The sequence below is a fragment of the Nelumbo lutea genome, chromosome 1, assembly GCF_056320005.1.
Source record: "Nelumbo lutea isolate HS-2025 chromosome 1, American lotus-T2T, whole genome shotgun sequence".
NCBI classification, from domain to species: domain Eukaryota; kingdom Viridiplantae; phylum Streptophyta; class Magnoliopsida; order Proteales; family Nelumbonaceae; genus Nelumbo; species Nelumbo lutea.
In genome coordinates this window covers 33,881,334-33,953,422 of record NC_142684.1, presented here as the reverse complement: position 1 = coordinate 33,953,422, position 72,089 = coordinate 33,881,334, and the positions used below count along the sequence as shown (strand labels likewise).

At 40.1% G+C, this 72,089-nt stretch overlaps 1 protein-coding gene across 1 annotated transcript; it reads left to right on the top strand.

The window, feature by feature from the left end:
• Positions 1–33,064: 33,064 nt before the first annotated feature.
• Positions 33,065–51,862, top strand: LOC148874225 (putative magnesium transporter NIPA6). Its single transcript, XM_088966987.1, has 9 exons — positions 33,065–33,476; positions 33,579–33,635; positions 33,721–33,811; positions 33,908–34,068; positions 34,176–34,303; positions 34,778–34,915; positions 49,083–49,175; positions 49,263–49,380; positions 51,222–51,862. Exons 1-9 carry the CDS (start codon positions 33,311–33,313, stop codon positions 51,350–51,352), a joined length of 1,083 nt encoding a protein of 360 aa, XP_088823113.1. The 5' UTR covers positions 33,065–33,310; the 3' UTR covers positions 51,353–51,862.
• Positions 51,863–72,089: the final 20,227 nt, after the last annotated feature.

Sequence of the window (72,089 nt, the reverse complement as noted above, 5' to 3'; positions counted from 1 at the left end):
TCTTGGGAGACATCTTCTTGGAGAGAGTGACTCCGTGCCTGAAAGGAACATTTCCTTTCTTGGAGTTTTCTCTGCTGTATCTTTTGACTATTTTGTCAATGTAGGTAGATTGGGATAATCCTATTATCTGCTTCGATCTATCTCTATAGATTCGAAGACCTAGTATATAGGAAGCTTCTCCAAGATCTTTCATGGAGAATTGCTGTGAAAGTCATACTTTCACCGTAGTTAACATTCCTACATCATTCCCAATGAGTAGAATGAAATTTACATATAAAACCAAGAAGGTAACCTTATCTCCATTGTACTTCCTGTAAACACAGGATTCATCCGGATTCTGCTCAAAGTCAAACGATTTGACAGTAGAGTCAAAACGGATGTTCCAACTTCTAGAAGCTTGCTTAAGTCCATTAATGGATCTATTGAGTTTATATACCATGTTTTCCTGACCCGCAGCTATGAAGCCTTGCGGCTGCTACATATAGATATCTTCAGTAAGATCTCCATTCAGGAATGCAGTTTTGACATCCATCTGCCAAATCTCATAATCATGGTATGCTGCTACAACGAGCTGGATCTTAATGGATTTAAGCATGGCCACAGGCGAAAAGGTTTCGTCATAATCGATGCCCTCTTTCTGAGTATACCCTTTCGCCACCAAACGAGCTTTGAAGGTCTCAACCCTACCATCGGGGCCCTTCTTCCTCTTGTAAATCCATTTGCAATCGATTGCTTTTACCCCGGAGGGTGGATCTACTAGAGTCCAGACTCCATTGGTCTCCATTGAGTCCATCTCTGCTCTGATGGCCTCCACCCACTTCTGGGAATCTATGTCCAACATAGCTTTCGCGTAAGTCACGGGATCCTCCTCACTAGTCAAGGTTTCCACTAGGTAACTATCCTAGTCATAACCATAACGAATTGGTGGCATGAATACCCGAGTAGATCTTCTAGGTTTGTCACTACCTGAAACTTGCGGGACGTCTCCCACTGCTCCTGAGCTCTCCTCATCAAGAACAATTTCTTGACAATGGGTGTCCAAGATGTAATCGGTCTCCAAGAATTGGGCATTTCGATTGTAGAACACTTTCTGCTCACTTGGGTCATAGAATAGGTAACCTACAGAGCCTTTTGGGTAGCCTACAAATAGGCAATGGCTGGTCTTTGATTCCAACTTGTCTGTACTCATTCTCTTAATGTGTGTTGGACAACCCCAAATCTTCAAGTGTCTGACACTTGGTTTCTTTCCATTCCAAAGTTCATATGGAGTATTCGGAACCGATTTAGTTGGAACCCGATTCAACACGTAAATCGTTGTCTATAATGTGTAACTCCAAAAGGATGTGGGTAACTCTGAGTGTATGAGAAGCGACCGGACCATATCCAATAAGGTCCTATTCCTCCTCTCTGAAACACCGTTAAGTTGTGGTGTAGTAGGAGGAGCTAATTGTGACACAATCTCATTGTCCTTTAAGTAGTCCCTGAATTCATCAGAGAGATACTCGCCACCTTGATCAGATCGAAGGGCTTTAATTTCTCTCCCTAACTGTTTCTCGACCTCTTGTCTAAACTCTTTGAACTTTTCAAAGGATTCAGACTTGTGTCTCATTAGGTACACGTAACCATATCGTGAGAAATCATCTGTGAATGTGATGAAATACATGTGTTGATTCCGCGTCCTAACACTCAGGGGACCACATACATTAGTATGTATTAGGTCAAGTGTGCCTGTACATCTTTTAGGCTTACTGTTAAATGGCCGTTTTGTCATCTTGCCTTGTAGGCAAAACTCACAGGTGGGAAGATCTTCTACAGTTAGAAAATCCAAAGGACCATCCTTTACCAACCTTGTGATTCGGTCAACACCGATGTGACCAAGTCGGTAATGCCACAGACATGTGGGATTAACTGTATCACGGGCTCTCTTCTTGGGGATTTCAACTGATGTAGTTTCGATTATGTTAGTTTCTAAAGAAGGATGTAGAGCATAGAGACCGCTCTCTAGTTCCCCGTATGCAATGAATCTATTATTTCTTTTAATAATAATCGTATTATTAAAGAAGACAGAATAACCGTTTGCACATAGTTTTGAAACAAAAATCAAATTTCTCCTTAAATTTTGTACATAAAGACAATCTTTCTGTACAATTATTCCTTCTGTTAAAATTAACTCCAGAGTTCCTATGGCCGTGACTGCAACAGTTGTAGTAGTCCCCAAGTAGAGAGTGACTTCTCCTTCACTAAGCCTTCTGCTTACCTTGAACCCCTGTAGTGAGTTACACGCATGAGTTGAAGCCCCAGAGTCAATACACCAGGACGCAGAAGCTACCAAAAAATTGGTTTCTATAACACAAGTTTCGAAATTACCTTTCTTGGATTCCAGGTAGGCAGGACAATTCCTTTTCCAATGGTCGGTCTTCTTGCAGAAGTGACAGGCATCCGATGCTGTCTTTCTTCTGCTTCTTACCCTTAGTGGCTTTCTTTTGAGGCTTCTTTGCCTTCCTCTTTCTCTTGCCCGTCTTGCTAGCTTCAACAAGCATAGCTACAGGCTCAACCTTTCTAATCAGTTCTTCGGCTCTTTGCAACATAATGCTGAGCTCTTGCAAGTTGACATTCAGCTTGTTCATGTTATAGTTCATGATGAATGGATTAAAGGAAGGAGGCAAAGAATTAAGGATAGCATCTATCTGGGTCACAAGGTCCATCCCGGATCCAAGATCCTCTAGTTCGTTTATGTACCCCATCATCCGAAGACAATGGTTGTGAACTTGTTGGCCCTTGGACATTTGTGCGGTCATGAACTGTTTCAAGACCTTTTGTCGAGTAGAACAATTCTGCTCTTCATACATCATCCTGAGACTGTCCAATATGTCATTGGCAAGTTCGATCTGATCGAACTGCCTCTGTATTGGATTATCCAAGGAGGCAATGATGTAACACCGGGCAAGGGAGTTTTTCTCCTCCCATTCCTGATAGTCTCTCCTTCGGGCCTCAGAAGCCCTGTCACCCGGACGCTCCGGGGTAGGATTCTTTGCCACTTTGTCCAACTTTTCAGAAATTAGGACCAGCATAAGGTTCCTGTACCAGTCGGCATAGTTTGGGCTCTCAAGCTTGTTGTCGTCAAGAAGCTTTGCAAATGATCCGTTTGCCATTTTCTGATAAAAGAGCAAACATCAGTCCACAACCTAATTTGATTCATGTTCATTTCATAGATATGGATTTTAATCTACGATTCATTTCCATTTATGCATCTCTGAGATTTCCCTCCTTTATCAGTGACAGAGACTATAGATTGTCTCTGGAAATGTGGGAAATCACATAGGGTGCATGGAGCCAACTGTTTCAGCTACATAACCCCACCACCTTTCTGTGAAGGATCATATCCACTCATCATACGAGTTTTCCCTTTGGCCTCTATCAGATAAGTTTCAGAGCCATTTTCAGGTAAACCTTTCTATCCTGTGAGTGTTTACCCATCATATTCGTGAACGCCAAGGTACCGTGAGAGAGTTCCCATTTTCTAGTGAAGCCCATCCCACATAGGTCTATGACGCCCCTATCATCTTATGAAACACTTAGACAAGCCCAACAACAAATGGATAGCCCATTTTCTTGTGCGTTTCCTCATTACTGATGGACTCATCCTGATGCTAATGATGGAAGGCCTTTAGAGAGTTCATCATATGAATATCCCTATCACTTGCACTCATATTAGCTGGAGGGAACAATTAATTACGTCCTAGTTTGATTCAGGTCAAACCAAAGTGGCTCCCATTGACTTTCATAAAGTCAGATTTCGGTGGGCCTTTAATCGGCTAGGCTTCCACATGTAACCTCTTGATGAGGTGTGGGGCCCACCACTAGAGGAGGTCATCCAATGACCAAAAGGGACAGCATGGCAATGATGTGCATTCAGCCATGGTATACGTAAGAGCCACTATGGAATGGGCATGGGCCAAGTACTTATGGCCCATGTACGTAGCATATCACACATCCAAACATCTCATGCAGGGATAAATTGATCCAATCAATTAATTATCCGTGAGGCCCATTGGAAGCCCATTTTAAATCTATAATATTAACCATTAATATTATCTAGGTATATGGGCTGAATTAGGGTTACCTAGTTCGGTCAATATAGCTTTATCCTTTGAAGTGGGCTTTTAGCAGTTTTAACTATTTAAAACTGGGCCTTTACAAATTGGGCCGAATTGACCATTTAAATAAATATCAATCCTCAGGCCCCTAGTGGAAAAATTAGGGCTGACTTTCAGCATTGATTAAACCCTAGATTTGGTCCAAATAGTTTGAACCAATCTTGGTTCGAATGGGTCTAGGGTTTGATCTTTAATTAAATCTTTAATTCAAGAAAATAATATGAAATTAAATAATTGATAAAAGAAAATCAAGAATCAGTTAATCAGGGCTGTTCGCACAATCCATCATGCAAAACAGAGGTTAGATCATAAACTACAAATCGCATATAGCGAATGTCCCATCTGCAAAATCTCCTTCTCTATGAAATTTCCCTTACTACACCGCCATCTTCAATCCAAAAATAAAATAAATAGAAATCCTGTTTCTATTAATAATTACATCAGATCGAATGCCTATACATTGAGCCTAGAAAATAAAAATATATATATATTTATAGACCAAATGCAATAAATAAATTAAGAAACTGCAAATCTTGCAATTCTCCCTACGCAAACCAAGAATTCGATCTCCTCTCGTACGAACAGCCCATAAATCAAGAAAATCATAAAGAACTATTCTAAACAATAATTAGATTTATATAAAATTAATTTCAGATTATTTGCCCATCAATTTTGGGAACAAATTTCCCAAAACTCATATCTACACAAATTAGGTAGAATGCCTTCTCTCTATTTGCGCAGGTTCAGATCTGAAATACAATGGTTCAAGATTTGAACCTGGCTCTGATACCACTGAAGGGATAGGATATCCATCATATGGACGCCCAAAGATTGTGGAATAAGGGAGCGAATTTCAAAAATTTTTCTCTCCCTTCAACTAGGAATCGAATTCCATATTTAGAAAATCATATTTTCAATGATCATTCTTGAACCATAAACTGAACCAGATCTGAACCAAAAGGAGTAGGGAGGGATTATACCTAATACAGAGAAACAGTATCTCCCAATGGAGGTGTTCACACCCAAGAAAGGATCCAAAATCTGCTCCCACTGAATATGGCGTAGTGTAGGGTGGAGCAAAATCAGTAGTGTTCTTCCAAAAAAACTTGTCCCTTCGCAACAATCAACTGTATGGTTTGTGAATACAACTCCCACCAATCTTTTCTCCAAATGATTGGTATCAAGATCAAATCTTGATTTCTCCCAAGAACTGGAGATCGAATTATTGTAGGCGGCGGTTGCAAGAAGGAGGTGGCAAGAGAGTATTTACAGGGTGCAGAATTCTCTCTTCTAGTAATCTCAGCTCTGAAGACAAGGATCTCTAGATTGCATGTCTAAAGGCTGCCGCCCCCTTCTCCTTTTATAATCTCAAAGGAATCAGCTCCTAATCCAATTAGGAGTTGCTAACCCAAATCATATTTGGATTAGAAGTCCCTTTAAGTGATAAGGGATAACACTTATCTTATCTGCAGATTAGATCATCCATCTCCTAATCTAATTAGGAGGCTTCCAGATCTAAATCTTATTTAGATCTTGGACTCTCTAAGTGGATAGGGTCTAGGCCCAATCCTATCAGCTGATCCATCTCAGAATTCACCCCTTTAAGTGACTAATCAAACTAGCCCAGTTCGAAATGGGCATAAGGCACATTTAATGTTACGTATTCACTTAGCCTTCCAAACTACTACCCAGTTAGGCTTCCTTGTAAGGTGTGGGACCCAAACATTGATCTACACATCAGCCACATGGGTTCGGCCTATCCTTTGTTACATGGCCTGGCCGAATACACTGTCATGGACAGTGCACCCCCTAAAAACCATCTCATGATCTCTATGGGCCCAACACTTACCCTAAGTGGTCCCTGGGCCAAGCCACCTTGTAACACCGAGGGACTGTGGGCAGATGCAAGATTAGCCCATCAGGTATTATCCTCAATGGTATTACATTTAACCTCTCAGCCCATAATGATCATACACTGCCCGACAAGAGAGGACCTCTTCCTCGACTGCAAGGAACAGTGTTGCACTCTCTCTTGTATGGATCCTGGGAATTAAAACCATTTGCAAACCATTTAGAAGCCATAATATATATACTTTTATATCTCATATAAAATATATTTTGCAAAACAAATCTCAATGATTGATATCGACTACCGGCAGTCTTGGTTTCCATCAATGAGAGTGCATCCCCGATCATTACCTTTGTCCAACAAAGGGGTTGATCTTGTCACTATGATCACCCACTGAGATGAATTCTCGGACTGTCCCAACATACCCAGGTGTTGACCCCCGCTAAGGATCTCACTGATTGGTACATCAAAGACAACCCAATCCAACACCTAGTGCAGTATCATAATCGGTTCTAGGGGTCGGGTGTAACTTTCCAGTTTTGCCCATCAATCTCCAAGGTCCAGGGCAATAGTGGAAATCTGGTCCAGTTCAAAGATTCAATTAATCCTACACCGTATGTGCCTAGGGTCTCACCGTGACAGCTGAGACAAGCCACTCCAACCGACTTGGTGGCACTACAGTGTCAGTCTTGTCAGGATAGGTCTCCCCAGACTGATCCACTGGCTGTGAACATTCTAAACTAACACGAGTCTCATTAAGTGTCCAGTTTAAGGGTATTACACAGAAATACCAAGGGAACATGAATCAAATATGCACTTTTATTCATTTACAATAAACTCATAAAGTACATCATTTTGATTGAAGTTAAGGGCATACAAAACTGTCTAACAGATTAGATATCAAATTCGTACTTGTTTGATCTCTATAATCTGCGAAGCAACTATTGTTTAATGATTTTCTGTGTCAGAAATTGTTAGATCTTAGGAAGAACACTTGACTGAATTAAATGCAACCGCTTGTGCCTGTGTTGTTTAGCTTCATCGATCTCTAGTACTTAATGCTATTGCTGGATTAAATCTTTAACGCTTGTTTAGGGGTTGTTCAGTAGTAAGGGTTAAGAGGATCACTTGTTTTCCGATTAACTAATATTAGGAAGATGCAGGAAAAGAATTCCTATGATGAATATTCAAAATCTGAATTGATTTATCTTTGCATCGACGAGCAATAGTGAAATTCTGATGGTGGATGTTACCCTAAACCAAGATTCATTCTTTTGGTTAATTTCAGCATTTTAAATTGCCTTGCTTCCCATTTAAATTTTGTTCTCTTTAATTTTGATTTTCTTTCTTTTAAATCTGGTTTCCGTTACATACCCCCCCTCCATCTTTGATTCACGTAGCACATAATTCAGGTTAAATACTCTCTATGGGAATGACCCTTACTCGCACTACTGCATATAACTTTTACAAGTATAGGTTTTATTTTTGGGTGCCTACGACAGCACGCCAAATAGCCTAAAGAGAAATGTGAGAAGTGCACCACTCTAAACACTTTCCAAAGTCACATTCTTATGCAGATCGGAAAGCAAGACTAGGTTTGATGGCCTCCCAAGTTGAAAAATAAACTTAATAAGAGGAACCAATATAAGTATTGCAAATACCATTGTGGCATCAACGACGACATAGATGAATGTGGCAAATTGAGAAATGAGATCAAGACCCTTATCAAGAAAGGGTACTTGAAGAACTTTGTCTGCGACACCAAGAAGTTAGGTCGGCCTTAGAATAGGCTAACCCCTTATCCAACCAACCCACTTCAAGGGTCATCATAGTTATCTCTGGTAGATCGTCTTCTAAATAAGAGAGCTCCTTTGCCAAAAAGGTTTATGCCCAACAATTGTAGATCGAGCAAAGGCCTAAGAAAAAAACCTAGGTTTGAAGAGGTTATCACCTTCTCTAGTGAAGACCTACATGGGGTTCTTACACTCCATGATGATGCCTTGGTAGTCTCACTCACAATCACCAATTATGACATAAAGAGGATTCTAATTAACAATGGCTCTCTAGTAGACATCCTTTTCTAGATTGATTGATTTGTTTATGCCACCTCAGGGTACAAGCTATTGAGTTTCATGGACACTTTCTCTAGCTACAACTAGCTCTGAATGCACCAAAATAATGAGGAGAAGATCACTTTCATTATCGAGACTGGACTCTATTATTACAAGGTTATGCTATTTGAATTTGATAATGATAGGGCCATGTATTAGAGGTTAGTTAACAAGGTTTTCAAAGAACAAAATTGTCAAAACATCAAGGCGTATGTGGCAGAATGGTTTCCGAAACATCAAAAAGGTTAGTTGACAAGGTTTTCGAAAGCCAACTGGCATGTAGTCGGTCTTGATAATGTCTTTGGCATCTTATAGAGATGCCAAATCAAGTTGAACCACAACTAGTTGACCTTTAGGGTGGCCTCAAGAAAATTCATCGGCTTCATGGTGACACAACAAGGTATAGAGGCTAACTCCAATTAGATCCAAGCTATCCTAGACATGCAACCTCCATTGTTAATCAATGAGGTATAGAGACACACAAGCTGAATCACAGCTTTAAACAGGCTCATGTCTCGATTAGTGGCTCAGTGCTTTCCCTTCTTCTATGCCATAAAGAAGTTAAAGGACTTTTAATGGACAAAGGATTATTAGAGGGCCTTTGATGAGCTAAAGATATATTTTAACTCCTTTTCATTAATGACTATGTCTTGGGAAATAGCTATATCTTTACCTATTAGCAAGAGAAAAGGTTGTTAGTTTGATACTAATGCAAGAACTAAAGCTAATGTACTATGCCAACAAGGTCATCCCTAACCTCAACTAGGCAGCTAAGGCCTCTCACTTTCAAGCACATAAATAATCATCCTCACTAACCAACCTTTGAGGCAGATTTGATAAAGGCATGAGACCCCAAGAAGGTTGATGAAGTGGACAATTGAGCTCAAAGAGTTCAACATCAAGTATCAACTGAGACCATCAACCAAGAATCAAGCCCTAGAAGAAATCATAGTTGAGTGTACCTTTGATAATAGTACCATGCAACCAGAAGAACTTTGACACACTTAGACCTTGCATGTAAACGAGTCTTCTAATTTGAAGGAAAGTGAAGCATGCCTCATCCTCATAAGCTCGGATGACACTACACTAGAGTATGCACTTCAATTTGGTTGTCTAGCCTCAAAACAATGAAATCAAGTATAAGTACTTATAACTAAACTGTCTTTGGATAAGGGGTTGGGAATGGATTAGATAAACACCTTTAGCAATTCATAGTTGATTATCAACCAAGTGAATGGGGAAAATGAAGTCAGGAAACCAACCATATCCAAGTACCTTGGCAAGGTTTGTAAGCTGACCTCCTTCCAACACTTCACTTTATAGTAGATCCTGCGATCGAAGAATGCCCAAGCCGACACTCTCTCGAAGTTGGTTGGCTAGGTGAAACTTTACCCCAATACGCTAGTGTACATGGAAGAGCTTACCCATCCCAACATAGAGGCATTAAATTGCACCATGTACCTAGTATGAGTCAATCCGATTTGGATGGGTCCTATATTGAAGTACCTGTACCATGATTGCTTGCCTACGAACATGGAAAAAGGCTAGAAGGTTGTGTGTATCCTAGTACGTATGATAGATGTTAAGTTGTATAAAAGATCTTTCACATTGCCCTATTTGAGGTGTTTGAGGCTTAAAGAGTAAAACTATGCCTTTAGGGAGATACATGAAGGCATTTGTGGCAATCACAAAGAGGCATTCCTTAAGTCCATAAAGCTTTGAGACAAAACTATTTTTGGCTCGATATGAAGCAAGGTGCATTTTGACTCATTCAAAAGTTTAACTAATGCTAGCAACACGCCAATGTACCCCATTAACTTGCAACTTCTCTCACTGTCATTGGCAATCCATCACCGTTTGCTTAATAGGGAATATCCTCAAGCCATCCCCACCAACCTTGGGTTAGAGAAAGGTCTGGATAGTGATATCAATTATTTAATGTAGTGGGTTGAGCTTGAACCCTTGACACAAATCACAACCAAAGCATACAATGCTTCTTTTGGAAGAACATCATCTATTGCTTTGTTCTACCTCAGATCTTAATTACAGACAATGGTAAGTAGTTTAATGAATCAAAGTTCATGGACTTTTATTTTGGCCTCATAGTTGAGTAATGATTCACAAAAGTTGGCTACCCTCAAAGCAATAGGCAAACCGAGGTAACCAACATGACTATACTCCATAACCTAAAGACAATATTGGACTAAGCTAAGGGATCTTGGGTGGATGAGCTCCCATGAATCCTATGAGTTTATTGGATGACAACCCAAAATGTCGGGATTAAAATACCCTTTAACCTCACTTTCGACACTGTGGTGATCAATCATATCTATTGATATTAACAAACCAACCTTGAGGACAAAGTCAGGAACCAAAGACAAAAACTGTGAGAAACTTAGAGAAAAATTGCACCTGGGAGGAGAAGTTCGAGAGAAAGCCTAAATAAGGATGGTAGCTTACCAGTAGAGGATTTCCTCGATACTACAATGCAATAATCATTGAGTCAGGATTTGGGAAGCGAACCTAGGACTTATTACCTTGAGAACCTCAACGGAAAGTCTATACCACGTACTTGGAACTCAAAAAACCTCAGAATGTCTTATAAATTATGTAATCACCTCATATTATTGAAGTTCCTCAATTTATCCAATTGTATGTGACTGTCAACTTTTTTTCAAGTATTGCACCTCGACTCCTGTGGTAACACACATCAAATACAACCCATCTTTCATTAATAGAGACCCTTTGGGCTTAGAGACCTAGAAGAGGCCAATCATAGTTAAAGACTTAGGTATACAACCCATTGGGTTACATGCCTAATGGTTCAACTCAACTAGATGAGAGACAATATTGGCACTTAACTAGTGCAGTCCCTCATTACTTAAGGCTCGTACACCTCACTTATCTTGACTTTGACCTTATTAGCCCTATCGATCATGTTGGATGCAAATGCCTTATGGAAGGTTGCTTCTCTTGGTTCTTGGTACTAAGGGTGTGCAAATTTTTGGTATTTGGCCCGACCTAGTAATAGGGGGACATGTGGACACGACCTAACTAGTAGGATGACAGCTCAGCCCGATGCACCAAGTCTGCAATGGATTGAGCTCGAATAACCAAACTACCTCGTGTCAAGTCCACCTCGGGGCGAGTTTACCACGGTGCACGATCACATCAGGACCACCTCAATCCCAAGGCACTTCGGCATTTGTACCAGGTCGGATCTAAAGGGCACTAGCTTGGGTAATACTGATCGACCACTACATGGCAACCCTGAAGATCTCGCCACCAGATTCCGCGCCTCACGGGATCATGCCTCGTAACAACTAACATTATCTCCCTCGTCCGATTCGGGCAAAAGTGATGAATCTTATCAGTTGGCAGTGTTATCCCCAATTAATGCAGAAACGGACCTCACCGTGACGAGGATCCTAGAACCGCTCCGTGAAACCCGCGAAGGCTCCACTATATAAAGGCTCCACCCCCCGGGGGTGAAAGGTACGCATAATCTCTACTCTCTAGCTCTCTTGCATTCTAAGCTATTATCAGCTCACAACCAAGTACTAACTTAAGCATCAGAGTGACCTTGCCGATTAAGCAACCCCGAGTTCTCTGATTTGCTTTTTGTAGATCAATCGAGTCTGTCGCCTATTGGAAGCCAGATCACCTCCGGTTGGGAGCAGCCGGATTGTGCTACATCATTTGGTGCCGTCTGTGGGAAACACTACAAGAAGCCTCTTTACTCAAAAAGCATCCATGGCATTCTCTAGTAACACCGGACAGAATGGTGAAATGAACGTCTCCGGGGGGCAACCTCAGGTTCCAACCATGTGCATCGGTCAGTTCACCGTGAATGCCCTACTCCCTCCTATGGTGGGTAAAACCTTTACTGAACCCTTTGTAATTCCCCCTACAGTCGGGTAGAATCAGCTTGATGACCTGGTACACTGCATGTGGACTATTCAAGTCCAAATGCAACAGGTCCAGCAATTCCAACAATACCAGCACCAGGTCTTGCACCACTTTTACCAGCACCAATATCAGCAGCAGTTCCCTCCACTACCGCAGAATCAACAGTCGGTTCCACCTCGGAATCCAGTCCCACAACAAAGCAGATCCCATCATCAGAACACTCGCCCTCCTTGCCGAGGATAGACTTCCCAGGTTCCACATCCCCTTGGGAGCCAAGTCTCATCTCGCGGCAGGAGGGACAGATAGATTACTCCTCCTGCTTCGGAGAACATCAATAGATCGAGAGACACTTAACCCGCCAAGGCCGTTTGGGGTTCTGGCCACAGACTCCAGGCGATGCCCCTCCATCCACATCAGCCAGCACCAGCAGAAGCGGCGTCATAAGGCACGCCAAGCTACAGTTCCAAGCCAGCTCGCTGGACCTAGTCAGCCCAAACAGCCTAAAGGCAAAGAGGAGGTGAGCTTAGAAGCTACAAAGACTGCTCCTCTCCTCTCGGTGCCATCTCCTTTGTCCTCCGAGTTCCTGGCCACCCCAATGCCGAAGGACTTCAAAATGCCTCCGCTGGATAAGTATGATGGGTCATTTGACCCAAATAATCATGTAGATTCCTTCCAGTCCCAGATGCACCTAGCTAGGGATGATGAATCTTGCATGTGCGTTACCTTCTCTACGACCTTCAAAGGAGTAGCTTGCACATGGTACAAGAACCTCGTGCTAGGGATGATCAAGAGTTGGGCGCAGTTCGTGCAGATGTTCACCTCACACTTCATCACCAGCAAGAAGTGTCCGAGGTCACAAGAAAGCCTCCTCAACATAGTCTAGAGGGAAGGAGAGTTTATTCAAAGCTACATCAAATGCTTCAATGACACTTGTCTACAAATTCCCGATCTAGATCCCGTTGTAAAACTCACAGCAACGAAGAGAGGTATCATTCACAGGGAGTTCAAGTGGCATGTGGTAGCCAACAAGCCCAAAGATATCACCGAGTTTCTCAAGCTCGCTGATCAGTTCATCGGGACAAAAGAGGAGATGAACCAGAAAAATGAGAACCTAGTGGAGAAGAGGAAATGAGAAGGTGACACCTCGAACAACGAGGACAACAAGTGAAGAAAGAGCAAGTCACCAACCAGGGGAGGGAACAAGTTAGAACAGTTTTCCCGAACTCCTCCGGTTGAAAGAACGAGCTACACGCCCATCAACGCGAAGCGGGGAGAGATTCTCATGGTGATCAAGGATGCCTTTTATGTGAAGTGGCCACCCTAGCTGAGGGGAGATCTTGCCACTAGAAACAAAAATGTATACTGTCATTTCCATAGAGATCATGGTCATAGTACCGAAAATTGTAGAAACCTCCGCAACGAGATTGAAGAACTCATCCGTCGCGGATACTTGAAAAATTTTGTACAAAAAGATAATAAAAACCAAACAGATCGAACGAGGGAGATTCCTGGTGGTAGTAGTGGATTACTTCATGAAGTGGGTGGAGGCGGAACCCCTAGCAACAATCACAGCCCGAAGCGTACAAAACTTCTTTTGGAAGAATATAGTATGCCACTTCGGGCTACCTCAGGTGATTATCTCTGACAACGATAAGCAGTTCGAAGATATCAAGTTACAGAACTGGTGTGCCGAGATGGGGATACAACAGAATTTCACTTCGGTGGCACACTCTTAAGCAAACGGGCAAGCGAAAGTCACAAACAGAGCTATACTCCGTGGACTAAAAGCCTGCTTAGCTCGAGATAAAGGACTATGGGTAGACGAGCTACCCAGTGTATTATGGGCCTACCAAACTACCGTGAAGACTGCCATGGGTGAAACCCCCTTCAACCTTACGTATGGTATGGAAGCAGTGATCCCAACTGAGATAGAGGTACCTACGCTACGTCTAGAGACTTACAATGAAGAAACCAAAGATAACGAGCTCCGTACCAACCTTGACCTGGTGGAAGAAGTACGGGACCTTGCATATATCTGGACCACAGCCTACCAGCAAAGAGTGGCTCGGTACTATAACACCCGGGTCAAGAAGTGGCACTTCCATGTTAGAGACTTGGTCCTTCGAAAAGTTATGGTGCCTGAGCCCGATGTCAGTAAGCTTGGACCGAACTGGGAAGGTCCCTATCGAGTAAAGCGGGTACTCGGGGAAGGTACATACGAGCTCAAAACCTTAGAAGGAAAACAAGTACCTCGAGCATGGAGCATTAACAATTTAAGGCGATATTACTAATGATCGTCGAACTGGAGAGCGAACTGCAAGTCACTCCCAGAAATCCAAGGACTAAAAGTGTCGAGCTGATAAAAGACCTTGGCATCATATAAGTCACAGTCGCCTCTTTGGCTTGGGCGAACTAGTTCCAGTCACCTCATCGGCATGGGCATATAAGTCCCAATCGCCTCCTCGGCATGGGCATATAAGTCCCAATCGCCTCCTCGGCATGGACATATAAGTCCTAGTTGCCTCTTCGGCATAGGCAAAGTACCTCTAATGCCTAAGGCATAGATAGCTCAGGTGTGAACCCTACAATGTCTAGCCCACTTCGGCATATATCAACAGGTTGAGCCCGTTAGGGACAACGGACATTTAAATGAGTAGCCCGTGTGCGGATAGGTCAAGTATATACCATGCAATGTCACTCCCCTTGGCGCACATTACATAAAGTTGCCCCTACTAATAGTCCAAGTAGACAGTTCGGGGTAACAAATACTTGGATAAATTTTTACTTTGGTTATCCTTACTTGTTGTCCAACTCGGTAGCTCGACAATTCAGGTAACCTATACACTTGTTGCCCAGGGAGTCATTTACAATTAGAATATTTTTGCACAAGGATTACTTAGAAAAGTTCATATTTCATTAATGAAAAGAGTGTAAGTACAAAGATTTCATTTTAACTCGAGTTCAGTAGCCTTAGGGTGTACATCCAAAACATAAAAAGAAGAAAAAGCTAGAATCATGCATGAGGACTGCCAGCCGGGTCAGTCTCCATGTGCTCTCTCACATCTCTTGACCCAAGGGGCCCACCTCTTTGACTTCATCACCGCTTTACTCCTCTAATGAGCCGGGCCCTTCGTTCACCACCTCTGCCTCCTCGGGGGTAAGGCCCAACATAGAGATGACTCTGAGATCAAGATCAGGGAACTTCTGTCGCATCAAGTACTTGCACAACTTGAAACCGGAACGATAGGAGCTCGATCCATATTCGACCTAGAGATCGTGGAACTCTGAGGATCCCTTGAAGCGTTCGATGGCATGGCTTCTTTCTTCAGCTCGCGTCTCTTGGATGGTGGTCTTGAAGATCTTAGTCTGCTCCTGGATCGTCACTTCGAGATTCTCAATCTCTCGTTGAAGCCTCGCCTTCTCCTCAGTCATCGTTGAGATTAGCTCCTATTGCTTCATCTTCCCCTCGATCAATGCGGAGATTAGTTCCTGTTGTTTCACCTTCTCATCGGTTGTGACCAAGATCACTCCTACTGGCTTTGAGCTCCATTCTTGGCCCGAAGTATCTTGCCCCGAGCTATGTCCAGTTCACGATGAAGTTTTCATGCCTTTTCCTCGGCATCCTGAGCCTGCTTTAGGCGGACCTCGGATGGCACATTAACGAATGAATGGCGGAGTTCACCTAGCAAATAAAACTGAGGTAAGTACATTTGAAAAATTGACAAGGAAATAAAATGTAAAGTAAGATGCTTATCACCATGCAATAACTGGCAGCTCGACTTCTGAGCCGGGCTGTAGGCATGTCAGCCCACTCTGCGACCTCGTTAGGAAAGATGGCATCCCTTCTCTTGTGCATTTCAATCCAAAGAGTCATTATGCTTTCCTTAGGGGACTTAGGCCCTGGTGTAGAAGTGCTCTCCGACTCATGAGGTTGGACGCTTTCCTACTCGGGTACAGAAGTGCTCCCCAGTTCATGAGGCTGAGCACCTTCCTCCTGGTCATCATCTAGGTCCACTATGGGGGGTTGAGGATGGACCTCCTCCTCGAGGAGCTCGACAGAGATCGGCTCCACGGCAAGGACTTCGAATGGGGCAGGGGCTGAAGGATCGGCCTCCCGACGAGGCTTCTTCGAAGTCTTCCTCTTCTTCCCTCTCTGAAAGCTCTTGAGAAGGTTCTTGGCATCAACTTCCAGCATGGTAACTGCAAGAGAAAAAGGTTAGCCACAAACTAAAGAGAACCTTAAAGTAAAAAGCAAGGTGGAAACCTACCAGGAGAGCTCAGACCAACTCGCACAAGCTTCTCCTCGGCCAAGAAATCTTTCATCTCAAGGCCAAGGTCCCTCCATGAGTTGATAACTGCCCTAGTTTCCACATCTAAGCTCACCTCAGGATCCTTGATAGCCACCCTCTAGTGAGTTGGAAAAGACTACCCTTTAGGATTTCGGACAATGAAGTACCTCCTCTTCCAGGGTGGAACCTTGTTCGGGCAGCCGAACAGGATTTTGAACCCAGGCCAAGGAGAGATGTAATAGCTTTGTCTGACGTCCCTGTGCAGACAAGCAGAATTTCTCTTGATCGCACAGATCAAGCTGAAGATATCTAGGGACAGAGGTCGGTTATACGTGTGGAATAAGGAGATGGTACCAACTATATTCCGGATGGAGTTCGGGTGTAGTTGGTCGATGGTGATGCTAAAAAACTTTACTATCTCTATGATGAAGGGGTGAAGCGGGAAGCGCAACCCAGTTGCGAGATACTTCTCAAAGACTGCGAGCTCATGGTGATCGTGAGCCCAAGGATATTGACATAGAGGAAGACTAAAGACTAAGCTATCAAGAAGATGATAGCAAGCTACTAAGTACATTAGCCTATCCGAGGTCAAAGTAGAAGGACCAAAGTCGTCTGGATCCCGACCCCGAGAAGAAGACGGGACCTCTGTTCTAGAGGACGGACCCTCTTCTCGAACCTCGATCTCCCTGAGCCGAGATGGCTCAACTTTGGGCATGGAAATTCCCTCTAAAGACCGAAGAGGGGAGTCGCCCAGCGACGAGCTGACCTCCCCAGCAAGGGCAGCGGATTACACCTCGGCACCCTCGACCTCACTAGAGTTACCTAAGAGCCTATCTATGCTAGAGATAAACATGACTAAAAAACAAAGGAACAACAAACTTAGGAAAACAAGAACTCACCAAGTAAAGAGTGACCACGGAAAACAAAGAAGTAAGTAGCGAGCTGAAGGATTCCAATGCGACCTCATAACAAAGACTTATGAATTTGTGGTGAGAAAAATGAGTCACGGGCCCCCCTATTTATAGCCGCTATATCAAAAAACTAATGGTTGAGATCAAAGCAATCCAACGGCTCCTAGGAAAACTGGTTGTGCGATCCCCGAGGATAAAATCGGTTTAACACGTTTTTTGACGTCCGCGCGTAGGCTATTCCAATGCAATCTTAATGATCCAACCCTCAACATAGGAGACAAAGAAGAACTTGTTCTTTCACTCAAGGAGGGGGATTTTTCCAAGACCTTCTTCCTTAGACAAGACATGGAGTACCATTAGTCTTTGATTCCTGAAAGGCCTCTCAAACTATAGAGTGCTTGAAAGATTTGAAGGCTCATGGTGGCCTTGTGTTGATCTCAATGCTCATGACATCTAGCCTCACAGGGGGAATATCTCCCATACATGTACATGTAATTCATAGAAGAGACCTTATGGCTTAGTTTGGGAAGAGTGCAAATGCAAATATCTTTTATGTAAAACCTTGTATATGGTATTTCTAAACCTTGTATTTCTACTATACTTCCGGTGAAAAAACCTTGTATATGGTATTTCTATGGGATATTGTCAAAACTCAGCATGAAATTTTCACATTTCTCTGAAACTCATCATGACTTTTCAAAACCTCCAAAGAGCCCCATATAAACAATTTTGTCAAATTTCCCATACTACCCCCAGATATCCCCTATTTTATGAAAGTTGGGAGAGATGGTTCATTGTCTTCTTCCTCCTAAAATCAAAACCAAGGGTGGCCACATTTCCCTCTCTCTCATTCCGTCGCACTAATTGGCTTATTGTAATGCATGCTTCTATCTCTCTTTCTCTCATACATTACCTTATTCTTATTGATATAATAATTTTATATTCTTTTGGTTTATTGTGGAATCAAAAAAGAGAAGAAAATGCATGTTAGTATGCTATTATCATCAAACATGCATTCTTTTCTTTGTTTTCTCCAATTTTATGGACTTGTTAATTATTCTTTCCTCAAGAAGTTCAACATGCTTTTGGAAGAAACTTCTAGCTTAGGTTTTTTTCTTCAAATTGGGTGTTCTATTATATTTTGTAATGAGATTCATATAGTTGTATCATCATTATTTCTTTTTAATTGTTCTGATAAACTTTTCAGGCATGTAAAGCATCACATGCCTTCTTTAAGTAGACTCTATAGTAGTAGCAATTTCTTTCCTGTTAGCTTTGCAAATTAAATGTGAAATCTCAACCATGAATTAATCAAGCATCGAAGTATTACACATATATGCGAGGTACAACCATGGCTATTATTTCTTCTCAAGCAATTGTGTTGCAAATAATGGTTGCCATTTTGGTGAAAACAATGGATGCATAGTGATTGCTAATGGCGACTATATTTTTTGGTTAAGTTTTGATGCTTGTCATTTCGGTCAAAGGGAAATTTATGGTTGTATTTCCTAGAAGAGAGTGATTGTGCTTCTTTGATTAGGTTTCAGACCAAGCTTCCAATTGAAGGCCACAAAAACATTCTGATCACTAATGCTTTACCGTATGTCAACAATGTTCCTTATCTCAGAAACATCATTTGTTAAAATGTCATGTGTTAGATACTTGTGTGAGTTGGAACAATTGTATCTTTACAACTATACAAAATTAGTTATAACCGATTGAATTCATGTCTATATATACCTGTAATTTCTTCTTACTTAATAAAAGAATCTTCCCTTTGACATTCGATACTTGTCTTCATGGTATCAGAGTGGTGATCCACTTCTCCTTCCATTGTATGTTTCCTCTATTTTTTTTTTTCAAGAAACCATTCCTGTTTGAAACACTATTTTTCTTCCAAGAATGGAAATCAAAGTCAATTCTCCATACTTTCTTCATCCATCTGATAGTCCAGGTTCTGTACTGGTTTTGTCTCCACTTAATGGAGATAACTTTCCATTGTGGCAGCGAGGAATGATTAATGTACTCAAAGCAAAAAATAAAATTGGCTTTGTCGACGAATCTCTGCCATGACCTTCAGCCAATGAATCAGATTTCAATGCATGGATCAAATGCAACACTATGGTAGTGGCGTGGATCTTTAACTTCCTAACAATAGAAGTATACAAAAGCATTGCTTTCAATGATTCAGTGGCAAATATATGGAAAGAACTATAAGAAAGGTATTCTCAAGGCAATATTCCCTGAATTCACCAACTGAAACATGACCTTACTTTGCTTCAGCAAGGTGATTTGTTTGTAATTGGTTATTTCACCAAGGTGAAGGCACTATGGGATGAGTTCAATGCCCTCACAGTTATTCCAAAATGCACTTGTGGAATGACAAAGGTCTATGCTGCTGAACGCAAGAAGGAGAAGCTGCATCAGTTTCTCATGAAGCTAAATGATTGTTTTAATGAAATTCGTTCAAGTACTCTAGGAACAAAGCCATTACCATCAGTTTCCATGACCATTGCAACTAGAAGCTACTACATTAGCTACAAATACTTCCAAGAATGGGAACACTTGATCCAAATTTTACTATGACCATTGTAAACATACAAGACACATGAAGGATCGGTACTATGCACATAATGGATATCCAGCTCATTGGAATCGATGCAAGAATGATAAAACTCCTTCACAACAAGTTAACACCTCAATTGATAATAAATCAGCCTCTTGTGCATCCAATGGTACGTGTCATATGGCTCTAGCAAATGAATCTTCTCCAATAGCAGGTGTTACCATGCACTAGTATTCTAAACTCATTTATCTCCTAAACTATGAATCCTCTAAATTTGTTGCCAACACCTTTGTTGGTAAGTCTTTTGAAAACTTTATTGAATGGATCATAGATAGTGGTGCATCTGACCACATGGTTTCTTCACCATCCTATTTCCATGTCTTTGAACCTGTTCATGCCTCTATACGCCTTCCAAATGAAAGGATAGGATATCCATCGCATGGACACCCAAAGATTGTGGAATAAAGGGGCGAATTTCAAAAATTTTTCTCTCCCTTCAACTGAGAATCGTATTTCCTATTTAGAAAATCATATTTTCAATGATCATTCTTGAACCATAAACTAAACCAGATCTGAACCAAAAGGAGTAGGGAGGGATTATACTTGATATGGAGAAACAATATCTCCCAATGGAGGTGTTCACGCCCAAGGAAGGATCCAAAATCTGCTCCCATTGAAGATGGCACAGTGTAGGATGGATCGGAATCAGCAGTGTTCTTCCAAAAGAACTTGACCCTTCGCAAAAATCTGTCAATCAGGCTATTCGCACAATCCATCCTACAAAACAGAGGTTAGATCATAGATTACAGTTTCACAAACTACAAATCGCAGGTAGCGAATGTCTCATCTGCGAAATTTCCTTCCATGCACTGCCATCTTTGATCCAAAAATAAAATAAATAGAAATCCTATTTCTATTAATAATTACATCAGATCGAATATCTATACATTTAGTCTAAAAATAAAAAAAATTATTTCCAAACCAAATGCAATAAATAAATCAAGAAACTGCAAATCTTGCAGGTTCCCTACGCAAACCAAGAATTCGATCTCCTCTTGTACGAGCAGCCCATAAATCAAGAAAATCATAAACAACTATTCTAAACAATAATCACATTTATATAAAATTAATTTCATATTATTTGCCCATCAATTTTGGGAACAAGTTTCCCAAAACCCATATATGTGCAAATCGGGTAGAACGCCTTCTGCCCATTGGCGCAGGTTCAGATCTGAAACAAATTGGTTCAAGATTTGAACCATGGCTCTGATACCACTGAAGGGATAGGATATCCATCACATGGATGCCCAAAGATTGCGGAATAAGGGGCGAATTTCAAAAATTTTTCTCTCCCTTCAACTGGAATCGTATTCCCTATTTAGAAAATCATATTTTCAATGATCATTCTTGAACCATAAACTGAACCAGATCTGAACCAAAAAGGAGTAAGGAGGGATTATACCTGATACAGAGAAACAGTATCTCCCAATGGAGAGTTCACGCCCAAGGAAGGATCCAAAATCTACTCCCACTGAAGATGGCGCAAATGCAGGATGGAACCGAATCAGCAATGTTCTTCCAAAAGAACTTGACCCTTCGCAAGAATCAACAGGATGGCTTGTGAATACAGCTCCAACCAATCTTTTCTCCAAAAGATTGTTATCAAGATCGAATCTTGATTACTTCTATAGAGAGGAGTAGATCGAACTGCTGGAGGCAGCGGCTGCAGGAAGGAGGCGGCAAGAGAGTATTCGCAGGGAGTAGAATTCTCTCTTGTGATTTCAACTCTGAAGATAAGAGTTGTGTATTGCATGTCTAAAGGCTGCCGCCCCTCCTCCTTTTATAGACTTAAAGGGATTAGATCCTAATTCCATTAGGAGTAATTGACCCAAATCAAATTTGGATTAGAAGTCCCTTTAAATGATAAGGGATAACCCCTATCTTATCTGTAGATTAGATCAGCCATCTCCTAATCTAATTAGGAGGCTTCCAGATCTAAATCTTATTTAGATCTTGGACTCTCTAAGTGGATAGGGTCTGGGCCCAATCCTATCAGCTGATCCATCTCAGAATTCGCCCCTTTAAATGACTAATCAAACCAGCCCAGTTCGAAATGGGCTTAAGGCCCATTTAAGTTTATGTATTCACTTAGCCTTCCAAACTATTACCTAGTTGGGCTTCCTTGTATGGCGTGGGACCCAAACATTGATCTACACATCAGCCACATGGGTTCAGCCCAACCTTTGTTACAAGGCCTGGCTGAATACACTATTATGGACAGTGCACCCCCTAAAACCCATCTCATGGGCTCCATGGGCCCAACACTTACCCTAAGTGGTCTTTGGGCCAAGCCACCTTGTAACACCTAGGGACTGTGGGTAGATGCAAGATTAGCCCATCAGGTATTATCCTCAATGGTCTTACACTTAACCTCTCAGCCCATAATGATCATACACTGCCCGACAAGAGAAGACCACTCCCTTGGCTGCAAATAACAGTGTTGCACTCTCTGCTTATATGGATCTCGGGAATTAAAACCTTTTGCAAATCATTTTGAAACCATAATATTGAAGGGTTAAGAGATCCATCACATGTACGCCCAAAGATTGCAGAATAAGGGGCGAATTTCAAAAAAAATTTCTCTCCCTTCAACTGGGAATCACATTCCCTATTTAAAAAATCATATTTTCAAGGATAAATCTTGAACCTTAAACTGAACCAGATCTGAACCAAAAGGAATGGGAGAGAATGATACGTGATACGGAGAAGCAATATCTCCCAACGAAGGTGTTCATGCCCAAGGAAGGATCCAAAGACTGCTCCCACTGAAGATGGCGCAGTGCAGGATGGAGCAGAATCAACAGTGTTCTTCCCCAAGAACTCTGTCCTTTGCAAGAAACAGCAGGATAGAACGTGAGCACAGCTTCCCTTTTCAGTCCTTTCTCAAAGAACTGATGTCAAAATTCAATCTTGACTTCTCCCACAGCTGGAGATCGAACTGGCAAACAGGGCGGAAAGAGCAGGAAGGCGGCAAGAGAGTATTCGCAGGGTGCAGAATTCTCTCTTCTTGATTTCAGCACTAAAGAGGATCTGATGTGTTTCTTGGTCTCTCTCAAGGCTGCCGCCCCCTCCTTCCTTTTGTTAATTTGAAAAGATCAGCTCCTAATCCCATTAGGAGGTGCTTATCTAAATCATATTTGGATCAGCCTTCTCTTTTAATGATAAGGATAAACCCTTATCTTATCTGTAGATTAGATTAGCTTTATCCTAATCTTATTAGGAGGTTTCTAGATCTGAATCACATTCAGATTTGGACTCTCTGAGTGGATAGGATTAAGACCCTATCCTAACTGCTAATCCATCTCAAAATTCGCCTCTTTAATTAACTAAATTAATAGCCCAGTTCGAAATGGGCTTTAGGCCCATTAAGCTTATGTGCTCACTTAACCTTCCTAACTGCTGCCCAGTTGGGCTTCCTTGTATGGTGTGGGACCCAAGCATTGATCTACACATCAGCCACATGGGTTCGGCCCAGCCTTTGTTACAAGGCCTGGTCGAATACACTGTTTAAGACAGTGCACCCCCTGAAACCCATCAAATGGGCTCTATGGACCCCTGTTTGCTGACACTCAGGAAACAACACACAATCATATCGTGAAAATATATCCAGATGTACACTTTCTATCATCTGTGTCTGACTGGAAATTGGCATCTGTATACCCTTGGATCTGTAGTGAGCTACCGTCGAATACTAGACAAAACTCTTTTGTCCTTCAAAGGTACTTAAGTATGTTTTTCACAGTAGTCCAATGCTCCTACCCTAGGTTGGCCTGAAATCTGCTTACTACACTCACTACCTGAGCTATGTCAGGACGAGTGCACAGCATGGCATACATGATGCTCCCTACGGCAGAGGCATAGGGAACGTCTTTCATGCCATCAATCTCCTCAGAAGTCTTGGGAGACATCTTCTTGGAGAGAGTGACTCCATGCCTGAAAGGAACATTTCCTTTCTTGGAGTTTTCCATGCTGTATCTTTTGACTATTTCCTCTCTGAAACACCATTAAGTTGTGGTGTAGCAGGAGGAGCTAACTGTGATACTATCCCATTGTCCTTTAGGTAGTCCTTGAATTTGTCAAAGAGATACTCGCCACCTCGATCTGATTGAAGGGTCTTAATTTCTCTCCCTAACTGTTTCTCGACCTCTTGTCTAAACTCTTTGAACTTTACAAAGGATTCAGACTTGTGTCTCATTAGGTACACGTAACCGTATCGTGAAAAATCATCTATGAAGGTGATGAAATACACGTGTTGATTTCGTGTCCTAACACTCAGGGGACCACATACATCAGTATGTATTAGGTCAAGTGTGCTCGAACATCTTTCAGGCTTACCGTTAAATGGTTGTTATGTCATCTTGCCTTGTAGGCAAGGCTCACAAGTGGGAAGATCTTTTACAGTTAGAAAATCCAAAGGACCATACTTTACAAACCTTGTGATTCGGTCAACACCGATGTGGCCAAGTTGATAATGCCACAGACACGTGGGATTAACTGTATCACGAGCTCTCTTCATAGGGATTTCAGCTAACGTAGTTTCGGTTATGTTAGTTTCTAGAGAAGGATGTAGAACATAGAGACCGTTCTCCTGTTCCCCGTATGCGATGAATCTGTTGTTTCTTTTAACATTAATCGTATTACTAAAGAAGACAGAATAACCATCTGCACAAAGTTTTGAGACAGAAATCAAATTTCTCCTTAAATTTTGTACATAAAGACAGTCTTTCAGTACAATTATTCCTTCTCTAAAAATTAATTCTATGGTTCCTATGGCCGCGGCTGCAACAGTTGCAGTAGTCCCCAAGAAGAGTGTGACTTCTCCTTCACTCAGCCTTCTGTTTACCTTGAACCCCTGCAGTGAGTTACAAGCATGAGTCGAAGCCCCGGAGTCAATACACCAGGAAGCAGAAGCTACCAACAAATTGGTTTCTATAACCCAAGTTTCGAAGTTACCTTTCTTGGATTCTAGGTAGGTAGGACAATTCCTTTTCTAGTGGCCGGTCTTCTTGCAGAAGTGACAGGCATCCGATGCTTTGTCTTTCTTTTGCTTTTTGCTCTTAGTGGCTTTCTTCTGAGGCTTCTTTGCCTTTCTCTTTCTCTTGCCTGTCTTGCCAGCTTCAACAAGCATGGCTACAGGCTCATCATTTCTAATCAGTTCCTCAACTCTTTGCAACATATTGCTGAGCTCTTGTAAGTTGACATTCAGCTTGTTCATGTTATAGTTCATGATGAACGGATTAAAGGAAGGAGGCAAAGAGTTAAGGATAGCATCTATCCGGGTAGCAAGGTCCAGCCCGGATCCAAGAGCCTCCAGTTTGTTGATGTATCCCATCACCCGAAGACAATGTTCGTGAACTTGTTGACCCTTGGACATTTGTGCGGTCATGAACTGTTTCAAGACCTTTTGTCGAGTAGAACGATTCTGCTCTTCATACATTGTCCTGAGACTGTCCAATATGTCTTTGGCAAGTTCGTTCTGATCGAACTGCCTCTGTATCGGGTTGTCTAAGGAGGCAATGATGTAACACCGGGCAAGGGAGTTTTTCTCCTCCCATTCTTGATAGTCTCTCCTTCGGGCCTCAGAAGCCCTATCACCCGGATGCACCGGGGCAGGATTCTTTACCACTTTGTCCAGCTTTTCAAAAGCTAGGACCAGCATAAGGTTCCTGTACCAATCAGCATAGTTTGGGCCCTTCAACTTGTTGTCATCAAGTAGTTTTGCAAAAGATCCGTTTGCCATTTTCTGATAAAAGAGCAAACATCAGTCCACAACCTAATTTGATTCATGTTCATTTCATAGATATGGATTTTAATCTATGATCCATTTCCATTTATTCGTCTCTGAGATTTCCCTCCTTTCTCAGTGACGGAGACTACGGGTTGTCTCTGGAAATGTGGGAAATCACATAGGGTGCATGGAGCCAACTGTTTCAGCTGCATAACCCCACCACCTTTCTGTGAATGATCACATCCACTCATCATATGAGTTTTCCCATTGGCCTCTATCAGACAAGGTCCAGAGCCATTTTCAGGTAAACCTTTCTGTCCAGTGAGTGTTTACCCATCATATTCGTGAACGCCAAGGTACCGTGAGAGAGTTCCCATTTTTTGGTGAAGCCCCTCCCACATCGGTCTATGACGCCCCTATCATCTTATGAAACACTCAGACAAGCCCAACAGTAAATGGATAGCCCATTTTCTGGTGCGTTTCCTCATTACTGAAGGACCCATCCTCATGCTAATGATGGAAGGCCTTTAGAGAGTTCATCATATGAATCTCCCTATCACATGCACTCATATTAGCTAGAGGGAACAAAATTACGCCCTAGTTTGATTTAAGTCAAACCAAAGTGGCTCCCACTGACTTTCAGAAAGCCAGATTTCGGTGGGCCTTGAATCAGATAGGGTTCCGCACGCAACCTCTTGATGAGGTGTGGGGCCCACCACTAAGGGAAGTCATCCAATGACCAAAAGGGACACCATGGCAATGATGTGCATTCAGCCATGGTGTGCGCAAGAGCCACTGTCGAATGAGCATGGGCCAAGTACTTATGGCCCATGTACGCAGCACATCACACATCCATACATCACATGCAGGGATAAATTGATCCAATCAATTAATTATCTATAAGGCCCGTTGGAAGCCCGTTAAAATTCCATAATATTAACCATTAATATTATCTAGGTATATGGGCTGAATTAGGGTTACCCAGTTCGGCCCATATAGTTTTATCTTTTAAAATGGGCTTTTGCAGTTTTAACTATTTAAAACTGGGCCTTTACAGGCTGGGCCGAATTAACCATTTAATTAAATATCAATCCTTAGGCCCATTAGTGGGAAATTAGGGCTGACTTTCAGCCTTGATTAAACCCTAGAATTGGTCCAAACAGTTTTGAACCAATCTTGGTTTGAATGGGTCTAGTGTTTGATTTTTAATTAAATCCTTAATTCAGGAAAATAATCTGAAATTAAATACTGATAAAAGGAAAAACAAGAATCAGTCAAACAGGACTGTTCGCACAATCCTTCCTGCAAAACAGATGTTAGATCACAGAATGCAGTTTCACAAACTGCAAATCGCAGATAGCATTTCTCTTATCTGAGAAATCTCCTTCTTTGCATGCCATCTTCGATCCAAAATAAAATAAATAGAAATCCTATTTCTATTAATAATTACATCAAATCAAATACCTATACATTGAGTCTAGAAAATAAAAAAAAAAATTATTTACATACACAAAATAAATCAACAACTGCAAAATCGCAGGTTCCCTACGCAAACCAAGAATTCGATATCCTCTTGTACGAACAGCCCATAAATCAAGAAAATTATAAAGAACAATTCTAAATAATAATCAGATTTATTTAAAATTAATTTCAGATTATTTGCCCATCTGATTTGGGAACAAATTTCCCAAAACCAAATCTGCACAAATTGGGTAGAACACCTTCTCCCTAATTGCGCAGGTTCAGATCTGAAACAGAATGGTTCAAGAATTGAACCTGTGGCTCTGATACCACTGAAGGGTTGAGAGATCCATCACATGGATGCCCAAAGATTGCGGAATAAGGGGCGAATTTCAAAAAAAATTTCTCTCCCTTCAACTGGGAATCACATTCCCTATTTAGAAAATCATATTTTCAAGGATAAATCTTGAACCTTAAACTGAACCAGATCTGAACCAAAAGGAATGGGAGAGAATGATATCTGATACGGAGAAGCAATATCTCCCAACGAAGGTGTTCACGCCCAAGGAAGGATCCAAAGACTGCTCCCACTGAAGATGGCGCAGTGCAGGATGGAGCAGAATCAATAGTGTTCTTCCCTAAGAACTCTGTCCTTTGCAAGAAACAGCAGGTTGGAATGTGAGCACAACTTCCCTTTTCAGTCATTTCTCAAAGAACTGATGTCAAGATCCAATCTTGACTTCTCCCACAGCTGGAGATCGAACTGGCAAACAGGGCGGCAAGAGCAGGGAGGTGGCAAGAGAGTATTCGCAGGGTGCAGAATTCTCTCTTCTTGATTTCAGCACTAAAGAGGATCTGATGTGTTTCTTGGTCTCTCTCAAGGCTACCGCCCCCTCCTTCCTTTTGTTACTTTGAAAAGATCAGCTCCTAATGCCATTAGGAGGTGCTTATCCAAATCATATTTGGATCAACGATTGAAATCGGCTTCCGGCAGTCTTGGTTTCCATTAGTGAGAGTGCATCCCCGATCATTACCTTTGTCCAACAAAGGGGCTGATCCTGTCACTATGATCACCCACTCAGATGAATTCTCAGATTGTCCCAACATACCTAGGTTTTGACCCCCGCTAAGGATCTCACTGATTGGTACATCAAAGACAGCCGAATCTGACACCTAGTGCAGTATCATAGTCGAGTCTAGGGATCGGGTGTAACTTTCCAGTTTTGCCCATCAATCTCCAAGGTACAGGGCAATACTGAAAATCTGGTCCAGTTCAAAGATTCAATTAATCCCACACTGTATGTGCCTAGGGTCTCACCCCAGTAGCTGAGACAAGCCACCCCAACTGACTTGGTGGCACCACAGTGTCAGCCTTGTTAGGATAGGTCTCCCCAGACCGACCCACTGGCTGTGAACATTCTAAACTAACACGAGTCTCAATAAGTGTCCAGTTTAAGGGTATTACACAGAAACATACCAAGGGAACATGAATCAAATATATACTTTTATTCATTTACAATAAACTCATAAAGTACATCAATTTTGATTGAAGCTAAGGGCATACGAAACTATCTAACAAATATATATATATATATATACTTTTACATCTCATATAAAATATATTTTGCAAAACAAATCTCAACGATTGAAATCGGCTTCCGACAGTCTTGGTTTCCATTAGTGAGAGTGCATCCCCGATCATTACCTTTGTCCGACAAAGGGGCTGATCCTGTCACTATGATCACCCACTCAGATGAATTCTCAGATTGTCCCAACATACCCAGGTTTTCACCCCGCTAAGGATCTCACTGATTGGTACATCAAAGACAGCCCGATCCGACACCCAGTGCAGTATCATAATCGAGTCTAGGGGTCGGGTGTAACTTTCCAGTTTTGCCCATCAATCTCCAAGGTCCAGGGCAATACTGGAAATCTGGTCCAGTTCAAAGATTCAATTAATTCCACACTGTATGTGCCTAGGGTTTCACCCTGGCAACTGAGACAGGCCACCCCAACAGTGTCAGCCTTGTCAGGATATGTCTCCCCAGACCAACACACTGGCTATGAACATTCTAAAATAACACGAGTCTTATTAAGTGTCCAGTTTAAGGGTATTACACAGAAACATACCAAGGGAACATGAATCAAATATGCACTTTTATTCATTTACAATAAACTCATAAAGTACATCATCTGTAGAAGTTGTTTAATCTGAAAATGGTTCTAAATTCACTTCTAGACTTGTGTAGGAATATTTCACCAGTCAAGGTATTCTACACCAAAGCACATGTATTGCTACACCCCGACAAAATGGGGTAGTTGAGAGGAAACATCGCTATTTAGTGGTCCTTACCCAATTCATTATAGGGTGAATGTTTAGTAACTACTACATACATTATCAATTTACTCCCTACCCCAATATTATCCAACATTTCTCCCTATGAAGCCTTGTTTCATAAGAAACCTTCATATGATCACTTGCAGGTGTTTAGCTGCCTTTGCTATGCCCAAGTGATTCCTACGCCTCTAGAAAAATTCGTTATCAGAGCTGAACTTTGCATTTTTGTGGGCTACCCACATGGAGAAAAGGGTTATTGGGTCTATAGCCTTAAAACCTGACGGGTCTTTACTAGTAGAGATATTGTTTTTTCATGAAGAAAAGTTTCCTTACAAGACTATCTCACTTCCCTTGAAAAATTCTAGCCGAACTTCTATTATCCCACTTCCATCAAACTCATGTGATGATCTTGATTATCCGGGTCCAACCACAAATAATGGCCTACCTAAAGAATCAACTTTCACCCCATCGTAAGACCATGGACCTATTGATGCTAGTCCAGCAGCTATTACTTCACCACAGCCCAACACTCAAACTTGTGAGTAAGTTCAAGCTCCAATTTTAGTCCTAATCCATACCTCTTGTCCTTGACATCATACCACAACCCCAACTCGGCTCAATGATTATGTATGTGTCCTTCCACCCTCCATTGCCAAGTTAAACCATGCTGCTTTGGATGTTGAACCAAAATCCTATGCTTAAGCTGCCCAAGATCCCCATTGGTGCCAAGCTATGCCCAATGAAATAGCAGCCCTAGAACAAAACAAAACATGGCAAATTGTATCTCTACCTCTAGGAAAGCATCACATTGGCTCCAAACGGGTATATAAAATAAAATACAAAATTGATGGTGCTGTTGAGTGCTTCAAAGCTCGTCTTGCAACAAAATGATACACTCAGGTTGAATGCCTTCACTATCATGAAACTTTCGCTCAAGTAGCAAAATTGGCCACACTTCGTTGTCTTCTTGTTGTGGCAGCTGTCAAGGGTTGGGATCTTCACTAGCTTGATGTTAACAATCTTTCCTCCATGGGGATCTTCATGAATAGGTCTATATGATTGTCTCTCAAGGCTTTGCAACCACAAATCTCACTCATATTTGCAAGCACCAGTAATCTTAATATGGTCTCAAGAAAGCCTCCCGAATGTGATTTGCAAAATTTATACAAGCCTTAACTTCTCTCGGCTTCACACAATCCACTATTGATTATTTCCCTTTTTACTGCCTCCTCAAAGGACTCCTTTATTGCCATTCTTGTATATATGGATGATGCCATCATCACAAGCAATGACCATGATCATATCATCTCTCTGCAAAGGCACATTGATAACAGATTTGGCATCAAAGACCTTGGACCTTTACGATTCGTCTTGGGTCTTGAAGTTTCACATTCAGAAGTTAGGATATTTCATAGTCAACATAAGTATGTTTTTGATATTGTTCAAGAAACTGGACTTCAAGATTGCAAACCTTGTTTGACCCCAATGGAACAACAAAATCATCTTGTTGATTACTCTAGCCCACCTTATTTGGATCCTACATAGTATCGTCGGTTGGTAGGAAAATTGGTGTACCTCACTTTTACCCGACCAAAACTTAGAGTTATTCATGCATCAACCCCACCAGGAACATTTTGATGCAACACCTAGAGTTGTTCATTATATTAAATGCACTCTCTCTGCTAGATTATTCTTTTCAGCCTCAAGTTCTCTTCATCTCCAAGGATTTTGTGACTCGGACTGGGCAAGCTGCTCCCTCACTCATTGATCAACTATGGGATATTTCACTTTACTTGGTGACTCCCCTATCTCATGGAAGACTAAGAATCAGCACACGGTTTCATGATCTTCAGCCAAAGCTGAATACCATGCAATGGTTTCTACCTCATCTGAAATCATTTGGTTACAACGGGTACTTGCTGAGCTTACAATTACCTTATTCGAACCTCCAGTTCTTTATTGTGACAATAAGGCCGCTCTCCACATTGCAGCTAATCTAGTCTTCCACAGATGCACTAAGCACATCAAGATCGACTGCCATTTTGTTCGTGACCTTATCCGATGTGACAATCTACTCACTACACACGTGTCGGAACCTCACAACCAGCTGATCTATTTACCAAGGCTATCCTTGTTGATTGTTTTTTGGGTTACTTGTCCAAGTTGGGCATCAAAGACACTCCAACATGGGGGGGTTAGAATGTCACATGTTAGATACTTGAGTCGGTTAGAATAGCTGTATCTTGACAATTTGTACAAACTTAGTTATAACCGACTGAACTAATGTCTATATATACCTGTAATTTCTTCTAACTTAATACAAGAGTTCCCTTTATCATTTGGTACCTGTCTTCATAATTGGCTATAACCCTTCTCTCTCTTTGAAAATGCGTATCAATTAATCTCTCTTTATATGAAAATTGCAGTCTTTTGCTCGCAAATTTTCTTTACTGATTTGAATTTGCTCTCCATCTTTCTATAGTTGAGTAACAGTATGGGATGTGATCCTTTCTTGGAAGGTCACAAAGGTGAGAGAGGTTGCATTTTTTATAGTTGATGGTGGAGACGTGAAACACTTGATGATCTCATCCATGGAGTTGTTTTTAGTTGATATGTATTTGGGTATAAAACTAATATTGAAAACATTTAATAAGGTTGATTGGCTACTTAGGGGGTAGTTTGGTCATGTAGATTGTAGACAATTTTTGTCATTTATGTTAATGCTCATTAACATTGTTCTAAAAAAAGGTGAATTTTGGACAAGAAAAACTATTTGACACGGGAGGTTTTGAAAACTCATCGTGAGTTTAGAGAAATGCCAAAAGTTATGGTGAGTTTTATACAACCTTGGAGATTTTCCCAATACAAATGTGTCATGGGGTGCCCATGGGGCACATTGTGTGGGGTGCAAATAGGGGTGCAATGGAGCCAAGTCGAACTTTGGCATGTCTAGGCTCAGCTTGACTTGGCTAAAATACTACTAGGTTTGAGTTTGAGCTCAAATTTAACTTGACCTATATCTTCTTGCTTGAGCTAAGTTCAACTAAAAATTTAATGAACTGGAGTTCAACTTGAAAATAAATATATTTATATATTTTATATATATGATATTTTTTATAATATATACGATATCTTATATTATATAGAATATAAAAATATTTTTATAATATATTATAAAATATTTATTATATTCTATATATATATACATATGTATGTGTATATGCATGTATGCATTAATTAAATCAAGCTGGCAAACTTTCAAGTCAAACATTTTATTGGTAGAGTTTGAGCTCGAATAAATAATCAAGCTTACCTCAAGATTTAAACTCCATTAGTATCGAACTCAAATAAAGTCTAATTGAATTCGAGCCCAAACTATTCAATTACGCTTGTTTCGATTGCAACCGTATTTGCACCGTAAATAATTGTGTTTCCACTCTTTCCGAACTGAGCCAATATGGATTCAAGATTCAATCCGATGAACCTAATCCCATCATTAGGTTTAATGCCAGGTTTGGTTAGAATAAGTAGAAGGTTTAGTGCAACCGATTCAATGCGGCTCGACCATCCAGTGGTGTATGTTAGCAGGATAGGGACAGAAAAGATTGCGTACGGTACGATAAAGATAAACCGATACGTAACGGGTTTCGGACAAGGTATATTCTTATTAATTGCTTGTTCAAATAATGAACATTTAATTTCTGGCAACAACCGTCTCGTTGTGTAGACTGGCAGGTGAGATACGGCGTCGTTCTTTAACGACTTCCTTTGTAGGCGTCAGAGTTTCGGATTGCTCTTCTTGCAGTCAAAATCGGATTCATTGCCCTTTTGATTTCGATTGAATCCGCGTCCGATGAAATCTGCCTGAGATTGTTCCACTAGGATTTAAGAATCGTTTGTTTTAGATGAAAAATCGATCAATCGATGATTGATGGCGCCATCTTCCTCAGCGAACGGAGAAACAGCCGTTTCGCTCGCGTACACAGATAATTTAAAAGGGTTTGTTCTTGCAGTGCTCTCCAGTGCCTTCATTGGATCCAGTTTCATCGTAAAGAAGAAGGGTCTGAAGCGGGCAGGGGCGTCGGGTCCTCGTGCTAGTAAGTTAATTTGATGGCAACCCTAACCCTAGGCTTCATGATCTGGGTTTTGTTATTTTTAAGGTTGTAGTGATGATACATTGGTGCTTGTGTTGGTTTAAGGTGTCGGAGGTTATGGGTACTTGTTGGAGCCGCTTTGGTGGGTCGGCATGTTTACTAGTAAGTTGTGTTTTACTTCATTGAAATGTCTGACATTGTTGAATGAAATGTTGAGATTGATTCATGATTTTTTAAATCGTGGCAGTGATTGTTGGGGAGGTTGCGAATTTTGTCGCTTACGTTTTTGCTCCTGCTGTTCTTGTTACGCCGCTTGGGGCATTGAGTATAATTGTTAGGTGAGGTTGAATTTTGAATTTTGATTGGTTGAAGTGTTAAATGTAGTTGGTGGTTATGATTTTGATGGCTTGGATGTGTTTCATGGAAACGGGCAGTGCGGTTCTAGCGCATTTTTTGTTGGATGAGAAATTGCAGAAAATGGGAGTACTGGGGTGTGTTCTATGTATAGTAGGGTCTACGGTGATTGTACTTCATGCTCCTGAAGAAAGTCCTCCGAGTTCTGTAGAAGAAATTTGGGATTTAGCAATCCAGCCAGGTACTATCATTATTTTCATTATGGTTTCCTTGGTTCCGTTTGCAATTTATCATTTTTTTTGTCTTGTTTCTAACTTTCTCTTAATTGATTTAATATGTATGGTCCAGCATTTCTTTTGTATACGGCATCAGCTATAGCTGTGGTGCTGGTGCTGATGTTGCATTGTGCGCCACGATGTGGGCAGACAAACATAATGGTCTACATGGGCATATGTTCTATAATAGGATCTTTGACAGTAAGTAGTTCTTACCTGTTAGCAGAATCTATGGTCTACATAGGCATATGTTCTATAATAGGATCTTTGGCAGTAAGTAGTTCTTACCTGTCAGCAGAATCAATGGTTTGAACACAAAATTTTCTACTTTTTGTGTATCTGAGTCAAGTTATGAGGTGCATTAGATTCACAATTTTTTGCCACCTACAAACCAAAGCGGGTTGGTGTTGGATGATAGAAAAAAAAATTGTATGTTTGAGTCAGAGCTTGATGTATTGTCTTGGATCACTTTCTATTACATGTCTCATCTGATATTCTTGTTTTGTTATTTATTTTGGTAGCGTCAATACATTTTGGTTTTTCCTTTATGGAATCACCAGTTATTCTCTTTCATTTCAAGTATTCAGTTCTCATGTCCTAACCCTGCAACTGACTTTTAGGGTTCCTTTTGTGCAATGGGATCTCTATCTATAATGTGTATATTATGTTCTACAGGTAATGAGTATAAAGGCCATAGGGATTGCAATAAAACTGACAATCGAAGGTACAAACCAGGCAGGATATTTCCAGACATGGATATTTGCAATGGTTGCAATAACATGCATCATCACTCAATTAAATTATCTAAACATGGTTAGTACTTCTCAATCTACTTATCACATATTTGATTTGTGATATTAGACTACAACATTGTTTTCTTTTGGAAATCATTGAAGGTTTTCGTTCACTAAAATTTACATTCCGTTTGTATAAGGTGATTAGATATATATTTCAGTTTCTGTATCTTGCTACATGCCAATGCTCTAATCAACAGTTTTAGAGAAATTAGAATAGGAAATTACTAAGAAGAAAACTGCAAACTATAATAGGAAACTAACTAAACCGAAAATAAACAATCAGACCATCATTTCTACATGTGGATTTCACAGCTTCCCTCTTATCTGGTGGCAAATTAGGTGTCTTAAGTCTTTTTCTAGTAGACTCTTATGAGATCAATTAGGAGAAAAGAACTCTTTCTAGTTAATTTCTCCTTGTAATTTGCTCTTTCATTTGGTATCAAAGAATTAAATTGAGCCAGTTACATCAAATAAATAACTAATTTTTGTGTTTAGCTTCAATTTGGTAAAACAAAAGGAGATCCAAGCAAGAAATTATTGGCCTCACTTGTATGGGATATGCAACTGAAAAGAATGAAGTGGTGAACCAGGATTCATGTAGCCAATCCCATGTAGTTGGGACAAGGGTTAGATGATGATGACTCACATGGGTCAAATATTGTAAGTACAGTAATTACTTTATCACTGCATTGAGAATAGATGATTGCAAGTTGGACCTCTCCTTGGGATAACACCATATTATTTTGATAATTGCAACCGATTTGGGACTTTAGAGGTTTTCATAGATAGTAATATGCTAATATACTCAACACAATTTAACTTGTTACCATTGATGGGTTTGGAGCTTTCTGTATCTATGGTTTATTAACATATAATCATAGGGGGAGATATGCAACTGGTGATAGGATGGATGTGAGGCTATTTCCCACTTCAGGCCCATGGAAACTGATGATGCACATTTTGGCAGCTCCCTAGCTGGCAGGTGACTCGGATGCCTGGTTGAATAATTCCTACCTGGGATGTGGCTTGGATGTCTAGCTGAATGGTTCATACCTAGAAGGTGGCTTAGATGCCTAGCTGAATGGTGACAAGCTGGAGAGGTGGCTCTGATGCCTAGCTAAATAGTGACGAGTTGGAGAGGTGTCTCTGATGCCTAACTGAATGGTGACGAGCAGGAAAGATGGTTCTGTTGCCTAGTTGAATGGTGACGAGCTGGAGAGGTGGCTTTGTTCCCTAGCTGAATAGTGACGAGTTGGAGAGGTGGCTCTGACGCCTAACTGAGTGGTTACGAGGTGGAGAGGTGGCTTTGTTGCCTAGCTGAATGGTGACGAGCTGGAGAGGTGGCTCTATTGCCTAGCTGAATGGTGACGAGCTGGAGAGGTGGCTCTGATGCCTAACTGAGTGGTGACGGGTTGGAGAGGTGGCTCTTTTGCCTAGTTGAATGGCGATGAACTGAAGAGGTGGCTCTGTTGGGACTTGCAAGGAAATAATGTCAGAGTGCTCGAGTTGCTTTAGCCGGGGTGGGCACACCGATGCTTAAGTTAGCGAATCAGAGATTTTAAGATGGCCAAATGTGAGAGAGCTGGAGAGCTGCGAGAACTAAATTGCGCATCTACTAGGGTCTCAGGGGCTGATGCCCTTATATAGTTGGGCTGCGGTGGGTCTTGCGAAACGCTCCCGGAATCCTTGGCCAATTAATAAGGCTTGTCGCTTCCCTCCGATTCGGACAGGATGAAGATAAGGCCTATGGTTATGCGTCGTGATCCTGAAGGGTTCGGAGACAACTGGCAAGCTTCTAGAGAGGTAGGTCTCCAGGTCGGCGACAGAGGCAGATCGCCAGGTTGCTAGGTTGGCGGTAGAGGCAGGTCGCTAGGTCGGCGGAAAAGGCAAGTCGCCAGGTCGACAACAGAAGTAGGTCGCCAGGTCGGCGGTAGAGGCAGGTCACCAGTTGGGACCCCATTTTGGCTAAGGCAAGTTGTCGCCTAGGTGATGTTGGTATGTAGTCCAACTGTTCTGATATGCCATGTGTCATGATGTTAGTGGAGGGCCAAATCTGCCCTCATCAATTGCCCCCCACTCAAAAGCTGAGATCAACTCAGTGAAGGGAGTAGATTCATGCTTCGTCGTAGGTCCTTTGGCCTGTTACCAACATATTTTGAGGTCGGCTTAGGGGTCCTTGATGTTGAAAGCGGTTTGGCTTCCCCTTGCTATGTGTGTCGATGTTGAAATTTAAATAGCAGGTCGGTGTCATGGCTGCACTGTGTCAGTCCGGTGCTGGTCACCTACTCCTACGATATGCCACAAGGAGCTCAACCTACAGGGGCAGCTTTACTAATTGTAGTTTGCCAACTCGCATGGGAACCTTGAAAGGCTCAACCCATAAGGGCGACTATAGTCTGTTGGCTGCTGACTCCTGTGGGAGCCATTGAGGGCTCGACCTATAGGGGAGACCTTGCAAACAAGGCTAACAAGGCTCGTCCGGGCTGATTATGTGTGTCGCTAGGTTGGCGGAAGTAGGTTGCCATCTTGGCGGTAGAGGCAGATCACTAGGTCGGTAGGAGTAGGTCACCAGGTCGGCGGAAGCAAGTTGCCAGTTCGGAGATAGGTCTCCAGGTCGTTGGAATTTTGATAGTCTAGTTTTGCTCTCAAAACCTCAGCCTACAGACACCTCGTCACCTCGGCAAGACTGACCTGTGAAGGTGTCTCCACAACCTACTGGTCATCAATTCCCACGTAAAGCATGGAGGGCTCAATCTGCGGCGCGACCTCACAGTTTGTTGGCTATCAACTCCCACGAGAACCATAGAGGGCTCGACCTGTGGGGTGGCCTCACATTCTATTGGCCGTCAACTCTCGCAAAGAGCATGTAGAGCTCAACATATGGGAGTGGCCTCATAGTTGGGGAGATTCTGTCCGGGCAAGACTATGAGAACTCGTTTGGATTAATCACTTTGCTTCTACCCCCCTAGGGGGTTCTTTCGATCAAGCGCTATTGTTGATGCTTGAAGGTTTACTTGAGGCTCAGAGAATTGGGTGAGGACATAGCCTTTTGTAGCGTTTCCCATAGACGACGCTAATTCATGATGCGCGATCTAGATACTCCTAGCTGGAAGACGATCTTGAACTCTGACTGGGAGCTGGACCAATCTGCAAAATCATGGATCAGAGAACCCGGGGTAGCTAACCCGACGAGGTCGCTCCGATGCTTAAGTCAGTATTTATGCTATGAATGCGAGCTGAATATTTGAGTGCTTGAATGCTAGTGAGCAAATTAATCATGCGTACCTTTGCCTTGAAGTTTCATGTCCTTATATAATGTAGTCATGGGCCTTACAAAGAGCTCTGGGATTTTCGGGCTGTGCAGATTAGGTTTGTTCCGTTTTTGAAGGAGAGCAATATGTTGATAAGGTTTATCGTTTACCCCCAATTCAGGTGGAGCTAGGACGAGCCTCATCGTGAGCCCGAGAAATTTGGGGTCCATTGTGGAGGCCTTTGAGGTTATGTGGCGTTTCTGCTCATTAGCTCCGAACTGGCACTTCGTTTCTTTAGTCCCGAACTGGAATGGGTATCGAGGTGTCTCTACGCCGAGGTGGCGGGATACTCGAGCTCCGAATGTTGCGAAATGGGCTCGTTCGGCTAAGTTGTCACCCCTCGAGCAGATCGTGTCTACGTGTCTCCTTACTAGGTCGTGCCAAATCACCCTTCATCAGAAACCATATTCACTAAATACTCTTATTGAACTGTTTATTGCATTAGTTTCCTAAGGTGGTGGTGTTTGGCATGGATGTGATTTTTAACGGTTGCTTTGATGAGTTTTCCACATAAGCATGTTATAGGAAACGTGCGAAAAATGTATTTGCAAATGCTTGTTTCCCTCAAAATAGCAATGCAATATATCAGAAGTCGATGTAGGGGTGTTGGAATAAACACCTTTTGATGTTTTGAGTTTTGAGAATTTGGGAGAAGTTGTAGCAATTCCCCATCTTAAATGGTTCATTAATAGGTGAACCACTAGAAAATTTAATAGTCGTAGCATCCTAACTGCAGCATAATTCTTTAATATACCACTGATCAAAATAAAATTTAAATATGCAAAGCAGAACACTTCAACTGGAAATGTTTTCCCAATGCTTTCGGTGTTGCTCTGCTGATTAAGCCAAAATGTCAATGCCAAAAATGGCAGTTGTGCCAAACACTACCTTAAGTCATCCAACTCTGTGATATGGTGAGAGGCAGCTTAACAAACCAGAGTTGAAAAAGAGTTAACTTTGTGGGAATATCTCTACCAAATTGAAATAGATTGTTGTTTTTCCTCTTGCACATTTTATACAGGAAGGTCATTAGTTTGCCTTGTTATTCTTAATTTTTGTTCAGTTCTGGAGCTTTGCCTTTTTTTTTCTTAATATTCAGCTTTTGCAAATATATTGCATTCATTGTCATCTATCAAATGAAAAAGAGTCTGGATGGAAGTGTTTCCGGAAGCATATTTCTTCCAGTAGCTAGGAGAACAATGTATAAATGTTAAACTGAGAGGGATAACAATATATAATTTCATACTCAGAGAGGTCCCTGCTACCGTAAAGGTGCAAATGCTTAGTGAGGTGCATTGTGTGGCTCCTCTCCTTTCCTTTGAGAGACTTGCTAGGGGTTCCTTGTGACTTAATGAAGTAACTCTCTGGGAAGGAGGACCTAGTTCTACTAGCCCATATTCATAATGGCAACTTTGCTCCATTTCAGTGGTGGATCCTCTTAAATATCTGCTCCATTTTATACAACTAAGCCCCAAAATAGCTATTTAATGTTAGGTACACATGGTTCTACTCTGTATAGGAGTCCATTGTCATATCACATGCTATATTATATCCATTACTTATTTTTTACTGTTCTAACTTAAGAAATTTAAAGAACAAAGAAAGAAATGAGAAGAACAACAGTAGAAGAAAGGTGGAGAGCGAAGAGAGAATAACAAGGAAAAGTCGAACTTGACTCCCTTGACTGTTGACCTAGGATATATTTTCATTCAATGACATTCAAAATTACAACTATGCCCCCAGTTATGTAAAACAGAAATGAGAGAAATAATAAACAGAAAAAGAACAGATTTGCCCCTGTCGACTAACTTTAACACTCCCCCTTAAGATGGAGCTTATGTGTCATAAAGTTCTAGCTTGTTACAAATGTACTCCATCTTTGAATGACCCAAACTTTTGGTGAAGATATCAGTTCCTCGGTTATTTGACTCGACATAAGCTGTAATAGTATCCTTGTTTATCACTTTATCTCTCAGAAAATGATAGTCGACTTTATTGTCTTCAGTTATTTCATGAAACACTGGGTTGGAGGCAATATGTGTTGCAGCTTGGTTGTCACAGAATAATCTAATGGGCTGCCAAACTTGAATGTTCACTTCCTAAAGATGTCTCAACCAAATCAACTCATAGGTGGCATGGGCCATTGTCCCATGTTCAGCTTTAACACTACTAGAAACTACACTTTGCTTCTTGTTCTTCCAAGTAACAAGGTTTCCACACAAGAAGGTAATGTAGCCTATGGTAGATTTCCTATCCATTGGAGACTTTTCCCAATCTACATCTGAATACCCCTCTAGGGACAACTCTCTCCCTTTCTTGTACTACAACCCATGACCTGGAGCACCCTTTAAATACATCAACATCCTCACAACACCATCCCTATGAACAGTTGTGGGGTGTTGCATGAACTGGTTGAGTACTCCAACACTAAAGGAGATGTCAGGCCAAGTCATAGTGAGGTAGATCAACCTGCCTACAAATTTCTATATCTTGTAGGATTTTCTAATGGCTCCCTTTTACATTTGTCATCTTCACATTGGGATCCATAGGAGTCTTCATTGGCTTGGATCCTAACAACTTGGTTTCATCTAACACATCTAAAACCCCATAAAGCACTTCAAGGTTCCTAGATCTTTGGTTTGAAAGAGTTGCTATGAAAGTTGTTTCATCTCACTAATTCTATGTGCATCATTGCTGGTAAGAACAATATTATCAACATAAACTACCAAGATGATCTTCTCAAATGAAGATCCTTGCTAAACACGGAGTAATCAATGCTGCACTATTTCAAATCAAAATCTTGCACCACACTGCTAAACTGAGCAAACCTTGCCTGTAGTGACTACTTCAGCCCATAAATAACCTTCTTCAATTTACATACCTTACCTGTCTCCCCATGAGCAATTTACCTAGGAGGTTGTTCCATATACACTTTTTCTTGAAGATCACCATGGAGGAAGGCATTCTTAATGTCATGCTGAAACAAGGGCCAATCAAAGTGTGCAGCTAACAAGATGATTACCCGTACTGATCCTATTTTAGCCATTGGTGAGGTCTTTGAATAATTCACATCATTATTTTGTGTATATCCCTTAGCAACAAGATGAGCTTTAAACATTTCAATGCTACCATCTAGATGGTGTTTAACCATATAGACCCACCAACAACCAACTGCTTGATTTCTAGGAGGTAAGGAAGTAATATCCCAAGTATGGTTGGATTGAAGAACATGAAATTCTTCATTTATTGCCTTCTTCCAGTTGGGAGATGTGAGGGCTTCTTGAACAACAAATGGCAAAGAACCAAAAGACAAAAATGAGGTAAACCACTGATTTGAAGTTGATAATTGAGCAAATGAAGCATACTGGGAAATTGGATGATATGTGCAAGCACGCTTACCCTTGCAGAGAGCAATAGAGAGATCAAGGTCTGACTATGATGGATCTATCGATGGCAAAAGCACAAGTTGGGTTGGAAGTTGGAGATGGTGCAACTGTCGGCATTGGTTCTATTTGTTGATCACATCTAGAGTACATTGTAAATCAATGGTCGAAGAGGCTCCTCAACAATGGGTAAGAGGATAAATACACCACTGGAGGAAAAAAGGAAGAGGAATGAAAGGGGATTGTTCACACCCAAAAAAATAGGGAAGACTCTCTCTCAAAGAAAGTAACATTGGGAGCAACAAATGCCTTCCGAAGGATTGGATCATAGCATCTGTACCCTTTTCAAGTCCAAGAGTAACCAAAGAAAAAACACATCTAATAGCTTGGGAGTCAATCTATTATAGCGAAGACCCAATTTTGTGAACAAAGTACATGCAACCAAACACGTGAGGGGGGAAAGGGGGCAAAGAGATGCAGAAGGAAATAAGATAGAGAAAGGAGACTCACCATCTAAAATTGAGGAAATATAGTCTATGAGGAAGCATGAGGTGAGTACTACATCACTTCAATAGACTTTAGGAACAAATATCTGAATCAATAAGGCATGACCAGTTTTAACCACATGATGGTTCCTTTATTTTTCCACCCTATTTTGCTGGGGAGTGTGCAACTAGAAAGAATACTCATGGATAATACTATGGAATCAAAGTAAGGGCCTGTTCGTTTACTTTGAAATCTGACATCTGAAAGTGCAATAATTACATTAAGAGGTATATTGGTATTGGTGAGCTTTTCTTTCCTCTGAGCTCTGAGTGCAGAGAATGCTGTTTTGAATTTTGAAAATGATCAAATATCCATTTTGACCCCATATATGATGGTTTCTATTTGTCTTTTTGAGGGTACCATTGGAAAACAAAAAGTTGTATGATTGCACTTTAAGAAATAAGAGATGAGAGGAAATGAACAACCAATTTCCTCTTAAAATTAAAAGATTCCTCTTAAGAGATAAGTGTTAAGAGGAAACGAACAAGTCCTAAGACTAGAAACTATTGTGTTATGAATATTCTTTACCATTGTCAGATTGAAATACCCCAAATTGATTTCTTATCTCAGCATGAAATGATAGAAAAAAGAGAACAATTCTGAGTTGTCCTTCGTTAAATAAATCCATGTCATTCTGGAATAGTCATCAATAAAAGTTTCAAAATATTCGAATCCATTATATGATGACATACAACTTAGACCCCATACATCTGAGTGAACTAAATCAAAAGGACTCAGGACTCTCTTATCTTCTCTAGAAACAAAAGATATTCTATGATGTTTGCCTAATTGACACGACTTACATTCCAACTAGTTATAAAAGCTAGGGTGAGAGTCAACTTCTTCAAAACATGTAGGAATGGATTATCAAAATGACAATTCCATTGATGTGGGGTAAGAGATGAATGAAGTGCCTTTTGTGGACCATGGTCATCCAAGTAGTATATTCCTCTAACATCATGATTGCCAGCAATCGTCTTCCTCATCTTGAGATATACAAGACACAATAAGAAGGATATAAGGTTATTGAACAATGAAGAGATTAAGTAAGCTTGCATGTAAACAAGAGGCTAAAGAGAAACTTAGGTACATAAAAAATAGTGTAAATTAAGGTTAGAACCAAGAGACATATTACCAGTACCAATAATGGAGGAAGAGGAGCCATCAACTAAAATGACAGTCTGAAACATGGGGAGAGGTGACAAAGACATAAACATGTCTAAGGAGCCAGTCATATGGTCTGATGCTCCAGAATTAATTACCTAGGTTGAAGGTTTGGAATTAGAAACAAGACAGGCTATACCTGATTTTACAAGTGTAGCAGTGGTAGCACTAGAAGAAGTAATCTAGCGAAGCCTCTCATACTCCTCATGTGTGATGGAGATTGTCCCTTCCCTTACCTACACTTGGAGTAGGTGTATCGTCTGCAAAACCAGCATCCCAAAATCATCTTCCACTATTGCATGGTTGGCCCAAGTGGATGGAGGGGCACAAAGATCATAGCAAAAGTTAATTGTGTGACCTCGGCCACAGTGTGAACGCTCACGAACTGAACCACATCCAGTACAACCTCTTACACCTCCTAACCCCCACCATTGCCACCCTAGGCCCTCGACCAAAGCCCCTCATACCACCACCTCTACAACATACACCTCTGCCTGCAAGACCTCCACTGGAGACTACCAATGCAGCCTACTCTAAGGTAGGAGCATGGTCACTATGTGGAGTTGAGGCTCTTCTTATATGGGAGAAAACCTTATATCAAGATGGGAGGTCACTACTGCTTAAGATCTTAGCCCGCACCAGTTCAAATTCAGACCTCAATCTTAACAAAAATTTTGCAACATCTAGGTGTTCTCTATGTTCTTGAAGTCAATGGATAGGGACTAAAAAACATAAGTTTGTTCCTTAAACTTTTCCAAGAAGCATCTTCAACACTTTATCCCTTGTTGTAGAGAGGAATAATCTTGGTACAGCCAATATATTCTTGTAGCATTATCTTGTCCAGAATACTAGGCCTATAAATGGATGAAATTCAAATAAAATCAAGAAAGATTCAAATTTGAATTTGAATATTCAAATTCAAATTGATATCCATGGATGTCAAAAACTCAAAATTGAGTTCGATTTTGACTTAGTCAATTATTCGATTCGATTTGAATTGATTCGGAGTCAGCCATCTACTCTGGTTCTGATATGAATCCAAACTAGTGCAAAATCTCATGTATGCATGATATATTCCTGGTTTAGTGATTTCCTCATCTTTATAAGAAATTGCAAACTAAAAAGAAGATAAAATGATGCTAATATCTGTAAAATCGCGGCAATAGCAAGCTTGGCTGTAGTTGTGGCCTGTGGGCAAATGAGATTAACCTTTGGTGCCCGGTGGACGGGGATAATACTATAATAGTGTGGAAAGCGATAGGAGTGGGCCAGTGTAAAACATCTCTCTATCTTCTTCCTTTTCAAGCAAGGAGATAATTGCTTAAGTTCCTTAATAGCTATTGTTGGTATTATGACAGGCAGGCAATCATTGATGGTAGTGGCTACGATTGGAGGCAATTCGTCAATGGCGATAGGTGTGACAAGCGGGCAACAGCAAGAGGCATTGGTGGGCCAGTGGCTAGTGGGGAGCTGGGTGATAGGGTTAGCATTCATTCAGACTGAGCAAGGCATGGGAGAGTCGAGAGACTGAGGAAGATTCGAAAATCAAAATGGGGCCTAATCGAATTTGGGGGGGAGGGGAATTGTTTAGGTTTTAGTGTTTACACTTTTACTGTGTCTAGAAACATGAGATTGGCAAAGGAGTGTCTAGAAACACTGCTTGGCATGATCCTAAATCTCCTTTGCTGTGTCTAGAAACATGAGATTCACACTAATATAATTCCCCATACTATCCATAGGGAAGTCATAATTTGGGTATTCTCTTGTCCATTCATTATACCATTTTGATCCACTTTTCAAAGAACCCTCCTTAATGTACTTCAATTTAGCACACTCAATGAGTGACACCTCAACCAACTTGGCCCATTGTATATGATTAGTACCATCAAGTTTCACTGTGGTTAACTGAGAATTCATGAGTTCTGATTGCATAACAAAAGCAGGCTTAGAGCTACCACTTGATGAGGCCATGAATCAAGGAAACAAACCACTAATTTACCACCAAAACAATTTATCAAACATCTGTTATACAGCTACTGTAACACTACTTTCAGCTTAGGCAAAAACCAAAAATAAGCACACATTCACTTGAAAACACCAAGGTAGCCTCACACACTAACCACCAAACCATCAAACTACCACCACCACAAACCACCATTTAAGCACCACATAACAGTATATGACAGCCGCAACATCCACAACCAACCTGTCATCTCTCCCAGGGCTGCGACAAGGAGAAGACTTAGAATTCCACTACCAGCACTTCAAACAACATAATCTGAGGCATTAAAGCCTCTTTTCCTAAGGGGCAGTCCTTTTGTGTTCCTTTTTCCTCTTGCAATGAATAGAGTGTTCTATTCCTAGGGCACACAAAAGGGTTGTGTGAACAGTGAACTTCCTTTACTGCTTTCTATATTTTAACGTAAGAAAGTGAAAGAAAAGAATAAGAAACAGCAGTAGAAGAAAAATGGAAAAGTGAAAGTTGACTCCCTTGACTGTCAACCCAGGATATATTTTCATTCATTGACAGTCGGAATTACAACTGTGCCCCCAGTTATGTAAAACAGATATAATAAACAGAAAAAGGGCAGGTTTGCCCCTCTCGACTAACTTTAACGATTACTATTACAATTTCCTCTATTTTTTTATTTGATCTTATTGTTTTTTTAGGATGACCAAATTTGATTTATGCCTTGCTTGGCAAGGCCATCTTCTACTTGAATATATCTTTAAGCTTGTAGTCATAGAGAAGTCTGTGGCTTGAATCCCTAACTGAAGAAGCTGCTACTTAAGGCTCAAAGATTACTTTGCCTTTAATAAAGTTTGAACTCATGATCCACAATCTTCATACTTCAGGTCCTTTATGTTTAAGAATATCAAGGTTATCCAACTTGTGTCCAATTTTAGTATGAGTGGGTCCTTTTCAGCGGCTGATGTTATGGCCTATCAACTTCTGTGAAGCTACTCCCAGGATTGTACATACTCATTGACTCAACTCATGTCAAGGATTCAGAATTTGGACTCTTCTTTGAACTGATTATAACATAGAAAATTAACACATAATACAAATGGGTTAGGTAGAAAAAGCTAGCCTATTAGAAGGAGTTCTTGGCACAATTATTTTCTGTATAGTAAAATTATTTCGGTATCACCAATAAAAAAATTGTCGATTGACTTGTATGAGATGAAAAAAAATCCTGCACATTCTCTCAGTTTGTGTTACTTCAAACCCTGATTTCACATGTGAAAAAACTAGTTTTACTGCAGCTAATTTGGTTGAAGTTTATAAATTGATTTTTCCCCAGTCAGTAACTACTCTTTGCCTCCTAATGCTTCTCTTTGATTGGTACATTCAAGTGAAGGTGGAGAAGTATATATTTTATGTTAGCAGTCCATGACATAGAGAGTAACCTAAAACATTGCCCATTAATACATCCACACAGTCTTTTGCTAGACTGATCTTAGTGTCTAGATTTACTTGTAAAATGTTATGCAATATTGAGCAATTTCTTTTTGCTACTATATTTCAATACCCATTTACCTTTTTGGTTCAACTAACCTCTTGGAATCTCAGCTGGAGCAATCAGGTGAACATCAACCAAGCAATGTTTTAAAACACGGAGGCGTGACGCGAGGCGTTCCACTACCTAGAGGCGTGAGGCGTAGCTCAGAACGTAAGAGGTGTAAGCCTCCTTAAGAGGAGGGGGGCCAAGAGGAAGGGGGGATCTCATTTTTTTCTTTATTTTTAATAAAAATCTTTTATATTAAGAAGAATAAAGATGCACAACACTTTCTTTCCCCTTGTATTTTCTTCCCTTCCCTTTCCTTCTCTTTTTCTTCTCTTTCTTTCTTTTTCTTTCCCTTCCCTTTCTTTTCTTTTTCTTTCCTTTCCTTTTTTTCTTTTTCTCTTTTTTTTTTTCAGTCTTTTTATATGAGATGTGCATGAGGTGCATGAGGTGTACACCTCTAGCAATCCTCCTGAAAAAAGCGCATGAGGCGTACACCTCTTGCACCTGAGGCATACGGCTCAGAGGTGTCAGAACCTCTGGCATACACCTCAGGGCGTTTTGGGAGCGCCTCGCCTGAAGGCACGCCTCCAGGCATATGCCTCCCACACCTTTTAAAACACTGCAACCAAGTGACCAACTAATTAAAACTGAATCATATTACCTCCCTAACCCTTTACTGGAGAGTTAGTCTCATTTGTTACTACACTCTAACGAAGGTTCAAAGTATTGATACACCAAATACACATGAACAGGTGTATCGGGTGTTTCAATGCTTACTAACTTCTTTTTTTTCAAGTTTTCTTAAAAATTGCTTCAGGGTGTCAGTTTTGCATGCGTACCCCCTGAAACCACTCAAAAAATCTAAAACACCCCTTATTTGGGGTATCCAAGACTTGGTGATACAATGCGATATGCCCAATCACGCCCAATATTGGGCGTATCATGTTGGAATTTTGAACCTTGACTGTAACTTACAATATCTACCTTCCTGGATGACTGGAACTGCATCTAAATGCTACAGTTGTGACCCATAAAATCCATCCACCTATATTTGGAGCCTTTATCCCTAGTACATTAGTTCCTTCTACTGAACATAACAATGATCTTAAGGACCTAGAACAGATGTTTCCTAGTCTCCTCTTCTACTCTTGATTTTTCTACTGCCTACTTTTTGAACTATATTATCTTGCCACTACTTTTGACCAATCAAATGCTTGAAACTTCAAGTGAGATTTTCCATCATGTGGTTTACTCTGCTACCAACACAATATTATTGAACAAGAACTTTATACAGGATGCCCAGCCCTTTCCTAAAGATTTTTCTAGAGAAGTCTGAGCAGCTGTGGCTAGAAAACAACTAGAATTTAGCTAAATAGTTCCTTGGTTAGTGTAGGCCTGGTTTGCGTCCTATTGAGCCACATATGTTAAACTTCTCATGCTTTAGATATGTTTACTAATTATAAGTTGACTGACTTGTTCATCCAAATCAACTCTAGAGTATTGGACAAGCCAATTTGGGGAGAATAACAAAGCTAAATCACAAGTTTCATGGCTAGAAAACACTTTAAATCACAAAGGAAAAAACACATAATTACAAGCTTGTCCTTTTCTAATTTCAGGTTTCCATGAAACTCACTCTAATGACAAACATCCTTGAGTTTTACTAAAATAATTAGGTATTTGAATGGCCTGATTGGTTTCTTTTAATTAAAAGCGAAAATATATTTTCTGTTAATTTGTGCAAAAACAATGGATTACAAGCTTGTCCTTTACTGATTTCAGGCCTCTGAATCTCACTTCAATGAATAACACCAGCCTTGGTGAGAAAATTTCATTAAAATAATTAGGTATTTGAATGATCTAATTGGTTTCTGTTAATTGGTTTGAGATTCTTATTTTATGGAGTCCAAATTCCATTTTATAGGAAGGGAATGGGAACGGTAAAAAACTCTGATACAATATTAGCACTCCTTGATTTTTTAGAACACCAAAGTATGAAGAAATATGAAGCTTAGAATATTATATTGTCATTTTTAATCTGTCACATTTTTGAATCCTGATTGATTTGTCCTAGTTATATCTTCTTAAAGTCATGTTTCTTCTTTTAACTGTTTAGATTAGAAACAAATAACTCACTCTTGGTATGTAAGATGCAAATTATTATTTCTGCAATATGCATATTATTCTTTTACTATAAGCACTTTTCTTCAAACATAAATGTGAAATAAAACAATTTGTATACATCATGACCATCTTTTGTATGTTTTCAGGCATTGGATACCTTCAGTGCTGCAATTGTTTCTCCCATCTACTATGCAATGTTCACAACTCTCACAATTTTTGCAAGTGCTATAATGTTTAAGGTATTCATTGGATCTATATAATGCAATCATATTACATGTATTTGTGCATGTCATGTTTCAAACTAATATTGTTTTTCTTGCTTTTAGGATTGGTCTGGTCAGAGTGCAAATAAAATAGTATCAGAGATCTGTGGATTTATCACTGTGCTTTCTGGAACCACAGTATTGCATAGTACTAGAGAACCAGATCCACCCCCTGTTACAGGTATGTATCGAAATGCATAACACCAGCTGAAAGGGGAGGGGGGACATTTCTTACCCCTTCTCTTTCCTTTCCTTCCCTTCACTTTCCTTTTTCTTTTTTCTTCTCTTTTTTCTTTTTCTTTTCCTTTCTTTTCTTTTCATTTCCTTTCCTTTCTTTTATTTATTTTTTTTCTTTCTGTCTTTTTGTATGAGGCATGCATGAGGTACATGAGGTATATGCCTCTTGCAACTAAGGCGTAGCCTCAGAGGTGTCAATTCCTTTGGCATATGCCTCGGCGTTTGGGGTGCCTTGCCTGGAGGCGCATCTCCAGGTGTATGCCTCCCATGCCTTTCAAACACTGCTTAAAAATCTGAGGAAACTACTTGAGCTCTACTGTCAGGTACAAGGAAAAAGAAATAAAACCCAAATATATATCAAGAACAACCTCTGTTAAGAGAGACAATTTTCTGAATATTCACCCTAAGGTTGTGCCTGAGCATAACATTTTGGGGTAGGATTGGACGTCGTAAATAGTGACAACCATTTCCATTTCAAGTTTAAGCAACCTCTGGACCCGTGAGGATCCTTATAATTATGTTTAGTGCTCAACATTTGAGCCCCATCTCTCTCTCTCTCTCTCTCTCTCCATTAATGCCATTATTTTTCTCCTATATCACTCTAATAGCTGCCCTGCTCTTCTCTATCTCATTTATGGGGAGGGTCAGGTTTATTTTATTTTCTTTTCTTGATCAATTACAGAAGTGACTTTTATTTGATAAAAATGAAAAAAAGAGTACAATTTTCAGTTTCGGATGTGTCTAAGCCCTTTACATCTTAGTCTTACAAGCAAGCTTGAAACAATTGTTCCCTATAAACCCCCTGCTTGGCTAGTGAATCTGCCAAGCCATTTGCTGATCTGCTGATCCATCTGAATGAAGCCACTACTTTTCTTGGTAATGCCTTAATTTCCCATAAAATCTACCTGTCTTTCCAGATTCCTTGACTGTTTTTGTTAAGCCACCTCAATACCAGCATAAAGTCCCCTTTCACCTTCAACTGCTTAGCAAGTCTTAGTGAGCGCAGGAGAGCTGACACTTCTGTTCTTAGTGAGTTTCCAACTCAAATTGGGCCAGAGAAGAGTCACTATTATCCCATAACCATCCCTAGAGGCTCCTCTAATACTAGAAGGACCTGGATTGCCAAGAGAGCTTTCATCAAAGTTCAACTTTATCCTGTTACTTTTTGGGGGGGATCCACTGATGTTGAAGCCTAATCTTAAAGTGGAGTCATCTGCCACTGCTCACCAATTTCTCATTAACTCATCTACTGAAAAGCACTTAAAATTGTCCATCATCTTGGTCCAATGTATTGCCTTCACATGATGCTTTCAATAACAACCTCTAATGTCCTGCATTGCTCAGCCTGTTGTTCCTTTCCTTTAACAGCCTGCTCTGGTGGCTCTCCATATCATCTTTCATCTTCTTTTTGGTTGAACCACTACCTGTGAACTGAATAAGCTAGCAGCATTCTGAGGTGGAACCCATCTGAATCCAAAGAGAGCAAAAGTGCTCCAAAATTGGGAAGGATCAGGTTTGGTTTGAAATAAGTTAAACCCATTGGGGTTGAGTTGATGCCAGCCTTTACTGCACCCAAATGCTGCCCTCTCATGCTTCACTTATTCCTGCTATGTCTTTCTTATTCATTTTTTTAATAACCTTGGTTTGTTTAGTAGCAGAAAGTCATTGTAATGAGAATGATCAAATGGTGAATTTTAGCTGTTATTTCTTCCTTGTTCATTATTTTAACTACTAACATTTTACTCATCAAAGATTGGTTTTACATCTTTTTGGTGAAACATACAGATCTGTATTCACCACTTTCACCTAAAATATTATGGCATATCCAAGGCAATGGAGAGTTGTGGAAGCAGAAAGATGAAGATGGGTCATCCCACGATTTTGGTACAATTTTCAAGCAAGACTATTTCTCTTAAACGACTTCTTGGTGGTTTTATGCCTAAAAAATTATAGATCATTGAAGGCTCCCAAACAGAAATTGGCGCTCAAAATCTGCAGTTTTGCTGTACATACTAGGAGATGAAGTTGATTACATTTCTGATTTCTGGGCCCGATTTGGCAATTCAATTGACAGCTGGAGAATCTTTGTTTGATTGTGCAGGCCAAGTTTTTACGGTCATTTATTGAGTTTCCTTTTCCTTGAGTCAATGTGTTTGTATGTTCTTTTGCCTTATCGTATGAGTACCAGTATTTCTAGAATTTTTGTCGTGTAATGTCTTTTTATTTTCCTTCTATTTCATTTTGTTTTTCATTTTCTCCAATCTGTAGATCAATTTTTTTCCTTTTGTTGTACAAACCCAATTACTTGTAAGGGGGTTTGTCTTAGGTATTAACATCGTAGGCTCTAGTGACAGTAATTATTTATTTATTTATTTATTTGCTTCACTTTGATATTTAAATAAGAAAAATTGATTTTTAGGTTTCCATTTGATTGGTATCTATCATGTTATAGTATGATTTTAGGCCCCATTCACTTTTCGGTAAGTTATTTATCCAGGTAAATGCAAAAGCTTACTTAGGTAAATGCATTTACCTATGCTCTTTTATTTCTCAGGTAAACAAGGCAATGATCATTTTAGCCATAGAAATCCATTATTAAAAGGGACATTTTTATCCCATTCAACTGTTGGCAACTTTCTCCCTATGTGGGAAAGTAATTTGCCCACTTAGGAGATAGGTATCACTTTCTTGGGTAAGTGATACACAGGAAAATAAACTTTTCATGGTCCCTACATAAAGCTGAAAAAAAGAATATGGGATTCTTGATCAATGGGAACCAAAATCCCATTGACCAACTTTCCCCCCTCTCCAAATCCCAAAAAAAAGAATACCTCTTTAGTTGCCAATGATGAAGTTAAAACATTTTAATTAATCATTTCATTGAATAAGAAGATTTCAGTTATCTTTGTCCAACACATTAATTTCCGAGGGATACATATCAAAAGTATCAAGCTTTAAAGTACCAATACAAGCAATACACAAAAATTGTATATCGCATGGTTCAAACTTCAAATGGATGATACACATATATTAAAAGGTAGTTATGTCTCAAGAATTGAACTACGACATCTCTAGGGAGGGTATTATCATCCAAAGTGGCCAAATGTCCCAACTCCTTGTATTTAGAGTGTGGGTAGCCCTAAAAACCGACCTGTTCATACATCAATACATTGCATTATTTTGATCCTTAAAAGAATTCGAGTCTATCTCCTTGAGGTCAAAGTTCAGCTTAGTAGAGTAATTCTTTGGCTATAGAGGAGAGGTGGAGCCTAGAGGGACTTCTTGTGTGTTAAAAGAAGCCTTTTCAGGTTTATTAGGTGGCATGACAAAGAAGTCTATTTATTTTATGTTTTGAACACAAGGGCATATATATAATTCAACATCTCTTTATTTTTAATGTAAAAGGTGAACCGACTGCTAAGAGAGGATTACGAAGTCTAATCCTTCTCTAAGGTAGAGTGACACTTTTCTTGCTTATCTCTTCTCCTCTCTTCTCTCTTTCTTTCTTTCATTGTTTCTTTTCTGATTCGAACTCCATTGTAGCTCTATTGTACCACTTTTCACATGGTATCTGTTGGACAGTTTTTGTATGCCCTTAGCTTCAATCAGTTTTGATGTACTTTTGATATTTAATATAAATAAATGAAGTACATGTTTGATTCATGTTGTGTGGTATACTTCTGTGTAAGACTCTAAAACTGAACACTTAATGAGACTTGTGTTGGTTTTGAATGTTCACAGCTGTTGGATAAGTCTGGAGAGATTTATCCTGCCAAGGCTGACACTGGTGTGCTCTCAAGTGTCGGGGTGGCTTGTCTCAGCGGCTAGGGTGAGACCTGAGGCACAAGTAGTGTAGGATAAATTGAACCCTTGAACCGGACCAGATTTTCAGTATTGCCCTAGACTTTGGAGATTGATGGGCAAAACGAGAAAGTTACACCTGACCCCTAGACCCAATTATGGTACTGCACTAAGTGTCGGATTGGGCTGTCTTTGATATGCCAATCAGTGAAATCCTTAGCGGGGGTCAAAACTTGGGTATATTGGGACAGTCTGAGAATTCATCTGAGTGAGTGATCATAGTGATGAGATCAGCCCCTTTGTCGGACAAAGGTAATGATCGGGGATGCACTCTCTCTAATGGAAACCAAACTGCCGGCAGTTGATTTCAATCGTTGGAATTTTGTTTTACAAAATTTATATATGATATATATTTAAGTATGGTTTCAAAATGTTTGCAAATGGTTTTAATTCCCGGGATCCATGTGAGTAGAGAGTGTTGCACTATTCCTTGCAGCCGAGGGAGAGATCCTCTCTTGTCGGGCAGTGCTTGATCATTATGGGCTAAGAGGTTAAGTGTAAGGCCATTTGGTATGATACCTGATGGGCTAATCTTGCACCTTACCCACAGTCCCTGGGTTTTTATAAGATGGCTTGGCCCAGGGACCACTTAGTGTAAGTGTTGGGTCCATAGGGTCCATGTGATGGTCTCAAGGGGTTCACTGGGCTTTCTAGTAAATTCGGCCAAGCCTTGTAAAAGAGGTTGGGCTGAACCCATGTGGCTGGTGTGTAGATCAATGCTTGGGTCCCATGCCATACAAAGAAGCCAAACTTGATAGCAGTTTGGAAGACTTTTGAGCACATAACCTTATTGGGCCTGAAGCCCATTTCAAATTGGGCTGATTTGATCAGTCCTTATTAAGGAACGAATCTGAGATTAGGATGAGCCCAAAAGCTTATCTAATCTACAGATAGGATTAATAAGAGCTCTAATCCAAATACAAATTTGGATAAGGGGCAACTCCTAATATGATCAGGAAAGCATTTCTTAATCATTAAGCAACTAGAAGAAACCCTAATTGAATTACATGAATTCGAACCCTAGGGAGATAGAACGCAATTCTGCAGTTTTGTGAGATAGGATCTCAGAAACCCTAGAGAAAAGAAAAGCAATTCGCCATTTATTTCTCTAGTTTCCTCCAGTTGCAGCCACCACCCATCTGTTATAGTTCATTTTCTCTACTAGAGAAAGATCAAGAAAAGTTCTTGATATCAGTCTTTCTTGAAAGGCTGATTCAGTTTGGTGCTCATTGTCATCCAGAGGATTCTTGTGAAGGATTTAGTGTGTGGGATGCTCTCTGCTAGTTTTGTTCCACAGTTGCTGTGTCATCTTCAGTAGGAGCAGATCTTGGTTCCTTCTTTGGGCGTGAACACCAACTTTGGGAGAAATTTTTTTCTCTGGATCAGGTATAATTACTTCCTTCACTTTTGGTTCAGATCTGGTTCGGTTCTGGTTCAAATAGGATCATTGAATCTTGATTTTAAAATTAGGGAATGCGATTCCCAATTGAAAGCTAGGTAGAAAATTTTTGAATTTCGCCCACCCATTCCGCAACTATTTTGGCGTCCATACGATGGATTCTACCATCCTTTTCATACAGATGTTGTGATAGGTGATCAGTGACTGTTTGTAACCCTTTAATGGGTCAAAACCAAGAGGGGAAGGTGATAATTGAGTTTATTTAGTATTGTGAAGTGAAGATTTCTTATGAATCTGTGATGAGACTGATTTCCTGATGAAACTAAAATTGTGAAGGAATTCTTAGTGACGTGATAGATGTGTGTGCGAATTGTGAATATTATCAGGTTAGTAAAATCCAATTGTGATTTCATTTTATGTGAGGATAGTGAAGTTCAGTGGAGGTGAATCAAGTATTATGACCTCCACAACCTTTATGTTGACCACCATTATGTTGAATGGTAGTGGAAACTATGCCATTTGGGAAAAATCAGTTCAAGTTTCCCTTATTGTTGTTGGGAAATTAAAGTACCTCATTGATAACAAACCTAGGATTGATAGTGTTAGACAATCTTGTATGCCCTTAGCTTCAATCGGATTTGATGTACTTTTATTATTTAGGAAAATAAATTAAAGTGCATATTTGATTCATGTTGTGTGGTGTAATTCTGTGTAAGACCCTAAAACGGGACATTTATAGAAACTTATGTTAGTTTTAAATGTTCACAGTCATTGGATAAGTCTGGGGAGATTTATCATGCCAAGGCTGATACTGATATGCCACCAAGTGTTGGGATGGCTTGTTTCGGCCATCAAGGTAAAACCCAAGGCACATGCAGTATGGGATTGCTTGAACCCTTGAACCGGATCAGATTTCCAGTATTGCCCTAGACCTTGGAGATAGATGGACAAAACTGGAAAGTTACACCTGACCCCTAGACTCGACTATTACACATCACTATGTGTCGGATCGGACTGTCTTTGATGTGTCAATCAGTGAGATCCTTAGTGGGGGTCAAAACCTGGACATGTTGGGGTAGTCTGAGAATTCATCTGAGTGAGTGGTCATAGTGACAGGATCAGCCCCTTTGTCGGACAATGGTAATGAACGAAAATGCACTCTCTCTGATGAAAACTAAATTGCCGGCAGTTGATTTCAATCGTTGGAATTTTGTTTTGCAAAATTTATATATATATGTATATGTACGGACAGAAATGTTTACTTGAATATGATGGGTGTGCACTCACTGGACAGAAAGGTTTACTTGAAAACGGCTCTGAACCTTGTCTAACATAGGCCAAAGGGAAACTCATCTGATGAGTGGATATGATCCGTCACAGAAAGGTGGTGGGGTTATGCAACTGAAACAGTTGGCTTTACACACCCTATGTGATTTCCCACATTTCCAGAGATATTTCGTTGTCTCCATCACTGAGGAAGGAGGGAAAATCTCAGAGATGAATAAATGGGAATGGAACATAGATTAAAAACCATATCTATGTAGGTAACATGAATCAAACTAAGGCTGTGGACTAACGTTTTTGCTGTTTTATCAGAAAATGGCAAACAGTCAATTTGCAAAGCTTCTAGACGATAACAAGCTTAAGGGCCCAAACTATGCCGACTGGTACAAAAATCTTATGCTGGTCCTAACTTCTGAAAAGTTAGATAAGGTGGTGAAAAATCTTGCCCTGGAACGTCCGGGTGATAGGGCTTCTGAGGCCCGAAGGAGGGACTACCAAGATTGGGAGGATAAAAACTCCCTAGCCCGCTACTTTGTCATTGTCTCATTAGACAACTCAATACAGAGGCAGTTCGATCAGATCGAACTAGCCAAGGACATATTGGACAGCCTAAGAACAATGTATGAAGAGCAGAAACGTTCTACTCGATAGAAGGTCTTGAAATTGTTCATGACTGCGTAGATGTCCAAGGGGCAGAAAGTTCATGACCATTGTCTTCGGATGATGGGATACATTAACGAACTTGAAGCTCTTGGATCCGGGCTAGATCTTGGCACGCAAGTGGATGCCATCCTGAATTCTTTGCCCTCTTCCTTCAATGTGTTCACTATGAACTACAATATGAATAAGCTGAATGTCAGTGTCCATGAACTCAACAATATGTTGCAGAGGGCCGATGATCTTTTAAAGAAGGATGAGCCTATGGTTATGCTTGCTGAAACTAACAAATCGGGCAAGAAAAAGAGAAAGGCAAAGAAGCCTCAAAAGAAAACTGCCAAACCCAAGAAGCAAAAGAAGAATAAGGCATCTGATGTTTGTCACTTCTGCAAACAGACCGGCCACTGGAAGAGGAACTGTCCTGCCTACCTGGAATCTAAGAAAGGTAACATCGAAACTTGTGTCATAGAAACTAATATGTTAGTTACTTCTGTGTCCTGGTGTGTTGACTCTGGGGCTTCTACTCATGCATGTAACTCACTGCAGGGGTTCAAAGTTAGCAGAAGATTGAGTGATGGTGAAGTGACACTATTCTTGGGAACGACTGCAAGTGTTGCAGCTACGGCGATAGGAACCGTAGAATTAGTTTTTAGAGGAGTCCTTGTACTTAAAGATTGTATTTATGTACAGAACTTGAGAAGAAATTTAATTTCTATTTCTAAACTGTGTGCTGATGGATATACTGTTTATTTTAGTAATATGATTACTGTTAAACGGAATAACAAATTCATCGTATGCGGGGAACTGGAGAATGGTCTCTATGTTCTACATCCTTCTCTAGAAACTACGTCGGTCGAAAATCTCAAGAAAATGAATCGTGATACAATTAATCCCATGTGCCTCTAGCATTACCGACTTGGCCATATCGGTATTGACCGAATCACAAGACTGGTAAAGGATGGTCCTTTGGATTTTCTAACTGTAGAAAATCTTCCCACTTGTGAGCTTTGCCTTCAAGGTAAGATGACTAAGCGGCCATTTGACGGTAAGCCTGAAAGATCTGGAGGCACACTTGACCTAATACATATTGATGTATGTGGTCCCCTGAGTGTTAGGACATGGAATCAACACATGTACTTCATCACATTTACAGATGATTTTTCACAATATGGTTACGTGTACCTAATGAGACACAAGTCTGAATCCTTTGAAAAGTTCAAAGAATTCAGACAAGAAGTCGAGAAACAATTAGGGAGAGAAGTTAAGGCCCTTCGATCGGATTGATGTGGCGAGTATCTCTTTGACGAATTCAGGGACTACTTAAAGGACAATGGGATAGTGTCACAACTAGCTCCTCCTGCTACACCACAACTCAACGGTGTTTCAGAGAGGAGGAATAGGACCTTGTTGGGGATATGCATTAGAGACTACTATCTACGTGTTGAATCGGGTTCCAACCAAATCAATTCTGAAAACTCCATATGAGCTATGGACCGGAAGGAAACCAAGTGTAAGGCACTTGAAGATTTGGGGTTGTCCTGCACACATTAAAAGAACAAGTGCGGACAAGTTGGAATCCAAAATCAGTTGTTGCCTATTTATAGGCTACTCAAAGGATTCAGTGGGTTATCTATTTTATGACCCAAGTGAGCAGAAAGTGTTCTGTAGTCGAAACGCCCAATTCTTAGAATCCGAATACATCATGGACACTCACCGTCAGGAAATATTTCTTGATGAGGAGAGCTCAGGAGCAGTGGGAGATGTCCCACAAGTTCCAGGTAGTGACCAACCTAGAAGGTCCACCTGGGTATCCAGACCACCAGTCCGATATGGTTATGACCGGGATACCTACCTGGTGGAAGCCTTGACTAGTGAAGAGGATCCCGTGACTTACGCGGAAGCTATGTTAGACATAGATTCCCAGAAGTGGGTGGAGGCCATGAGAGCTGAGATGGACTCGATGGAGACCAATGGAGTCTGGACTCTAGTAGATCCGCCCTCTAGGTAAAAGCAATTGGTTGCAAATGGATCTACAAGAAGGGCCCCGATGGCAGGATTGAGACCTACAAAGCTAGCTTGGTGGCGAAAGGATATACTCAGAAAGAAGGCATCGATTATGAGGAAACCTTTTCGCCCGTGGCCATGCTTAAATCCATTAGGATCCTACTAGCTGTAGCAGCATACCATAACTACGAGATTTGGCAAATGAATGTCAAAACCGCGTTCCTGAATGGAGATCTTAGTGAAGATATCTACATGCAGCAGCCGCAAGACTTCATTGCTGCTGGTCAGGAACACATGGTATGTAAACTCAATAGATCCATATATGGACTTAAGCAGGCTTCTAGGAGTTGGAACATCCGTTTTGATTCTGCCATCAAAATGTTTGACTTTGAGCAGAATCCGGATGAGCCCTATGTTTACAGGAAGTCCAGTGGGGATAAGATTACCTTTTTGGTATTGTACGTGGACGATATCCTACTCATTGGGAATGATGTAGGAATGTTGACTTCGGTCAAGGTATGGATGTCACAGCAGTTCTCCATGAAAGATCTTGGAGAAGCTTCATATATATTGGGTCTTCGACTCTATAGAGATAGATCGAAGCGAATAATTGGATTATCCCAGGCTACTTACATTGACAAAATTGTCAAAAGGTACAACATGGAAAACTCCAAGAAAGGAAATGTTCCTTTCAGACATGGAGTAACTCTCTCCAAGAAGATGTCTCCCAAGACTTCTGAGGAGATTGAGGGCATGAGAGACGTTCCCTATGCCTCAGCCGTAGGGAGCATCATGTATGCCAAGCTGTGCACTCGCCCGGACATAGCTCAGGCGGTGAGTGTGGTAAGCAGATTCCAGGCTAACCCAGGGTAGGAGCATTGGACTGCTATGAAGAACATACTTAAATACCTTCGAAGGATAAAAGAGTTTTGTCTGGTATTCGATGGTAGTTCACTACAAGTTATGGGGTATACCGATGCCGATTTCCAGTCGGATCCAGATGATAGAAAGTCTATATCTGGGTATGTTTTCACGATAGGATCGTGTGCTGTTTGCTGGAAAAGCAACAAACAGGGGTCTATTACAGACTCCACAACCGAGGCCGAATACATTGCCACAAGTGAAGCTGCCAAGGAAGCCGTGTGGATGAAGAAATTCATACACGAATTGGGAGTGATTCTGTCCAGCACATCACCCATCCTGTAGTTGTGTGACAACAATGGAGCGATCACCTAGGCTAAAGAGCCTCGGGCCCACTTAGAGTCAAAGCACATCGAGAGGAAGTACCATGTACTGCGGGAGATCGTTGGTAGAGGGGACACCCTAATTCAAAAGGTAGCATCAGCGGATAATGTGGCAGACCCATTGACTAAGCCACTGACACAGAAGGTGTTTGAGAAACACGTTGAAAGTATGGGACTCCGGCTTGTACCAGATTGGACCTAAGTGCAAGTAGGAGCTGTTAGACAGTCTTGTATGCCCTTAGCTTCAATCGGATTAGATGTACTTTTATTATTTAGTGGAAATAAATTAAAGTGCATGTTTGATTCATGTTGTATGGTGTAATTCTATGTAAGACCCTAAAACTAGACACTTATAGAAACTTGTGTTAGTTTTAAATGTTCACAGCCATTGGATAAGTTTGGGGAGATTTATCCTGCCAAGGCTGATACTGATATGCCACCAAGTGTTGGGATGACTTGTTTCGGCCATCAGGGTAAGACCCAAGGCACATGCAGTATGGGATTGCTTGAACCCTTGAACCGGACCAGATTTCTAGTATTGTCCTAGACCTTGGAGACAGATGGGCAAAATTGGAAAGTTACACCTGACCCCTAGACTCGATTATGACACATCACTAGGTGTCGGATCGGGCTGTCTTTGATGTGTCAATCAGTGAGATCCTTAGTGGGGGTCAAAACCTGGACATGTTGGGGCTGTTTGAGAAATAATCTGAGTGAGTGGTCATAGTGACAGGATCAGCCCCTTTGTCGGACAATGGTAATGATCGGGAATGCACTCTCTCTGATGGAAGCCAAACTGCCGGTAGTTGATTTCAATCGTTGGAATTTTGTTTTGCAAAATTTATATATATATATATGTATATGTACGGTTTCAAAAGATTTGCAAAAGGTTTTAATTCCCGGGATCCATGTGGGTAGAGAGTGCGGCACTGTTCCTTGCAGCTGAGGGAGAGGTCTTCTCTTGTTGGGCAGTGCTTAATCATTAAGGGCTGAGAGGTTAAGTGTAAGACCATTTAGGATAATACCTGATGGGCTAATCTTGCACCTGCCCACAGTCCTTGGGTTTTTATAAGATGGCTTGTCCTAGGGACCACTTAATGTAAGTGTTGGGCCCATAGGGTCCATGTGATGGGCTCAATGGTGTCATTGAGTCTTTTAGTGAATTCGGCTGGGCCTTGTAATAAAGGCTGGGCCGAACCCATTTGGCTGGTGTGTAGATCAATGCTTGGGTCCCACACAATACAAAGAAGCCCAACTGGGCAGCTGATTGGAAATTGGTGAAACACTGAACACTTAATGGGCCAAAAGCTCATTTCGAACTAGGCTGATATGATCACCTGTTCATGGGGCGAATCTGAGATTAATGTTAGTAAAAGGATTGGGTCTTTAGGTTTATCCACTCTAAGAGACCAAATTCAAATTAGATTTGAATCTGGTAACCTCTTGATAAGATCAGGAGGTAACTAACTTAATCTGCAGATATGATTAAGATTAACCCCTATCCAAATACTGATTTGGATTGGGATAACTCCCAAAATATTGGGAGGTTTCTTAATCAAGAAGAAAGAGGAGAAAACCTTAGCAGAAATATCAGATTTCGAACTAGGGGTTGGAGTAAGCAAGAAACGCATCCTGCATTATTGAGATTTGATCTCTCACAGACTCCAGAGAGAAGAGATAGTTCTGCCCTCTTCATCCCTGGACTTCTCCTCCTTCAGCCACCGCCACTCCCTGTTGGAAGATTAGATATTTGCAGCAACAGGAAATCAGGAAATCAGATCTTGACAATAGTCTTGCAAGAAAGACAAAAGGATTCGGTGTTCAAGGTTTTCAGAGGGTTCTTGTGAAGAATCCAGTGTGTGGGACGCACCCTGCTGGTTCCGTTTCATCCACAGCTGTGTCATCTTCAGCAGGAGCGGATCTTGGTTTCTTCTTTGGGCGTGAACACCAACTTTGGGAGATAGCATTTCTCCGGATCAGGTATAATCCTTCCTATTTCCTTTTGGTTCAGATCTGGTTTGTTTATGGTTCAAGTAGGATCATTGAATAATGTATTCTAAATTTAGGGAATATGATTCTCAGTTGGAAGAAGATAGGAAATTTTTTTGAAATTCGCCCCCCCCCACCCTTCCGCACCCTTTTTGGCGTCCATTAGATGGATCCTACCATTCTTTAAGATAGTTTTAAGTACTTGGACTGATTACAAGAAGATGCACAAATTAAAACATGATTGTGAAACTCTATGAAGACAAAAATTAGTAGTACCCTTATATTTCTCAAAACTCCAGATTTGGGGACAAGTAAAGAGGATGTACTCTGGGAGTAATAATATTACTAGAACTTATCAGTTATTCCAATCATTATTCAATTTACAACTGGGAGATAAGTCTCTTGAAGATTACTTACTACTTGGATATTGTCAGCATTTGTGAGGAGCTTAATATATACCATCTCGTTACGAGTGATGTAACTGTTATGGAAAAGCAAAGAAAGGGGTTGTATTTGGCTAAATTTCTTTTGGGAATTAAACATGAATATGAATTAGTGAGAGCCCAAACATTAGGCAATCCAAAATTACCTTACATGGAGTATATGTTTTCTCAACTATAGAGGGCCAAATTATCTGAACCCATCCAAGCATTTGGTCGGGCAACATTGGTTGTATTTGGAAATAATGGATGGGGTTGTGGTACCCACAGAGGAGGTTGTGGAAGTGGTGGTCATAGCCCTTTGGGATTTTTAGGTTGTGGTCATGGATGAGGCAGGAATGGTAATACTAGGTTTTATAGTCATTGTGAGTTAGGACACACTACTGACTATTGTAGAGATTTGTGTGAAGTTCATTTTTGCTCACATTGTCATCGTGAGGGACATACTATGGAGTATTGTCATCTATTGAAGAAATCATGAAATTATGCTAACCAAGTTACTTGTCCAGATGATGTGTCACAATCCCAACGCTACAAACAATCATCCGGATGGAGAGATCATCAATTAGTTGTACCGTCATTTTTCTCAATTGCTATTATTGCCCAGACATCATGTATTGGGTCCACCTATCTTCTCTCTACCTCATCACCATCTCCATGGGTCATTGACTTAAGAGTTATTGATCACATGTCAGGTACTTCATCTATGCTTTCTTAATTAAATTCTTTGGCATCTTTTGTCCAACATGTTACTCTTACTAATGATATAAATCTCTGGTATCTAGCATACCCAACATCCCAATTGTCTTTATCGTCTATTTTTTATGTAGTTACTTTCCTTTTAACCTTATGTCTACGAGTAAGTTTACAAAATCACTAAATTGTTCTGTTACTTTTTTCTCTTCTCATTGTATATTTCATGACTTAAAGATGAAGAGGCAGATTTGGTGGAGTTGAATTAGTCGGTCTTTACTATTTGTGAGGTGACTTAGGACCTACTACCTTACAATCTTCTTCTTTTTGTGTCTCCTTTTCAACTTTATTGCTGGTTGGGCCATCCGTTATTATAGAGTCTTCATGTCATGATTCCTTCGCTTCCGCTCGGTACCAGTTTTGAGTACGATGTGTGTTAGATTAGCATCATTGGGTTGCTTTTCCTCCTCAAGTTATGAGTCATGTGTCTAAAACTTTTTAGTTAGTTCATTCAGATGTTTGGGGTCAGTGTCAAGTTACACAGACTCTCCTTATTTAGATGAATGTGCCAAAGATTTATTGGAGTAATGCTGTTCTTACCACTTGTTATCTCATCAATAGAATGACTTCATTAGTTCTTCAAAATAAGATTCCCTTGTTTGCATTACCACTTCGTATTTTTTGGATGTATTTGTTTTGCTCATCTTTTTGATCACCAAAGTAACAAGCTTAAAGCAATTACAGCAAAAATGACTTTTGGCGGCAGTTAAAAGTCCCCAAAACTGCTGCTAAAAGTCCCCAAAATTGCCTCTAGAAACTTTACCAGTATTCAAAAAACTGCCGTTAAAAAGATGTGTTGCTAGAAATTCTAGCAGCAATTTTTTCGGCTACCGATACAAACAAAAAACTGCCGTTATTAATACTTTTAGCGGCAGCCACGACTGCCACTATAAGTTGGACACATGATTTTTATTGACAATCAAGGACATCTTTAGTTGTAGTCTGCTGGTACAAACAAAAACTATCGCTATAAATACTTTAAGCAGCAGTCGTGATTGCCGCTATAAGTTTGGCACATGATTTTTGACGACAGTCAAGGGCATCTTTAGCGGCAGTCGTGACTGACGCTAAAGATGAGTAAAGCTTGATGTTCTCATTCAGATCCATGTATGAGAGAAACCACATTCTTCAGAAATAGGAGAAGCTAGAATTTGGGTAACTTAAATCTTTATTTTGATACAAAAATAAACCATTTATTAGAAAGTAGAAACAAATCATAAACATTATGTTTGGATAATAGAAATACAAATAATGATTAATCTTTGGCTTCAAGGTTCTCTCCTTATAAGGATATTGATTGTATCAGTAACATGAAGGGAAAACCCATTTACAAAATTGTAATATGGTCATATATTTTTGTGATGCATATACAACAGTTTGTACATCATACATCAAAAACAGAATCAAAGATGGTACAGTCAAGGTTCAAAGTATCGACACAATACATATATCGGTACTTATCAACGGCAGAAACACCTTTTTTCAGTTTTTTTTTTTCAAATTATGGTTTTTTGGGAATCTCAAAATATGTTTTTTATTATTAAAAAAAGTTGGGGATTCGAAACACCTGAAAATAAGCATTTCGAACTGTATCTTTTTCAAAAGATATGATACAATATGCCCGATACGAGGCATGGAGCGTATCACATCGATACTTTAAACTATGAATACAGTTCCAATCCTGACAAAAATTGGCGATTGTTAGCCCTTTGAACTCCAATATGGGCAATCATAAGAAAAAAATCCTTTCAACTTTCCGAATCACCATAGTATGCATGCTAATTCCATCCTCAAAGGTGGGCCTATTTCACTTCCTTCATTAACTCTAACATATGGACCTAATGTATTAACCACGTAGATATTTGTGCTTTGACATATCTTTTCATCATGAGACCTCAAGGAAACATTTAACCCTTCTTTCTGCACTTCCTACACAAATAGGAAAAATTAAAATTCAAAAGCTAATAAGATATAAAGCTACCCATGAAATGCAGTCAGCAAGGAGCCAAACATGCCATGCAGTTTATGATGAATGGTTCTAATAGTATTAGGCAACTGTATTGATTTTGCATAAGTATTTATGTAGTTAGATTCAAGATGTGATGCCATGTCTCCATGGGTAGATCATACATGAACCAACAAAATCTATAATATTGAATATAAGGTGCATAGGAAAAAGGTTTTCTAATTGGGTAGGGACTAGGGAACTTTCCTTTGCAACTTACTCCAATTCTTCCACCGACCACATGTTTAATCCTCCATTCCAAAACAACTTATACCTCAACTTAAATTGGTGTTTTTCCTTCCATTTATAGAGCAAATTTCAACCCAAAATCGCTGGATACAGATAAGCATTTTTAATAGCCACTTTTTGTAATAAAAAGTAAAACTTTGAATGGTTAACATTAGTTGGGAAAACACCAATGCAATGTAGGATATAGGGCGGACATGAACAGAAAAATTGAACATGTGACAATCCATACTCCTAAGGGCCCCATACCTTGTGGATGGTTTTGATTAGCCACATCATCCCTCTATGTGGAAGAAAGAGGACAAGTCATGCAAGGAACTTCCCTTCTTGACCAGATTAAGAGTCCTTTTCCCATATATTTTCCCCCATTCAAAGAGGCTTGACAAATTCGCATGGCACACATCCATGCCCTTAGCAGGTAGATGGGCATTGGCATGATCAAGGTTTTAAAAACAGACTCGGAAATTGAACCGTTCTATGCACCGTTTTTTGGTTCCACAGTTCAACCATCCAGGTCGAATGGTTTGACCACTGATGTCATAAATAAATAAAAGAAATATTTATATATAATAAAAAATACCATAGAAATTTAAATAAAATACAAAAAAAATACATAGAAAAATACAGGGAAAAGAACAACATATGAAAAAATAAAAATATCTAAATATAAAAATAATAAAATACAGAAAATACAAAAAAAATATAGAAAATTTCCAAAAAATATAGAAAAAATTCAAAAAAATACAGAAAATTACAAAGCCATGTGGCTTCTTTTATATAAAATAAATAAAAGAAGTTATAATGACAAGAATACCCTTGCCACCAATATGAAAGAAAAAAAACTCAGCACAACTAGCTAATGACAGAAAAATAACATCAATAATAGATAAACAAATGGGACCACAAGCTAATCAGCCCTTTTCTCTACACAGTGTACACACTATATAAAAAAATGCTTTCACCTCCAATTTAGCTAGAGAGTAAGCCAAGGGATTAACAGCCCTCAAAATCCATTTATAAGAGCAAAAATATTTGCTGAGATCTCTTGGATCTCATTCAGGAAGTGGGCAAGTCCCCAACGCCCACCCTCAACTCCTGTAACAGAACCATAGATCCAACTCTCCAAGTATCCAACCAAACTGATGACAAATATGATTATTAACAGAAAATGGCAAAGCTGGCTGAAATTAATTTAAATTTTGAATTTAATCAAAACTTCAATTCATTAGCTATCTTTAATATATTACTTGTTAAAAGGGTAAGAAATGAACTCACGAGTCAAAGATAATGATATTGGAACCTTTGTTAATTCTCTTGAGGTACAAAATCTTCAGAGCAGATATTTCAGGCTTTCAGCTTCTATATTCTTTGAGTTTCTGACAAACCCTCTTAATTTGCTTGGAAGCTCTTCCAAGCCGAAACATTCATAACACCAAACATATCATTATACTTGTCATGCAGGTGGTACCAATGACAGTAAACAAATTCACAATGAAGAGAATATCATGCCCTTAGCTAGCACGGAATTATCTTGCATCCTTCATCACATAATTTGCACTCAGTGGGCTAACTAGGCATTGATCATACTCATCATAGCAACTACCTAGGCTCATAAGCATGTGGCCCCTAAGAAATGAATAATGAAAAAAATTTTTGCAACCCTCCAGAGCATAAGAAGTCCCTCAATCCCCTTTTTTGAACTGTTTTGGACATTACATCTAACTACAATGATGAATACCAGCCTTGTTCTTGTCATTCTCCGATCTAATATCTATCATGAGGTAATTCTTTGTAGATAGCACATCAAGAGTCTGAGCAGGAGTAACCCCACCTAGAGAACACCAAAACCACCATATGACCATAGATTAGCCCAGCCATGATAAAATTGGTTTCCTAATATTCAAATCTAATACAAGGACACATAATATATGTACTAAACACTAAAAGTAGAAATACTTTACATCAATGCTACTTTTGTAATCTGATTTCTAATTTAACCAAAAGATGCAAAATTCAGACAAAAGTGGATATACCTTTGTAAGCACGAAGGCCAAAAGGAATGGAGGACCAGATGGGAAGGAGGAGGTACGTAAGGAATAATACTCCGGCAGTTCCTACAATTATCACGGGATCATCTGTTGAGATGGCCTCCACGGTTGATGAACCAATGGGCTTGACCTCTTCAATTACCTTTGTGGTTTGTTGGGCTGCATCTGCCACAGTCTGTAATCAAGTGAACCTCTTCAGCCAATACGTATGAACTGTCTAATATGTGCATTCAAAAGTGTAATAGATTTAAGCAACCAAGAAGAGTCTCAAGGGTATCTGCGTCCCAATACTTACTCATCCATTAATCTAGGCTCCACCTATTACAAATGTCACAACTGGATTTGGCCGATTTGTATTTTTGGATAAATATAGATCAAGCTTTCCAAAAGAACAACCCCATAAGCTATACATTACAGCACTCTAAGAAACAAAAAGACATGCAAGTAATTGCATGATTTACATCTGATGAATGTAAACAAATGGCTACAAAGAAAAGAGACTCACCTTAGGACAACAATTTCCCAGGGTTGGGTTCTTGAGTTCTTGTGTTCTTGAATTCATACTTGAGTTCTTGAACTCATGCTTGAATTCTTTGTTAACATATCATAAAAGAGTAAGAGTGTAAGAGTGCAAGAGTTTAAGAGTGCTACATTAAAGTATTAAACTACCATAAAATAAGATGCAATTGTTAGACAGTGTATGCCCTTAACTTCAATCAGCATGATGTACATTATGACACTTATTGTAAATGAATAAAGTACATATTTGATTCATATTATTGTATTATGTTTCTGTGTAATACCCTTAAACTGGACACATATGAGACTCGTGTTAGTTAAGAATCTTCACAGCTGTTGGATAGATCTGGGGAGATTTATCCTGCCAAGGCTGATACTGGTGTACTGCCAAGTTGGTTGGGGTGACTTGTCTCAACTGCCAGGGTGACACCTGAGGTACATGTAGTGTGAGTTTTCTTGAAACCCTGAACCAGACCAAAATTCCAGTATTGCCCTGAACTTTGGAGATAGATGGGAAAAACTGGAATGTTACACCTAACCCCTAGACTTGATTATAATACTGCAATAGGTGTCGAATTGGGTTGTCTTTGATGTGCCAATCAGTGAGATCCTTAGAGGGGGTCAAAACCTAGGTATGTTGGGATAGTATGAGAACTCATTTGAGTGGGTGATCATAGTGACAGGATCAGCCCCTTTGTCAAACAAAGTGAATGATCGGGAAAATGCACTCTCTCTGATGGAAACCTAAACCGCCGGTAATGGATTTCAAATGTCTTTGAAATTTGATTTTGCAAAATATATTTATATAGAGATATACTTATATATATTATGGTTTCAAAATGTTTGCAAAAGGTTGTAATTCCCAGGAGCCGTGTGAGTGGAGAGCGCAACACCATACCTTGTAGTCGAGGGAGAGATCCTCTTTTGTGGGGTAGTGTTTGATTATTAAGGGTTGAGAGGTTAAGTGTAAGACTATTGAGGGTTATACCTGATGGGCTAATTTTGCATCTGCCCACAGTCCTTGGGCCTTCATAAGATGGCTGGACCCAAGGACCATTTAGTGTAAATGTTGGGCCCATTAAGAGCCTATGGTGATGGACTTAGGGGTTCACTATATTCAGTAGTGAATTCGGCCAAGCCTTATAACAAAGGATAGGCTGAATCCATGTGGCTGATGTGTAGATCAATGTTAGGGTCCCATGCCATACAAAGAGAGCCAAGCTAGCCAGCATTAAAAGGAAGTGAGCCTGAAAGCTTAATGGGCCTAAAGGCCCATTTCAAACTGGGTTAACTGGATTAATTAAATAGGGGCATATCTTGGTTTGGATCAGTAGATAAGGATAAGAGGATAACTCTTATCCACTTAAAGAGTCTAGATCCAAATAAAGATTTGGATCAGGAAACTCCTAATTTGAGTAGGAATAAGCTGATTTTGAATTGCAGATAAGATAAGGAATTATCCTTATCACTTAAAGAGTCCAAATCTAAATAAAGATTTGGATCTGGAAACTCCTAATCAAATTAGGAGGTTGTCTCTTTAAGGTTATAAATAGAGAGCAGAGCGGACCTGAAAAAGACACCAAACACAACACAGAGAGAAGACAACTGAATTAGACTGATCTTGCCTTCAGTTCTTTTTCTTCCTGCTCTTGCCGCCCTACCCTGTTCGATCTCCAGTTCTTGGATCTGATCAAGATTTGATCTTGATATTATTTCTTGCTGGAAGAAATAATTTTGAAGTTGTGCTCACTACCCCATTCGATTCTTGCTGAAGAATCACAAGTTCTTAGTGAAGAACTACCTACTGATCCTACCTCATCCTAAGTTGTCATTTTCAGTGGAGGGAAGATTTGGTGCATTCTTTGGACGTGAACACCTACATTGGGAGGAGATTTTTGCGTGGATTCCGTATCAAATATATTTCTTCCTAATCTTGGTTTCAGATTTGATTTGTTTTGGTTATAAGAACAACATTGAAAATGTAGTTTTCTAAATTGGGAATAAGATTCCCGAATGGGAGTAAAGAAATTTTTGAAAATTTTCCCAACCTTCTTGCAGGGTTCGACCATCCATATGATGGATCTCCCATCCCTTCAGTAATAACATGAAATTAAATAGCTTTTCCAACTTTGAAGTCTCTATAACTCATGAGTTGCAACTAAATAGTAAATATAAAAACATAAGATCCAAAAATTAAAATCTAACAAGTGTCAAAAACTAGTTACTCAATTAATACATAACAAGTTCAAATTTCAAATCCATAAACTTTTCATCAGCGGAGCCAACTAAAACCAAGTGGTACATCATCATCATCTCTAGGATGTGTTTCACCTTCATTTTTAGGCTGTGTTTCATCTTGATCTACATCTAGATGATCATGTTCTACGTTTTCCTCTAACATCTCATTGAAAAAATTATAGTCATCTAAAAAAATAAATAGACAAAATTAGAATTCTACACACATTAATCATAAGGTTCAAGATTAAAGACTAAGTATAAACAAAGAATATGAGATGATATTTTAACCAAGTTACCTCCATCCCTAAATCGCTTGTTTGCTTGAAGTTCCAATATTGGATTTGTTGTGCCATCACCATAAAACATATCATCATTTTTAGTATTTTCATGTAATGGAGGATTCTTGTCTTCATTTACCACCCAATCTTCCAGAATATCAATATGATCATCTTCAATTGGGTCAAACTTTTGAATTTGTCTCCTACAAGTTATTATCACAAATGACAAAGTAAAATAAAGTGACATAAGAAATTAGGAATATATTAGACACTAATAAATAATAAATAACATGCACTATGAAACATAAAATGCATACCCATCCATCAAATGTAGGTTACAGTGAACGTATACAAGATCATTGAGCTTTTGATGCTCCAACCTATTCCTTCTCTTTGTGTGAATATGCAAAAACACTCAAGTTATGTTCACAACCAGATGAACTACAAGTCTGGCTAAGAATCCGCACAGCAACACTTGCAAGAATTGGGGTACTACAACCAAACCTCATCCACCATTCACCTATAAATTATATAAATGATCAAACCAAATAAATAAAATGAAATAAGAGATTATATAATAAAAATGAAATAACAAACATGTCATAAGAAAGAAAACTATTACCTGGAGCCATTCTCTTAACCGCTCTCAAAGCCATGTCCCTTCCAAAATTACCAAGACAAGATTCAAAAAGAGAGAGCTCTTTGTTGATCTATTTTTGTGCATTTTCATTTCTATCTATGAACTTCTCAATGACATCAAGAATAGTTGACATAACGGTTGGGGTTTTAACTTTTGAAATTATATCATATTGAAAAGCTAGATTGAGATAATAACCTACAAGATGAAGCTTTTGACCCATTTGTTTGTCCTATCTTTTTTCAACAATCTACAAAATTGGGCCATATTCAGATCTCCTATTATGGAACTATTTTTTAATTGCATCCTTTGCCTTCAACATGATATGGTACATATACCCCATTGCAGGCCTCCTGTCTGAATCAACAATTCTCAATGCACTAACAAGTGGTGATGTGAAACACACAATTGTTTTGCATAATTTCCAAAAAATAGGATCCAATACAATTTTTACCACTTCTTTTCCATTTCCATCTCTTGCATATCTAGATTCATTGAAATTTCTATCAGTCACCAAATATTGAAGATCATGCATGTGCTTCAAAATATTATATAATGTAATGAAACTAGTTGCAAAGTAGTTGGCTCCAGGGTGCACTATCTTGGTTCAACCAGGTCTCTTTCTTAACATCGATAATATAAAAGTATGATTGTATACAAACTTTGTTATTTTAGAAGCACACCTAATCACATCTTCGATATAATCAATCTCTACAATTTCCTTTAACATCAAGTTTAAGCAATGTGCTGCACAAGGTGACAAAAATCTAGAGATATTCTTCCTCTAATAATCTTCCTGCAGCTACATAATTTACTACATTATCTGTGACAACTTGAACAACATTTTCAACCTTAACCTAATCTAAAACTTCCTTGGACAAGTGAAACAAGTTATCTGTACTCTTAACCATGTCAAAGGCATCCACAAACATAATAAATGTAATTCCTCCAAGACAGTATTTGTCCATCCATAAACCATTATGGTACAACCAAAAGATCCCCACTCCCTATGAAGTTTATCAGTGGACAATTAAACCTCATTGACCAAATC

What these genes read in the sequence shown, in the direction of transcription:
- LOC148874225 (XM_088966987.1), top strand. Translation starts at nt 33,311, where the DNA reads ATGGCGCCATCTTCCTCAGCGAACGGAGAAACAGCCGTTTCGCTCGCG. An exon ending in GTGGGTCGGCATGTTTACTA is followed by an intron (nt 33,636 to 33,720) that starts GTAAGTTGTGTT and finishes AAATCGTGGCAG; the next exon opens with TGATTGTTGGGGAGGTTGCG. An exon ending in GGATTTAGCAATCCAGCCAG is followed by an intron (nt 34,069 to 34,175) that starts GTACTATCATTA and finishes TGTATGGTCCAG; the next exon opens with CATTTCTTTTGTATACGGCA.